This window comes from Salmo trutta, chromosome 5 (assembly GCF_901001165.1).
Source record: "Salmo trutta chromosome 5, fSalTru1.1, whole genome shotgun sequence".
Lineage (NCBI taxonomy): Eukaryota > Metazoa > Chordata > Actinopteri > Salmoniformes > Salmonidae > Salmo > Salmo trutta.
In genome coordinates, this window is record NC_042961.1 from 22,780,095 (window position 1) to 22,831,483 (window position 51,389).

General features: G+C 41.1%; 3 protein-coding genes across 4 annotated transcripts in view; 2 read left to right on the top strand and 1 right to left on the bottom strand.

The window, feature by feature from the left end:
- Positions 1 to 2,630, top strand: part of acss1 (acyl-CoA synthetase short chain family member 1) — an 18,295-nt gene extending 15,665 nt beyond the window's left edge. The window contains exons 11-14 of the mRNA XM_029753014.1: positions 1 to 20; positions 188 to 251; positions 869 to 990; positions 1,329 to 2,630. The exon at positions 1 to 20 is cut by the window's left edge and continues 108 nt beyond it. Of these exons, the coding sequence (XP_029608874.1) occupies positions 1 to 20; positions 188 to 251; positions 869 to 990; positions 1,329 to 1,511 (389 nt within the window). The 3' untranslated portion in view covers positions 1,512 to 2,630. The remainder of the gene's footprint in view (positions 21 to 187; positions 252 to 868; positions 991 to 1,328) is intronic.
- Positions 2,631 to 10,999: 8,369 nt separating this feature from the next.
- Positions 11,000 to 21,249, top strand: LOC115193887 (adipocyte plasma membrane-associated protein). The gene is made up of 9 exons (XM_029753015.1): positions 11,000 to 11,277; positions 13,636 to 13,752; positions 14,644 to 14,759; positions 15,756 to 15,848; positions 16,253 to 16,372; positions 16,644 to 16,818; positions 17,048 to 17,182; positions 18,181 to 18,373; positions 20,176 to 21,249. The coding sequence occupies exons 1-9, from the start codon at positions 11,186 to 11,188 to the stop codon at positions 20,383 to 20,385; spliced, it is 1,251 nt and encodes a 416-aa protein (XP_029608875.1). The 5' UTR covers positions 11,000 to 11,185; the 3' UTR covers positions 20,386 to 21,249.
- A 660-nt stretch (positions 21,250 to 21,909) lies between these two features.
- Positions 21,910 to 31,032, bottom strand: LOC115193888 (cystatin-F). 2 transcript variants are annotated; one of them, XM_029753017.1, is made up of 4 exons: positions 30,890 to 31,032; positions 23,208 to 23,371; positions 22,913 to 23,035; positions 21,910 to 22,691 (listed from the first exon to the last, which is right to left on the bottom strand). In XM_029753017.1, exons 1-4 carry the CDS (start codon positions 30,912 to 30,914, stop codon positions 22,587 to 22,589), a joined length of 417 nt encoding a protein of 138 aa, XP_029608877.1. In that variant the 5' UTR covers positions 30,915 to 31,032; the 3' UTR covers positions 21,910 to 22,586. The 2 variants fall into 2 exon arrangements, with proteins under 2 accessions (XP_029608877.1, XP_029608876.1); XM_029753016.1 differs by lacking the exon at positions 30,890 to 31,032 and adding an exon at positions 24,540 to 24,635.
- Positions 31,033 to 51,389: the final 20,357 nt, after the last annotated feature.

Below are 51,389 nucleotides of genomic sequence, written 5' to 3' on the forward strand. Positions count from 1 at the left end.
CTGAAATTGAGGATGCCCTGGTAAGAACTAACACACCTAGCCTATTTGTCACATGAATGGCAGCTGTCCGTTCAGTTAACTCACTAATAAAATCAATATCGTGATTATGTGAAAGAGAGTCACTGTACTGTTGTTGTCAGTGGAGATTTCTTATACATTTCTTGAATGGTTGTCTTCTGTCTTTTAGGATGAACACCCAGCAGTTCCTGAGACTGCAGTGATTGGTATTTCCCATGATATCAAAGGAGAGGGTAAGAATAAAAATATAGACGTACAGTGCGAAACCTCTATCGTCCCACATTAACACGCGCAATACACATTTGTTACAGTATGTATGTGAATTGGATATTTCTGGAGCTTTGAAATGGCTTCTAAACCGTTGAATAACAGTACACCAGGAAATGGAAAGCTTCTTAGCTTTGAGTCAACTCTCTCATTGAATCTAGCCACTGTTCCCCTTTCGTGGAATAGGCACTAGCCTTCAGGTGTGTCAATACTAGTGTAATATACCCAAAACTAAACGAACAGCCTCTTAGTACGATTTGTTACTGAGGTCAACGATAAACCCTGAGAAAGTCCTTAGAAGTTTGTCCTTGGTAAACTCTTGACACTCAGCACCACCATGTGGCTATAAAGGGGAATAACAAGGAATATGTGGTGTTCTTCATGAGATTAAACCAACCCACATACTAACTAAAAGATCAAGATTGCTAAAATTACATATGTATATATCTATGTACACTGAAATTACATGTGTACATCTATATGACTATCAAGTGCATTGAAGTTTATTTACAACTTGCAATTCATAGTTATTGGCACATTCTATCAACGCTTTGTTGCATGTTTTCCTTCCCTTGTACAACAGTTCCCTTTGCCTTTGTGGTTTTGAAAGAAGACCCTTCCCTGAACCACACAGCAGTCGTTAAAGAGCTGAGAGGCCTGGTGGCCACTAAGATAGCAAAGTATGCTGTCCCTGACCACTTTCTGGTGAGGATATTCACGCTGCTTGTGGTTACTAAACTGTGCATTTATGTTAGTATGTAAAACTGCTGTTGTTGAAGATCCTAGTATATGCCCTGAACCAGACAGCAGTCGTTAAAGATCTGAGAGGCCTGGGGCCACTAAGATAGCAAAGTATGCTGTCCCTGACCACTTTCTGGTGAGGACATTCACGCTGTTTGTGGTTACTAAACTGTGCATTCCTGTTAATCAAGGCAGTATGTCAAATGGCTGTTGTTGGAAGATCCTATTATATGGAAATGGCATTTGTTTTAAACTAATAATAGACGGTTTCTTTCATCGATCTGTCGTTTGACCTCTTTCAGGTAGTGAAGAGACTTCCCAAGACACGCTCTGGGAAGATCATGAGGAGAATCCTGCGGAAGGTGGCTATGGAGCAGACAGGAGACCTGGGCGATGTGTCCACTCTGGATGACCCATCTGTTGTCACAGAGATCATCAAGGCCCATGCTCAGTACAAGAGCCTGACATCTCAGAATAAATCATGAAGTAGGCTTTATCACTGCTAAGACGTTGTGTTGGCAACTTGGCACTGGTCACTTGAGTAACAGCTCACTTCACTCACTCCATTCTGAATTTTATACTGTGCTGAAGCAGAGTTAGTTTTATGACCACAGTCCTTCAGTTGTTCACTATGTATGGCTCATTTCTATAAGACACTCAAGATACACAGTACACCCCTTTCTTTCCCTTAAGAATCATTATCGTAAGGTTCTCTCTCACGAGTAATGAAGATTATGAAATGCACAGTATTTTTTTACTTAGTTTTTTTAAAGAGCCACGCCGATTGGCACGGGCGTTTTTCTGTTGCTCATTAGAAAAACAAGATTTCAGTCTTGGATGTATGTTTCCTGACCGTTGTTCAACCCATGTTAGTAGGCAAATGGACATTTTCATATCAAAACACAACCTTCATTTATTTACCTGTTGTGAGGCACGGATGTTCCAAACGCTCTTTTAGAAGAGACTGACTTTATGAACAAAATGATCAGATTTATACTTTGTAGTCAATTTTGACGCTCTAATAACTTACTCATATAGATGCCATATAGTTTCTTACTCATATAGATGCCACATATGCAGTTTTCAAAGGGATTCTTGCTTTTTAAAGGCAGTTATCTTTAAAGCTGCAATATGTAAGTCTAAGAAGTGGTATATCTGTTCTTTGTGCGCTGTTTCTATGCTTCCCCTTCTTAAGTTTCATTTTTGGGTCTTTTAACTTTCAGTTTTGTACACCAGCTTCAAACAGCTGAAAATACAGATGGTAAAATTACTCTACACTATACCTGCTTGTTTTGTCACATCAACTGAAATTAGGCGAACAATTAGAATTTTAAATAAGAAAAGGTGCTGTAAAGAATTATGAATAATTCCTCCAGAATAATGGTGTTTTATATATGTTATCTTTATTATTAAGGTCCCATTTTAACAAATGTCATGAAATAAAAAGAAAGGACGTGTTCACTTGATTGAAACATTTGCTTGAGAATTAACTTTTTTTCCAGAATTATTCTTTATAATATCAATGCCATATTGAAATTATAACAGAATGAATTGACTTTACGTTGTTAATTCTTACAAAAAAATAAAGCAACTAACAAAAACGAGCACAGTTTTTTTGCCTTGTCAATTGCTGTTGCATATGTATTGCATATATACGAAATAACATATCTAAGAACTATTTTGCAGTCCTTATTAGTGATTATATTAATTGACATAAACAATCATTTTTGTTCAATTCCATGACATTAAATGTTTTACTAGTCTAGGTTGGAAGTGTTGCTGTTAAAATACAATACATATTTTTTTATTCTGAACTGGAATAAACTGATTGATCACTTCACACAGATATAGACCAGAAAAGGACTGTATGTGTGATCGATCAGTTTATTCCAGTTAAGAATAAAAAAGATGTATTGTATTTTAACAGCAACACTTCCAACCTAGACTTTCTTTCAACAATCATTTCTACAGTAAGATGTACAGTAGGCCAGATCATTTTTCATCTGTACTGTTACTTAGGGTTTTACTATCAAAAAGCCTGTGTGTGTGTTCTGTTATTCATCTGTGTGATGTGATCAATCCGTTTATTCCAGTTCAGAATGAAAATGATTTGTTTTTTAACAGCAACAGTTCCAACCTAGACAGATATGTTAAGTGTTTTAATTGGGGAAAATAAACATTAATAGATATTTATATGGATATTTAATTTCATTGTTATTTGTTTTTGTCTACAGTTGTGGCCAAAAGTTTTGAGAATGACACAAATATTAATTTCCACAATGTTTGCTGCTTCAGTGTCTTTATATATTTTTGTCAGATGTTACTATAGAATACTGAAGTATAATTACAAGCATTTCATAAGTGTCAAAGGCTTTTATTGACAATTACAAGAGGTTGATGCGAAGAGTCATTATTTGCAGTGTTGACCCTTCTTTTTCAAGACCTCTGCAATCCGCCCTGGCATGCTGTCAATTAACTTCTGGGCCACATCCTGACTGAGGGCAGCCCATTCTTGCATAATCAATGCTTGGAGTTTGTCAGAATATGTGGGTTTTTGTTTGTCTACCCGCCTCTTGAGGATTGACCACAAGTCTGATGAGTTTCCTGGCCATGGACCCAAAATATCAATGTTTGGTTCCCCGAGCCACTTAGTTATCACTTTTGCCTTATGGCAAGGTGCTCCATCATGCTGGAAAAGGCATTGTTCATCACCAAACTGTTCCTGGTTGGTTGGGAGAAGTTGCTCTCGGAGAATGTGTTGGTACCATTCTTTATTCATGGCTGTGTTATTAGGCAAAATTGTGAGTGAGCTCACTCCCTTGGCTGAGAAGCAACCCCACACATGAATGGTCTCAGGATGCTTTACTGTTGGCATGACACAGGACTGATGGTAGCGCTCACCTTGTCTTCTCCGGACAAGCTTTTTTCCGAATGCCCCAAACAATCGGAAAGGGGATTCATCAGAGAAAATGACTTTACTACAGTCCTCAGCAGTCCAATCCCTGTACCTTTTGCAGAATACCAGTCTGTCCCTGATGTTTTTCCTGGAGAGAAGTGGCTTCTTTGCTGCCCTTCTTGACACCAGGCCATCCTCAAAGTCTTTGCCTCACTGTGCATGCAGATGCACTCACACCTGCCTGCTGCCATTCCTGAGCAAGCTCTATACTGGTGGTGTCCCGATCCCACAGCTGAATCAACTTTAGGAGACGGTCCTGGCACTTGTTGGACTTTCTTGGGCGCCCTGAAGCCTTCTTCACAACAATTGAACCGCTCTCCTTGAAGTTCTTGATGATTCGATAAATGGTTGATTTAGGTGCAATCTTACTGGCAGCAATATCCTTGCTTGTGAAGCCCTTTTTGTGCAAAGCAATGATGACGGCACGTGTTTCCTTGCAGGTAACCATGGTTGACTCTAAGCACCACCCTCCTTTTGAAGCTTCCAGTCTGTTATTTGAACTCAATCAGCATGACAGAGTGATCTCCAGCCTTGTCCTCGTCAACACTCACACCTGTGTTAATGAGAGAATCACTGACATGATGTCAGCTGGTCCGTTTGTGGCAGGGCTGAAATTCAGTGGAAATGTTTTGGGGGGATTCAGTTAATTTGCATGGCAAAGAGGGACTTTGCAATTAATTGCAATTCATCTAATCACTCTTCCTAACATTCTGTGAATATTAATATTTGTGTCATTCTCAAAACTTTTGGCCACAACTGTATATTGCATTTGTTTTAGGCATAAGGGCAATGAAATGTACAAATATTTATAGTTGGGTGCTAAATGTAATATTTAAATATTTACATATGTAATATTTATGTATAGTTGCATATTTTCCTAAGCTTGGGCCCCAGGAAAACACAAAATTTCTCATTTGGGTCCAGGCTGAAAAAGTTTAAGAACCCCTGTCATAAAATATAAAGTGCTGTTTTTTGCCTCTTACACTAATGTTATACTATGCTATTATATACGGGTATATGTACAATACTATCATAATGTGATCTTGCAGACATTGATTCAGCTTTGATCTAACTTTATTTAACAACCATCATTCGCCAGAGTAGCCTGTTCTTTAAATCTTCTACATCTGCATTGCTTGCTGTTTGGGGTTTTAGGCTGGGTTTCTGTTTAAGCACTTTGTGACATCTGCTGATGTAAAAAAGGGCTTTATAAATACATTTGATTGATTGACGCTCTATGAGTAGAGTAGACTGCATAAGTAGAGAATTCCGCAAATGCGCAGAAGCAGAGAGGAAAAGGCGAAGCGAGAGGGATAACTGGCAGAGATACTTTTGAGGAGATGGGACTCTCTATTTGAATCGTATTGAAGCTATTGTGTGCGTTACCCATGCCTCGTCAATGGACCGCGCGGTTCATTCTGGGCTATTCTGGCACAAGGAGAGCTCTCCTTCGTGGAGTAAATGGGAGTCAATCGGGAGCTAGCTCAAAAACTCAACATTAGCATGACTTTTGTCAACAAGAACTGCAACATTACAAATAATTTCCTAGATATAAAATAATTAACTGGTTCTCTGTTATAGCTTTTGAATCGTGACATTACGTACTTTCGATGAAAATAGGCAGGTTTCTCGACTCATTCACTGACTTTGTGGCGGGATTTGCGTGACGATTTATTTAGCAACCGTGTAACGCAGCATGATAACGTGAACGTGATTGGTCGACAGAGTGCTGGGTGAGGCGTTATACGTTCCTCAATCCTTGCCCAATGGGATTCCTATCTTCTCCTTTCTCTAATATCTCTGAATTGAGTACCTGGCCCCAAAATCTTCTTCTCCAGCAGGTGGCGTTTCTTGCGCTCATCAAGCGATTCGTTTTTGTATGGAGGTCAATGAGAGTGTCGAATTTGGTTAACAAAAACATTTAATGCCTTATTTGCTACGTGTGGCTTATTTGATCGAATATACGTTTCGTAATGCCTAGGTTGTTATGCGAGTACATATAACTAGGACACGTGACATCACGGTAAACTTTGAGAAAAAACACTTTATGTCGGAGTTGTGCCTGTTGTTCACACGCGTGTAGCCCTCTCATTGGCTAGAACGGTCCCACCTGATATTACCTCCTCCCGGCTGCCTTCCATTTTTTAAGACATTTATTTTCATTGTTAGAGCGGCCACTAAATATCTAGTAATTATAATTAAATAATCTGTGGCAGAAGCTTCGGAAGGAAAGGTCCAGTAAATCAGTGGAACTCAGCATTAAACTTACTCTTGATTTGTAATAGTTGTAATAGTAGAATGCACAAGGTGCAATTTCGAAATGTGGAAGTGCATCATCTTGTCATGTCATGTCTTGTCATGTTAGTCGTTGCATACCTTAGAGAGCTATTTATAATTTATCAGAAATGTCCAGATCAACTAGCCCATGTCAGCTAATATTTATTTATTTAGGTTTTCTAGCCCACAGATATTGTTGTAATTTTTATTGTCACTCAAATATCACATGAATACACATTAGACATGGCAAAATGTAAAGAATTGCAAGACAATTTGCTTTAATAGTGAAAATTGTCTTTGCACACCATGACAACGTGTAGAATTGCAGGAAATATTCTGCAAAATGCTCTCCACCATCAAGAGGGGTGTGAACATGAACAGTGCTAGTACCCATAGAAATAGACGTGTACTGACAGGGGGGCCCGAGTGAAAAGGTTTGGGAACCCCTGTAGTAAATGTCGGATCCGAATCCACTCCGATAAAGAGGAGGAGATACCCATACTTGGTGATATGTAAATAAATGCCAGCCATATCTACACACACCTACCTACCTGTACTCTCACTCCAGCCCGGTATATGGCAGCAGTCCCCTTTCAGATAGGAATAGGCTCGCTCTGTCCAGTGTGGTGCATCATCGTCGGCATCTAAACTCAGCAAAAAAAATAAACGTCCCTTTTTCAGGACCCTGTCTTTCAAAGATAATTCGTAAAAATCCAAATAATTGTAAAGGGTTTAAACATTGTTTCCCATGCTTGTTCAGTGAACCATAAACAATTAATGAACATGCACCTGTGGAACAGTCGTTAAGACACTAACAGCTTACAGACGGTAGGCAATTAAGGTCACAGTTATGAAAACTTAGGACACTAAAAAGGCCTTTCTACTGACTCTGAAAAACACCAAAAGAAAGATGCCCAGGGTCCCTGCTCTGCGTGAACGTGCCTTAGGCATGCTGTAAGGAGGCATGAGGACTGCAGATGTGGCCAGGGCAATAAATTGCAATGTCCGTACTGTGAGATGCCTAAGACAGCGCTACAGGGAGACAAGACGGACAGCTGATCGGATCGGTACATCCGAACATCACACCTGCGAGACAGGTACAGAATGGCAACAACAACTGCCCGAGTTACACCAGTAACGCACAATCCCTCCATCAGTGCTCAGACTGTCCACAATAGGCTGAGAGAGGCTGGACTGAGGGCTTGTAGGCCTGTTGTAAGGCAGGTCCTCACCAGACATCACCGGCAACAACGTCGCCTATGGGCACAAACCCACCGTCGCTGGACCAGACAGGACTGGCAAAAAGTGCTCTTCACTGACGAGTCGCAGTTTTGTCTCACCAGGGGTGATGGTCGGATTCGCGTTTATTGTCGAAGGAATGAGTGTTACACCGAGACCTGTACTCTGGAGCGGGATTGATTTGGAGTTGGAGGGTCCGTCATGGTCTGGGGCGGTGTGTCTTTTTTGCAGAGTTTATTTCCTGAGCTTTCTTATATCTCCTAGATGTAGGACAGACACTTCAAAACCTTATTCCTTATGATATATTTTGTGACTGTATTTTTTGTCATTTATGAATGTGTTATTCAAAGCATTTCTATAGTAGTAAAGGCCAAATTCAGTATTTTACTAAAAATATTTTTAGATTTTTGGGGGAGACCTAAAGGGGTCCTAAAATTCTAAATCAAATTGCTGAATAAAACAATTCCATATGTTAGCTTAGTATCCCCCCCACCCATGCATCAATCTAAGAAACATAATTTAAAAAAAGTCCCCCCCAGAAGTAGTCCAGACTAAAAAGCATGTTCTATGTAGAATTTCCATTAAATTTGCTTTTAGGTCCAGGACAAGGCTTAATCTCTGTCTGGGAAACCAGACCTTAATGAGCAAGTACCTCAGATACCAGGGGTCAATACCAAGTGCATTTGACTGCTTGGCCGAATACAACAGGTGTACACTTTACAGTGAAATGCTTACTTACGAGCCCATTTCCAACAATGCAGAGTTAAAAAGTAAGACAAATATTTGCTGAATAAAAAAGGAAATAGTAGCACAATAAAACAATGACGAGGCTATAGTGAGTGGTAGTTGGGAGTTTGGCCCCATTGATGTACTGGGCCTTGTTCACTACCCTCTGTAGCATCTTGCAGTCGGATGACAAGCAGTTTCCATACCAAGCGGTGATGGGCTCAGTCAAGATGCTCTCAATGGTGCAGCTGTATAACTTTTTGAAGATCTGCTCCATTTTAATCACATCTGTTACAATTACATGTTACACTATCACAAATAATAATGAGGAAGGTATACACAAGGGCAAACAACAGCATCGCATACATGCTGCAAAAACACCATTATGTTCTCATTCTAGTACACTGAACCAAAATGTAAACGTAACATCTAAAGTGTTGGTCCGGCGTTTCATGAACTGAAATAAAATATCCCAGAAATGTTCCACATGCACAAAAAACGTATTTCTCTCAAATTTGGTGCACACATTTCTCCTTTGCCAAGATAATCCATCCACCTGACAGGTGTGGCATATCAAGAAGCTGATTAAACAGCATGATCATTACACATGTACACCTTGTGCTGTGGACAATAAAATGCCACTATAAAATGTGCGATTTTGTCACACAACACAATGCCACAGATGTCTCAAGTTTTGAGGAAGCATGCAATTGGCATGCGGACTGCAGGAATGTCCACCAGAGCTGTTGCCAGAGAATTGAATGTTCATTTCTCTACCATATACCGCCTCCAATGTTGTTTTAGAGAATTTGGCAGTACGTCCAACCAGCCTCCAAACCACAGACCACGTGTAACTACGGCAGCCCAGGACCTCCACATCGAGCTTCTTCACCTGCGGGATCGACTGAAACCAGCTACCCGGACAGCTGATGAAACTGTGGGTTTGCACAACCAAAGAATTTCTGCACAAACTGTCAGAAATCGTCTCAGGGAAGTTCATCTGCATACTCGTCATCCTCGACCTGTCATCCTTGACCTGACTGCAGTTATGCGTCGTAACCGACTTCAGTGGGCAAATGCTCGCCTTCGATGGCCACTGGCACGCTGGAGAAGTGTGCTAGTCATGGATGAATCCTGGTTTTAACTGCACCGGGCAGATGGCAGACAGCGTGTATGGCGTCGTGTGGGCGAATGGTTTGCTGATGTCAACGTTGTGAACAGAGTGCCCCATGGTGGCGGTGGGGTTATGGTATGGGCAGGCATAAACTACGGACAATGAACACAATTGCATTTTATCGATGGCAATTTGAACGCACAGAGATACCGTGGCGAGATCCTGAGGCCCATTGTCGTGCCATTCATCTGCCGCCTCATGTTTCAGCATGATAATGCACGCCCCCATGTCATAAGGATCTTTACACAATTCCTGGAAGCTGAAAATAGCCCAGTTTTTCAATGGCCTGCATACTCACCAGACATGTCAGCCATTGAGCATGTTTGGGATGCTCTGGATCGCAGTGTACAGCGTGTTCCAGTTCCTGCCAATATCCAGCAACTTCGCACAGCCATTGAAGAAGAGTGGGACAACATTCCACAGGCCACAATCAACTGCCTGATCAACTCTATGCGGAGGAGATGTGTCGCGGTGCATGAGGCAAATGGTGGTCACACCAGATACGGACTGGTTTTCTGATCCACACCCCTACCTTTTTTTAAAAAAGGTATCTGTGATCAACAGACGCATATCTGTATTCCCAGTCATGTGAAATCCATTAGGGCCTAATGCGTTTATTTCAATTGACTGATTTCCTTATATGAACTGTAACTCAGTAACTTGTATTTTTGGTCATGCACTCACTACCTGGTTATATTTTGAGAAAATCATCACAAAAATACAAAACAAGTCTTGTGAATATTAGAAAAACCTTAGTCTGGTATCTAATTTACTTATCATGATATTCATTCATTTAAATTGTGTAGGTGAAGTAGAATTTCGATAGCATCCACTCAATTTAAAACTTGCACAAGACAGTTCACAGAATTATCCATTTAAAAAATGTAGCCAATTAATTCATTACAAAATTTTGCTAACATTAGGTACTGTAGTTCATCCAGAGATTCTTACCTTTTCCTCGATTCAGCAGTCTCGTCCAGATCATTATGATATTGGTAGTTATTTATGATAGCCACATTAGCAGCTAATTGGCATGTAAAAATTGGGGGGGTAAATTCAGACGAATATATTGATAAAAGTTACCTTGTCTTAGAGAGATTTACACAGTTGTCAAAACGTTAGGCCAGGGTAAGCTTACACAAAACACAGCCATTATTTTAAGTGTTTCTAAAATCCCATATGGGAAAAATTTATTATGGAAAACGATTGGAACAATTTCCTTATTTGAATGCTTGGTTTTTGGGGTATTATGACTCATACAGTGGTACTCTATAGACCACGCTTATCCCTGTGTTCTCCTTGGACCAATTCTGACCTTCCTCAGATCATATGACCAAAGACGGTGGCTAAATTAAGATCCTTAACTCAGGTGGTTAACCATTTGAAAAAAAAGGGGGTGGCTCTCCATAGACTCCAATGCGATAGCAGCAGGGTCTGGTCTTCCATTAAAATAGAAACGATGAGGGAGTGGGATGTCTCGTTTCCTCTTCCGTCTTCGATATGACCTTTTAAAAAGGGTCTGTAGCGCACACTCCACAACAGCAGGTGGCGTTGAATATCAATGATTAGAGACTGCACCTGTCGTCTGACGTAGAATAAAAAAATGCGTATTGCGTAAAAACTGCCCACGGCCGGGAAAGCTAGTCGTTGAATACTGTAGCGATCACTACGATGTCCTGCATGTATCTGTCTTTACAAGCAATCGAATTATCAACCTTCTCATGTAGCAAGCTGCTTACCTGAAACCTCATTTTTGGATAGAGTGATAGTAGAAGTCTCATTTCAGTATGAATGAGCCAGAGGGACTGCGGTTCAGGAGGCTGAACAGACCACAGATTATCACAGACGAATTACAGGAACCCCAATACAAGGGCACCAGGTAAACTAGCCTATTCTAAATAATACAGTATTCATACTAACATCAGATACTGCTTTCCTTGCAATGTAGTATGTATTGCCTCACGCACAGATGCAGTCAACCACTGTGTTTCAGAGTGCATGATTCGCATTTCCACTTGCTAGCTGATGACAGATGCAGAGGTAAACGCAATCCATATCTAGGTCAGTTTCACTCACTGACAGGTAACAGTGGATTAATTACTTTGCATTATGCGTGCATGGTATGAACCAAACCAGTCAGTGGAGAGAGCATTGGCCAGCATGCGCTGAGTGACGGTAAGGCTTATTCAGGTTTGTTATAGATGCATTCTCTCTGGAGAAAAAACATATATGCATTTGCGTTCTGTGTGTATGTTTGTGTACTGCGTCATCCACTGTTGACCTGAGCTGACCTCATGGATCTCTTCAAACACCCAATAACATTGATATTATTAAAACTACAGTTTGAGATCTGGGAATCTGTTCAAAATACCCATTGATTCTTGAAGAATGTAATTTAGGCCTATGCTTCAAGAACTTAACACTGCAACACAACACAGCCTACTACAGCCTACACAACACAACACAGCCTACTCCATTGTTTACAAACAACAAGAACATAAACTATGTAGACTACCAGTCAAAAGTTTGGACACGCCTACTCATTCCAGGGTTTTTCTTTATTTTTGCTATTTTCTGCATTGTAGAATAAAATAATAGTGAAGACATCAAAACTATGAAATAACACATGAAATCATGTAGTAACCAAAAAAGTGTTAAACAAATCCAAATGTAATTTATAATTGAGATTCTTCAAAGTAGCCTCCCTTTGCATTGATGACAGCTTTGCACACTCTTGGCATTCTCTCAACCAGCTTCATGAGGTAGTCACCTGGAATGCATTTCAAATACCAGGTGTGCCTTGTTAAAAGTTAATTTGTGGTATTTCTTTCCTTCTTAATGCATTTGAACCAATCAGTTGTGTTGTGACAAGGTAGGGGAGGTAAACAGAAGATAGCCCTATTTGGTAAAATACCAAGTCCATATTATGGTAAGAACAGCTCAAATAAGCGAAGAGAAACCACAGTCCATCATTACTCTAAGACATGAAGGTCAGTCAATCCGGAAAATATCAAGAACTTTTACAATTTCTTTAAGTGCCGTTGCAAAAACCATCAAGCGCTATGATGAAACTGGCTGTCATGAGGATCGCCACAGGAAAGTAAGACCCAGAGATACCTCTGCTACAGAGGATAAGTTCACTAGAGTTACTAGCCTCAGAAATTGCAGTCCAAATAAATGCTTCACAGAGTTCAAGTAACAGACACATCTCAACATTCAGAGGAGACTGCATGAATCAGGCCTTCATGGTGAAATTTCTGCAAAGAAACGCATACTAAAGGACACCAATAAGGAGAAGAGACTTCCTTGGGCCAAGAAACACGAGCAATGGACATTAGACCGGTGGAAATCTGTCCTTTTGTCTGATGAGTCCAAATGTGAGATTTTTGGTTCCAAACGCTGTGTCTTTGTGAGACGCAGAGTAGATGAACAGATTATCTCCGCATGTGTGGTTCCCACCGTGAAGCATGGAGGAGGAGGTGTGATGGTGTGGGGGTGCTTTTCTGGTGACACTGTCAGTGATTTATTTAGAATTCAAGGCACACTTAACCAGCATTGCTACCACAGAATTCTGCAGTGATACGCCATGTCATCTGGGATGTGCTTATTGGGACTATCGTTTGTTTTTCAACAGGACAATGACCCAAAACACACCTCCAGGCTGTGTAAGGGATATTTGACCAAGATGGAGAGTGCTGCATCAGATGACCTGGCCTCCACAATCACCCGACCTCAACCCAATTGAGATGGTTTGGGATGAGTTGGACCGCAGAGTGAAGGAAAAGCAGCCAACAAGTGCTCAGCATATGTGGGAACTCCTTTAAGACTGTTGGAAAAGCATTTCAGGTGAAGCTGGTGGAGAGAATGCCAAGTGTGCAAAGCTGTCAAGGCAAAGGGTGGCTACTTTTTGAAGAATCTAAAATATTTAGATTTGTTTAACACTCTTTTTGTTGGTTAATACATTATTCCATATGTGTTATTTCATTGTTTTGATGTCTTCACTATTATTCTACAATTTAGAAAATTAGTGAAAAATAAAGAAAACCATTGAATGAGTAGGTGTGCCCAAACTTTTGACTGGTACTGTAAAGCTTCCTAATATTTATCATGTGGATGTCAGTCCTTGCATCTAGAGTTCTCTATGAATTTGAGAGGTTACATTTCCTCAGCCTCATCCCTCAGCTCTATAGAAAAGTGTCCGGGCGGCATTCATTTATCTATGTTTTGTTTTTCCCAGTACCTACAGTGGAAAGGTATTCCGTGTGACCCTGGTGACCCTGGGAGGATGCCTGATCCTTCCATTGCTTGTAGTCTTTTTCCTGCTCGAGTCTCCTATTCACCCTGAGCTGCTCAGGTGAGATGTCAACAATTTAAATCCTTCTCTTTTTTTTCTCCTGGTCTTTAGAATCATGTTAACTCTAATAGCTCAGAAATGTATTGACATCAACGAATGTTTAGACTAATCAGCTTTACTGCAAAATACTTTAGTCAGTCTGCATAGTCAACCTTTCTGCTTACTTTTCAACTTTTAGAAATAGTTTTGTGGAAACTGTTCTGTACATTTCTAACACAAGTCCCTCTCACAGATGTTACGCCACGGAATGACTAGGTGTTTTCTACTTGTAAAATATACATTATGTAGTAGTATATAACGTTAGTATGTAGAATGGTTTCAATCGTCCCTAAGCAATAGAATTCATCATGTAGGCCTAATGTTCTGATGCAAATACAAAATGCTTAGCCAAACATGATCTTATATCAATAATTGATTAATTATTGATTGAGGAAAGATTGATAAGGCACTCTGCTCATAATCTGAATGCACGAGTGCGATTTCCTTTTAAGAGCCTCCGGTCAGTTCAGAATCCCCCTTGTCCACTCCACTGCCACCACCCTGATCTCTCCACAACTGCATAGCCGTATTTCTCCATACTGCGTTCTCTACTAATGCTATTAGATTGAGTGATTTGCTGCCCCAACATGCACAGTGGCTGATCTCATTTGTCACCAGTGTCTGCCCCTCAAAACAAATAGCATGCGACTCCCTGTCCTCATTAGAATTCATTTCTAAATTCTGCATCCACAGTTAATGATCCGTTCTGAGGTCTTGGGGCCAAGGATTACCTCTCTCCCTTTTCTCCACAGCACTAGGCTCCAGGGTACAGGCTAGTCTAGTCTAGGGCAAGGGTGTTTCATACTGATTCTGTTTCCTAATTTGTTTTCTCTTGTTTTTTTTGTTTTTTAGCCTCAATGAGCCTCCCCTTATGTCTGGGTGTTACGAGCCCAACTTTAAGCTGAGGGAGGCACAGCGGCTGTTTGAGGACCAGCTTGTTGGCCCAGAGTCCATTGCCAACTTCGGAGGTCAGTATGGGAGTAAAACATTCCAGCTGGAGTCTCGCCACATGACAATGTCCTTCACCCAGTTTGTTTGGGCTTGTGTAATGTATGGTGTGGCCACAGTAACAGCAGCTGATATAGCAAAGGTGATAGGGCAATGCAGTCTGGATTGCAGACACGCTGTTGACCAATAATAGCAGATGTTTAGGTTTTCCAAATGAGAGGGGGTCAAATACTTATTTCCCTCATTAAAATGCAAATCAATTTATAATATTTTTGATGTGTTTTTCTGGATTTTTTTTGTTGTTATTCTGTCTCTCACTGTTCAAATAAACCTACCATTAAAATGATAGACTGATCATTTCTTTGTCAGTGGGCAAACGTACAAAATCAGCAGGGGATCAAATACTTTTTTCCCTCACTGTATGGTCTTATCACTGGCCACTTTAATAATGGAACACTAGTCACTTTAATAATGTTTATATATTTGGCATTACTCATCTCATATGTATATACTGTATTCTATACTATTCTACTGTATCTTAGTCTATGCCGCTCTGTAATTGCTCGTCCATATATTTATATATTCTTAATTCCTTTACTTAGATTTGTGTGTATTGTTGTGAAATTGTTAGATATTACTGCACTGTTGGAGCTAGAAACATAAGCATTTCGCTACACCTTCAATAACATCTGCTAAACATGTGTATGTGACAATAACATTTTATTTGATTTCTTAGTGACAGACAGATATTTGAGATCAAATCAAATGTATTTATATAGCCCTTCTTACATCAGCTGATATCTCAAAGTGTTGTACAGAAACCCAGCCTAAAACCCCAAACGGCAACCAATGCAGGTGTAGAAGCACGGTGATGACACATGACTTGTGCTTGACTAGTGTTCCTCTGCAACTGTTTTGCTTTTCTGAGGTCACAATGGTGAACCGTGTCCAACATATTGCCCTGGCGTTTTCTCAGTTTGTAAATGCTAATTGTTATTGTCTATCTCCTTCTCTAGATGTGATTTACACAGGTACGGCTGACGGGAAGATAGTGAAGATTGAAGGCAAGAGCATCACTGTTATAGCCAGACTTGGCAAGCCACCGTGTGGTAAGGGAGCAAGGACTAGAGCTGTGATTGATTCCTCGCTCATTGCGTTTTAGACCTGATTTCACAAGCTTTAATTTCACAATGTTGTCTCAACATGAGATGATTTAGACAGAGGTGACCCAACAGTTCAATCATAAGCAACTCTTAGCAGTTGCATTTCACTCATGCCTTTTTATGGATTGTTTTTATACTTGCACAACAAGGATGGCTTAATGCACAACAGGCCTAGCAGTGTGGCTCAAAACTGAAATGACATGTCATGAAAAGGCCAAGCTCGAACTCTAGTAATTGCTTATTAATCAGATTACCCTTTTGAAAACGATTTGAAATAATAAATAGCACCCAATAAATAAGGAATTCCTTCAGATACCTCATATCCACTGGGATCGTGTGGTATGTTTTAGATGGATCTCGTGAGCAGGAGCCTAGCTGTGGACGACCCCTGGGTATCAGAGTGGGTCCGAACGGCACCCTGTTTGTAGCTGATGCCTACCTGGGGCTGTTCGAGGTCAACCCTGTCACAGGTCAGCAGCACACACAGCCAAGGGCAAGCTTCTACATAGCAATGGCTCTATTTCTTTTATAGGATAGATTTTCATATCAGTAATGTGACAGACTGTTTTTTTTTTTTTTTTTTTTTGCGTGGAATTAAATATTTGTTTTTGAATTTCCCAACAATTTCACCTTTTACTCAGTATAATCAATTTTGTTGCATATAATATCTTCCAAATAAAAGTGTGGTATTATGCAAGCCATTTTAGTGATGTAACTTTCACTCCCTGACTCATTGTAAAGGTGAGGTGACCAACCTGGTGTCGGCTGGGCAGATGGTTGGGGGCCGGAGCCTCTCCTTCGTCAATGACCTGGATGTAACACAGGATGGGAGGAAAGTGTACTTCACAGACTCTAGCAGCAGGTGGCAGCGCAGAGACTACCTTCATCTCATCATGGAGGCCACAGCAGATGGACGGTAACTGTTGCCACATACCTTAGGGAGAGCTTTGAGCACATTCTAATAGTAAGGTCTTGTTTCTATTGATAGTTAATATAGATTTTAGATCAGTGTAGGGCCTTAAGCATGTGTGTTCATACATAATGTGGGAACCTTTTTCATTTTTAAGAAAAGGAACCGTTTATAAAGACAACAACCTGAAGTCTGAGAAAAGCTGTCCATATGTAACACTCTGTCTGTCTTTCAGTGTGTTAGAGTACGACACAGAGACCAAGGAGGTAACTGTGTTGATGGAGAACCTTCGTTTTGCCAATGGGATCCAGCTTTTCCCTGATGAGGAGTCTGTGCTGGTGACTGAGACTACCATGGCTAGGATTCGCAGGTACTGTAGTTGATCCTCCTGAGCAACACGACCAGCCTTATTTAACTAATTTACTGAGTGAAATGCTACCCACAGGGGAGTCTCCCCCCACCCTCCCTGGGTATCGCTCTCTCTTCCTCCTTTGGAACAATCTCATGTTTCATCAGATGCTAAGTTGTTGTGGTGGCCGCTTTTTGAACGTGCTCAAAGTGCGCCCACGAGGTTTTTTATTCTTCTCTGGTTTTCATTATTTTCCTTCCACCGTAACAAGATTTCATGGGTATATTTCGTCTTTGTAATATCACACTTTTTAAAACCTGCAAGGAACACAGTCAATTCTCCCAAGCCTCACCTGGATAAATGATGCAAGCAGACTGTTGCCTTGGCAACGGAGCCCCTTCACCAAGCTGCCTGAGTAGAAAGACAAAATTAGCTTGTCCTTTCTCTAGTAGTAATGCTAGTGTGGGTAGAGGGGGGAGAAATGGGGAGGCAGCTCCTTCCTGCTGAATTTGTTTTCGGGATGAGGGGGAATGAGTGGGAGGGAGGTGTTAATTCTTTGTTCATTTCAGCCTGTATGGTAATACAGACTGTCTAGGGACGTTTTCTATTTGCTGACTGCAGAATGGAAATCAGTAAATTGATTCCTTGAAAAACGGGGCATTATTTTGTATTTATTTTAAATGTTCTTTCCGGTTTTCCCAGCAAGTAGATTCTTTCCTCCCTCCCATAACTAGTTTATAATAGCCATAAGTCATACATTTTCCTTTTGCTTTATCAATGCAGACAGTTTGCTGAGACAAATACCCTGTTGCTGCTGAAAACTCTGAATCTGGGTGGTCTTTCCATAACACGGACTTCAAAGTATTGTGAAGACTGTTCGTACAAAAAAAAAAATGTTTTGAATTGTTTCTCATAATACCTCTGTCTGTCACACATACTGTAAGCATGAGGCAATGGACTTTCTTTCCCTCATCTCCTGAATTTCCATTCAATTGACTGTGTGTCTGTGTCCCTCCTAGGGTCCATGTGTCAGGTCTAAATAAAGGAGGAATGGACACGTTTGTTGACAACCTGCCTGGTTTCCCTGACAACATCCGCCGCAGCTCTTCTGGAGGGTACTGGGTGGCCATGTCAGCGGTGCGGCCCAACCCTGGCTTCTCCATGCTGGACTTCCTGTCCCAGAAGCCCTGGATCAAGAAGCTCATCTTTAAGGTAGATGATGTGACAAGACGTGATGTGATATATGGTGTTATATTATATCAAACCAATAGCTTTGTTCATTTACATGGAAGTAAAAAAAAAATACTACAGGGAGAACAATTTGCATGTCCAATTTACTGTGACTATGAGTCTGGTATTCATTCCTGTTAGTCAGATTATTTTTGGTGTTTTTGCATACAAGGGTTTACAGTGCCTTGCAAAAGTATTCATCCCCCTTGGCGTTTTTCCTATTTTGTTGCATTATAACCTGTAATTTAAATAGATTTTTATTTGGATTTCATGTAATGGATATACACAAAATAGTTCGAATTTGTGAAGTGAAATGATACAAATTACATGTTTCAAAAAATATATATAATTAAAAACAGAAAAGTGGTGCGTGTATATGTATTCACCCCCTTTGCTATGAAGCCCCTAAATAAGATCTGGTGCAGCCAATTACCTTCAGAAGTCGCATAATTAATTAGATTGCACACAGGTGGACTTTAAGTGTCACATGATCTGTCACATGATCTCAGTGTATATATACACCTGTTCTGAAAGGCCCCAGAGTCTGCAACACCACTATGCAAGGGGCACCACCAAGCAACTGACACCATGAAGACCAAGGAGCTCTCCAAACAGGTCAGGGACAAAGTTGTGGAGAAGTACAGATCAGGGTTGGGTTATAATTTTTTTTAATCCGAAACTTTGAACATCCCACAGAGCACCATTTAAATCCATTATTAAAAAAATTGAAAGTATATGGCACCACAACAAACCTGCCAAGAGAGGGTTGCCCACCAAAACTCACGGACCAGGCAAGGAGGGCATTAATCAGAGAGGCAACAAAGAGACCAAAGATGACCCTAAAGGAGCTGCAAAGCTTCATAGCGGAGATTGGAGTATCTGTCCATAGGACTACTTTAAGCCGTACACTCCACAGAGCTTGGCTTTATGGAACTGGCCAGAAAAAAAGCCATTGCTTAAAGAGAAAAATAAGCAAACATGTTTGGTGTTTGCCAAAAGGCATGTGGGAGACTCCCCAAACATATGGAAGAAGGTACTCTGGTCAGATGAGACTAAAATTGAGCTTTTTGACCATCAAGGAAAATGCTATGTCTGGCGCAAACCCAACACCTCTCATCACCCCGAGAATACCATCCCCTTAAGTGAAGCATGGTGGTGGCAGCATCATGCTGTCGGGATGTTTTTCATCTGCAGGGACTAGGAAACTGGTCAGAATCTAAGGAATGATGGATGGCGCTAAATACAAGGAAATTCTTGATGGAAACCTGTTTCAGTCTTCCAGAGAACCCATCCAACTTGAAGGAGCTGGAGCAGTTTTGCCTTGAAGAATGGGCAAAAATCCCAGTGGCTAGATGTGCCAAGCTTATAGAGACATACCTCAAGAGACTTGCAGCTGTAATTTCTGCAAAAGGTGGCTCTACAAAGTATTGACTTTGGGGGGGTGAATAGTTATGCATACTTAAGTTTTCTTGTCATTTTTTTTTTTGTCTTGTTTGTTTCACAATAAAAAATATTTTGCATCTTTAAAGTGGTAGGCATGTTGTGTAAATTAAATGATACAAAAATGCCAAGGGGTGAATACTTTCGCAAGCCACTGTAGGATCTTGCCAGCTGGAAACCTGCCTAACAAATATTGAAGGGATACACACACCTCATTCATTGTGACCATGAGACCAATTTGTTAGACTGTTTCTTTATGTGTGATGTCGTCTACTTCAGTCGTGTTTTGGTGCTATGACTTATCCCTCCCTCCTTTCTTCCTCCCTCCCTCCCTCTCCCTGCAGCTCTTCAGCCAAGACATGCTGATGAAGTTTGTGCCTCGCTACAGCCTGGTGATAGAGCTGCAGGAGAGCGGGACGTGCGTGCGTAGCTTCCATGACCCCCACGGCATGGTGGCGGCCTACGTCAGTGAGGCACACGAGCACGACGGCCACCTCTACTTAGGCTCTTTCCGCTCCCCTTACCTCTGCAAGCTGGATCTCAGCAAGGTGTGAGCTGAGAGCTGAGCACAACCACTTTCTCAGACAAAACCCATATATGAGACTGCTGTCTGCCTACCTAACACCTCACTACCTAGTCTGTTTTCCAATAACAGCAAATACATCAGAATTGAAAAGAATGGCTTAATGCTTGATGTGCTGCATTTGCATTGCTTTTCACCAGCTTCAGGAAAAAATGGACTAGTCTTCATTAAGTATCTGCACTATTATGGCGCATTTGACTGGGATGCATATCCTTCCTTTCTAGTCTTATCAGCCTACAATTAACTATTAACCCTTTAATTTCTGTTGACAGTGTATCTCAGTAGTTTCTCAAGGAATGTTTTTTTATTTAACCAAACAGTCTTTGGGCCAAATAGTTTGCCCAAAAATCCCCATGTTGTAAGTACATTGTTTTTCAGGTCTGTGTTTTGAGTTGTTGAACTGTGCCAAATTTGTTCTAAGTTTTGTTTGTTTAAACCATTCTGTATCTGAACTTTTAATTTCATTTTTGCACTAAGCTCTCATCTCACCCTTAAATAGAACTGACAATGTTATTATTGTACTTGGAGAATTTCAAACACTTAATTTTATCAGTTGAAATACACACTGAATCAGTATTATTTTAGAAGTGCCACTTTGAACTGATTTATTTTGTTGTGTATATTTAGAAATCCGAGATCTTGTTCATCATAATAAAGGTGATGCAAAAATAATCCAAAATAAGTATGAATCATTTCCCCTCGTTGTGATACATTTCATCTGCTTTTGAATATTCCACTGTCAACTACCTTACGTACTGTAAATGTTGTGCTTGATGTTGAATGCTGCTGGCCTTCAGCTGAGTTTCCTTTGAATTAAAACAGTAATGTTTTAAAACTGGCTTTTGTCTAAAATGAAAAACATGGTGCCACATTTCTACAGTTTGTTTAGCTACTTACCAGTGTTTACATACTACTGCCATAAAAGATTAGCCTGCTACTGACCGACTACATGTCTTAAATGAGAGAAACCAGTGTCGTTGTACGCCTCAGCAATGTACAGTAGACATCTACATGAGAGCAGATTGAAACTCTCCCCTGCCTCAGAGCCAGTGAAGCTCATTAAAAGAGGGTGCTCAGAGCGCTGCATCAAAGAGGGTGCTGAGAGCTCTGAGATGAGAGTGCCGACCCCAAGAGCCACCCGCTGCTACAGTTGTCAGCCTCTTCTGCTCTCTACTCGCTCCTCAAGATCAGATGCTGCTGCACTAGTTTCATAAGAGCCTTTGAATAATGAAGGTGTATCACAGACTATTAGACACAAGATCAGGGTTCAGGTCACTGAGTGCTGAGGAAGAATGATAACCCTAGCTGTTAAACAGGCCCGGTGGAACAAGCCTTCAGATGGACTCTGTAGAAGGTTTACATGGGCTTATATAATCGTGCTTGGTTGTCAAGTCCTTGTTCACAAGGTTCTGTTTTTTTATCAGAGCTTGTTGATTAGAGTCTGTGCAGGCCCTAACTCAGGCCAAAACGTGATTATTTATAGTTCGGTATATAATTTGCAAGGGTCAAAGCAGTCTACCATTTTATTATCGGATAAAATACAAGGTTAGGTGCCTTTCGGTTGTTGTAGCTGTGTAAGTTAGACTTGAAAGGCCTGAAAATCATATAGCTACCCAAGACATGGAAATTGCCATTGTTTGACTATACGTTAAAGGAGTAGTTCACTATTTTACAAATTGATGTTAGATGGTTCCTCACCCTGAAAGTAGTCTATGGGCCAAGAGAAACTGTAATCCATGGTTCCGTTTTCTTTAAACAGCCACTACAATCTTCAGCTAACCTTAACCAACCCCAAGCTAACAATCAATGGAAGTGATGGAAGTTTTTTAATGTCCAAATTCAAATCAACTCCATATTTGTTCTGATGTTACTTAAAGGTGATTTGGCCATTTCAACAACAACAAAAAAACATGCTCACATGACCCCATCACTTCCATTGATTGTTATCTTGTAGTGGATAAACTTATCTGAAGTTTGTAGTGGCTGTTTAAAGGAAACTGAACCATGGATGACAGTTTCTCCTGGCCCGTAGACTACTTTCAGGGTGAGGAATCATCTAACATCAAGTTTTAAAATAGTGAACTATTTTAATATACACAGTTATATGACCATGTTAAGAAGGAAACAGTTTAGTAATTTCCTCAGAATATTGAAATGAGGAAGGATTGGGTTTCATGAAGAAGTGGAAGGTCGGTCAGATGGACTGCAAAGAAAATAGGTAGTCTTCATGAAGTGGAGCCAAGGCATAGTCCAAACCTCAAAGTCACAGTGGAAGGTCTGAAAGACAAACACGTCCTCTATTAAAAATAACAATCTACAATGTTATGACTTTTAGCCATGATCCTTTCCACTTGTCAGCCAAAATGAGTGCTGGTCTTTACCCAATTGCTATACATACAACTTCGACATACTGTATCATATTTAAATTCAATCCACACTGCTGTTCTTCCAACTTTTGTTAATTCTGCACTAAAAACATAGTGTGTACTGTACAATACCTGCTGTAACAAACCATCTGGTTGGAGCTTGCAGTTGGCCAGGTCTGCGTCTCTGTGCCCCTTTTTGCGGCACACAGTCCGTGAGAGGTCTACTTCCAGAATGTATTTGAACCCCTTTACAAGCTGTAACAGAAAGCTATGTTGAACTGAAGACGTTTATGCCTCGCTGGTGAAGTCCAACTACAGTATATTGTGAACCATACCATATGCCACACATTTTATATATGATCACTAACAGGTTTTTAGCCAAATAAGTTCAGCATGAAGGTCAAAGTTATTGTCTGCCCCCCCATACCTGTCTTTCTGCTTTCTCGATTGCAGATGGCTTGAAGAGAAAAGCATCATTGGTCTGGTTGTTAAATGAATAGGCCCCGTGAAGCACTGCCTTTAGGACCCCCTTGTTACCCGTGCTGATGTTATAGGGAGAGCCAGGCACAGACGTATACCTTTGGCAACTGACTGGAAACAAATAAAAGCGCTTACTCAACACCATTCACAAATGTTTGTTAAATTAGGGTAACAGTCTGTTTACAGTACTACAGGTTTTACACTCCTACAAACAGTAAATCATTTTTATACATATTACATTTTTGTATTTAATGCTTTTAGATCACAACAAAATAAATATACAATTTCCCCCCTGCCCCACCCCCAAAAAAGTATAATAATTAGCCTGAAAAACAAAACATAATAAACAAAAAATTGTTTTTTAAATAAGCAAAACATAAGTAAACAGGCCAACAATCAGCACACCGAAAGGCAATATAATTAGTAACATGAGACAGGTAATTCTTGACCCTAAGAACTAATACTAAAAAAGAGTAATACTAATGAAAAATAAAAATAAACAAGGTATCCTTTGTTTGGTGTTGGCTTGGGCAGTGGACATGTACTGTACCTGACGTGTTATTGTTTTCATTTATGTAGGCCTACTTGTTTTTTTGTTGGTTGTAACTCATCTACGTGGTGTTGGCATGCCTATCTACACTGCATTTTCACAGTCTTTGCGCGAGAAACACACGCGCGCGCGCGCGCACACACACACACACACACACACACACACACACACACACACACACACACACACACACACACACACACACACACACACACACACACACACACACACACACACACACACACACACACACACACACACACACACACACACATATTAGACTGTGCTATTACTGAAAGCCAGAACTGTAGCCAAAGACAAGTGACACACAATATATTTTTCTCATACTGATAAATAGTCAGTCAACATGAGCAGAGAAATCTGACTCCTCATAAACAAAGTGAAGCCAAGCCATAAGGGCCTAACCCTAACACGATTACAGAAATCAAGCAGGATGTAAATCTGTTATATTGCATAAGAATGATCACTAACTGTCATGCATTGCTACTGATCAAAGAGACAATTCATTATTTAAATGTTTTGTAATAACAGATATTGGTGTAGTTATGTTATGGTAAAGTAATCAGAAGTGTTACACTGAAGAAGTTGACAAAATTCTCTGATCCTCAGAAAACCAAGACAACCAATTGGCTTCACAAACATGACACGCAAAACCTCCAACTTCAATTGAACACTCACAATTTCATCGTGTTAATTAAAAGAGCTTACCAATTGAGCACAGGCACAAGCCAGAGAAGAGCAGAAGCATGTTGCCAATACCTGTTGGAGCTTTCTCAACACTGCTCTGTTTATTTTACTTCCTGTAAGGCAACACTTTCACCACACATTGCAGCCTAGCAAAACTTACCATGCCCCCCCCCCAACAGGACATGACATGACCTCAACCAATTACAACTAGTAGGTACAGTCAATACTGAAAACTGAACAAGATAGTTGGATTATTTCATTATCTTTTGATTGACATTCTCTAATCTTTTTGCAACAGAACATTCTTTTAATTAATTGTGCTTACTTGGAAAGGTGGTGCGTACAGTAAGTACATAAGAGAAGAAACCCACTGGGCACAGATGTCAATTCAATGTCTATTCCAAGTTGGTTCAACAGAATTTCATTGAAATGACGTGGAAACAACGTTGATTCAACCTGTGTATACCCAGTGGGAAAGGACCACAAGCAATTTTGAATTGGCTTTAAATTGGTTTAAAGCTGCTTTTCAACAGAGTCCTGTGTGATAGCATCATTATGAAGACAGCAGAAAGGCAGAGCCTGGGTTGGTTGACATCACTTCCTGTGTTAGTTGAACTGAAAGCCACAGAAGTACTACCAACAGTCCAGTAGGAGACTTTAATCTGAAATGACCCAGCTAGCACATAACGTTCTGAAAATCATGTTTCTAGAGTTTGGTAAGAGTGGGGTTCTCCTATGGCGATTTTGCATACAACCTTCCCACAACTTTCTGGGAATGGTGCAGAATAGTTGCTTGTCTTTGGAGCATTCTTCACAAATTTAAAGAACTTGACAAAATAAACATTATTTTCTTGGTATTTCATTACTTTAACAAAACGTTTCCTAAGAGTTCAAACATGGTTATATTTAATTACATTTTTGGTAATGTTCTAGAAACATTTCCCAAATGGTTTGACACTGGGAATTTTATCAAATAGTTCAGGGAACGTTAAGAAACAGTGTTCTTCTGTGGGAATTTCAGTACTTAAGCATAACGTTTCCTACAAGTTTCCTCATGGTTCTATTTAAAGTCATGTTCTCAAATTGTTCCGAGAACGTTACGAAACAATGTTCTTCTGTGGGAATGTCAGTACGGTAGGGCACATGGAAATTCCTTTGCTAAGGCATTAATCATGCAAACACTTTTATTGCTGGGAAGTCTACCTAGTGTCTGGAATGATGGATAATAAAGATGTAGGCCTATGAGTTTGCTATGTGGAAAGACAAAACACCACTCTCAAAATATGGACATTTCTAAGTGACCCCAAACTTTTGAACGGTAGTGTATGTACATTTCTAAAAACATGTCTTTGCTTTGTCATTATGGGGTATTGTGTGCAAATTGATGAAGGGAAAAAAACAATTTAATCAATTTTAGAATAAAGCTGTAACATAACAAAATGTAGAAAATGTTGAGGGGTCTCAATACTTTCCGAATGTACATTATTTGTAATACAATTTACCACCAGCAGGTGGCATATGTAGCTCGCTTTTCCAGGAGCTTTGTCTGCATTGAACTGACAAAAATAATGTATTCTTTTCCACAAGGAGGTAGGACCCAGATGATGTTAATTAGAAATACATGTTGGGAAATGGCACAGAGTTGTAGAGAAGCTCAACTTTAGCACTTTGACGATTACACTGAGTGGGGGAATCAGGGTACGCCATGTCAGAGTGACTTAAATTTAGACATTTTTGTAAACTATACCCTGTAGATAAATCTTTGCATGGAAATGGAACATTTTCTGTCTTCAGGATTACAGTCCTGTTTTGAGTGACCAAGCTGCACTCCTCAAAATGTCTGATTACTTTAGGCTATTTCCACAGGCTTGTCTATAAAGAAGTGCACTGCACTCTCAGTATGTAGATGTAAAATCAAGTTAATTCTAACGTTAATACTCAATTCATAATACTTTCAGTCAACTGGTGATTTGGTCCCATACATTGGATATAGCATTTTGTTATGTCTGGCATACTTGGTCTTCATTGTATCATCATCGTCTCTTCATTCCCTGTCACATCACTTGACCATGAATTGCATTCTGTTTTTACATTTACATTTAAGTCATTTAGCAGACGCTCTTATCCAGAGCGACTTACACATTTTTGACAACTTAGTCATTGTGCGGCAAAATAATCAGCTCTCTAGACGTTCTACTGCAGAGAAGAGAGATGCTGATGCACTCGAGTTGAACCTCTGTCATCAAAGTCCCTCCCCGTCTGTTGCTCAGACACTTGACAGAGAACTTCGTCTTGTTTTTCACAGCTGCCCCCTTCAGGGAAAATCCTGATTTTCACTCTTCATGTTGGAAGAAATTGGTCTAAATTCACCGTGCTACTGTACAACACTCCATTTCTCCTACGCTTCAGTGGCTTTGGATGTCAAACATTACTTAAGCCTTGTTCACACTGCAGGCCTTAATGCTAAAATCAGTTTCGGAATACTGACTGTCCAAATAGCAAGTTACAAGGAGAGTTGCCAGGTCTAGCTATAATTTCAAGCCCATTGACCACTAAACCAGCCCAAAAGGCCTGAAAACTAGGCCAACATTTTTTTTTTAAGCAAGAGAGGGGTTGCCATTTTTATACAATAAACCCTTTTTCCATAACGTTGTCGAGGCAAATAAAAAGGAATATCGTAGTAACTTGTAATGACGTTTGAAGCAAAATGAGGTTTTCCTCAAAATATTTATAATTATGAGCTATGACAGGATGTAATAAAGGCATTTGAATACGTCGTAAGAGAAAAGACAATTCGCCCTTATTAAACTCGTCAGATCATTTTCCATCATTGGATGTCAATTTAACTCATTTGGCTGCTATGATTAAGCAATAAGGCACAAAGGGTTATGGTATATGGCCAATATTCCCCGGCTAAGGGCTGTTCTTAAGCATGGCCATATACCACAAACCCTCCTGGTGCCTTATTCACATTATAAACTGGTTACCAACATAATTAAAACAGTAAAAAGTGTTTTTTGTCACACCTGTGGTATATGGTTTTATATACCACAGCTTTCAGCCAATCAGCATTCAGGCCTCGAACCAGGTGTATAATTGTAAATAAATCCCCTTTGCGGATGTGCATAACTATAGATCAATCTGACAGGAGAGTTTGAGTGATGAAAGTTGGACAGAGGATCTCGAAACCTCTGAGCAAGAAACCCTTGGAAGAACATAAAAAAAGAATGTTAGGCTGTTTTCTGGCAATTGTGCTGTTATTATGTGCCAGATGTTAAGACTTCAAAGCTTTATAAATGGCCCATTTGCGAGATTGACTTGTCATTTCAATAGGCACAGACTACAGACTAAAATCTGGGTTTATGATTGTAATTCAACTTTGCCATGGTTTGCTTAGATAAAGGCAGGTAGTTTATAACCCCTGATAGGCCTGCATCTCATTTCAGATAGTCTACAGTAGGCTAGGCAAGATGTGAACTCAACGATTTAGCAGCTTGCTTAGTTCAAATTAACAGACAAATGTATTCGACATGATTAGCAAGGTGATTACGAGGCAAGAAGTGCTTGTGTTTCCCAATAGCCTGCTGGAATAGGCTACTGAGGATGGGGTCGTAATTTTGTTCCTGTAGCCTAATCTGTCTACTGTTACAGTCAATCTAACGCTTTCTAACAACTGATCGGCAATTGCGATAGATCTTTGATAACTTCCAATTTAATTAACAAAACATGTTCATTATTATTGCATAATAACATAAGGCTACAACAACAATAAACTGAAGTTATAGGCTATTTATTAAATTGGTTTGCCAGCTCCAGGTAGGCTACACTAGTGGCAGAGTTAATTTGCAGTGATATCGTCATTTCAACATATTTATTGTATCAAATAGTAGTCTAGAATGGCATATACAGTAAATTAATAGGCTACTTGATGGACAACAGATGCAAATGTGTCATTCTCCACATTTAATGTCAGTTTCATTGCAGACTTTTCCCCATAAAAAAAAAACCCCAATGGGGATGTTCCTTAACTTCCATTTCCAATTTCCACTCGATCAGCCCCCAGACCCAAAAACTGAGCATGCATAAAACACCTCGCTTGATACCGTTTTCCTTATGCATAAAACGCTTGACACTGTTTTCTTTATGCCTAAAACACTTCGCCTGATACCGTTTTCTTTAAGCGAAGTCAACATTAGAATGCAGTTTCAACCACCTCAGAGTGAATTTATGTAATGCGTGCTAGTGCGCCAATTAATGAACAGTGCATTTAGAAATGATTCAGACCCCTTGACTTTTTCCACATTTTGTTACGTTACAGCCTTATTCTAAAATGGATTAAATACAAAAAATCCTCAGCAATCCACACATAATACCCCATAATCACAAAGCGAAAACTGTTTTTTAGAAATGTTTGCAAATGTATTAAAAATAAAAAACAGAAATATCTTATTTACAAAAGTATTCAGTCCCTTTGCTATGAGACTCGAAATTGAGCTCAGGTGTATCCTGTTTCCATTGATCATCCTTGAGCTGTTTCTACAACTTGATTGGAGTCCACCTGTGGTAAATTCAATTGATTGGACATGATTTGGAAAGGCCCACACCTGTCTACATAAGGTCCCACAGTTGACAGTGCATGTCAGAGCAAAAACCAAGCCATGAGGTCAAAGGCATTTTCCGTAGAGCCCCAAGACAGGATTGTGTCGAGGCACAGATCTGGGTAAGGGTACCAAAAAATGTATGCAGCATTGAAGGTCCCCAAGAACACAGTGGCTTCCATCATTCTTAAATTTAATTTTGGAACCACCAAGACTCATCCTAGTGCTGGCCGCCCAGCCAAACTGAGCAATCGGGGGAGAAGGACCTTGGTCAGGGAGGTGACCAATAACCTGATGGTCACTCTGACAGAACTCTAGAGTTCCTCTGTGGAGATGGGAGAACCTTCCAGAAGGACAACCATCTCTGCAGCACTCCACCAATCAGGCCTTTATGGTAGAGTGGCCAGACGGAAGCCACTCCTCAGTAAAAGGAACATGACAGCCCACTTGGAGTTTACCAAAAGACACCTAAAGAATCCCAGACCATGACAAACATTCTCTGGTCTGATGAAACCAAGATTGAACTCTTTGGCCTGAATGCCAAGTGTCACGTCTGGAGGAAACCTGGCACCATCCATATGGTGAAGCATGGTGGTGGCAGCATTATGCTGTGGGGACTGGGAGTGCTCAGGACCTCAGAATAGGGGCGAAGGCTCACCTTCCAACAGGACAATGACCCTAAGCACACAGCCAAGACAACATAGGAGTGGCTTCGGGACAAGTCTCTGAATGTCCTTGAGTGTCTCAGCCAGAGCCTGGACTTGAACCCGATCAAACATCTCTGGAGAGACCTGAAAATAGTTGTGCAGCAATGCTATCCATCCAACCTGACAGAGCTTGAGAGGATCTGCTGTTGCTTTGTCATTATGGGGTATTGTGTGTAGATTGATGAGTAAAATGTTGTATTTCATCCATTTTAGAATACAGCTGTAAAGTAACAAAATGTGGAAAAAGAGAAGGGATCTGAATACTTTCCCGAATGCACTGTATACTGTAGTACAAATTACCACCAGCAGGTGGTACATTAAGCTTGCTTTTCCAGGCGCCTTGTCTGCATGTATTAAGGTGTCTGTAATAGAATACATACGTCAAAAACGAATGTAGACATCAATAGATGCATTTCTATAGCTTCCAAACAATTTTTTACAACAATGGGGGAGTGAAAATATGGAGGCACGGTGGCTTCAACACAGCGTCCCACTTAGTCATCTAGTGTATATATTAATCATTGGTTCAGACAGCAGTCGTTTACTGACATGGCTACGCTAGTTGTCATAGTAACGAGGGTGTGTGCTCAGCAGTGTAGGCTGATTGGTGGTGCTCGTATGTCCAATCACTCAGTTATGTAGCAAGCTAAGGTGACAATTCCTGCAATGAACGTTTCCCAGTTGCTTTGAATGTTCAAAATCATAGTGTAAGAACACTTAAAACCTCAAAGGATAAGATAATCCAACTTTCAAAAGTAGTTATTTTTTGGCAAGCCACAGCAGTCAACTAGCTAGGTAGCTGATTAACTTTCTAGTACATAACCTAATTTGTTTGTAAACAATTAACTAGCTACCACATGTTTGTGTCAAATTGAGTAGATAGCAAGCAACAAGCCAAATAACTGCCTAAAAACACCTTGAAGGCAAGTAAATCAGATTTGACCGTTTAGACACAAGTCGCATGGCCAGAAATCAGGTCAGTTCTGCTAGTATAGATGTCTGATGTGCACTCACTGCAATCTCACTCCCCTGTCCTAGAATTGGGTGGCATTTTGTCAGAAATTACCTTTAATAGTGCCCCTGGGTTGCATAATGTGGAAATGTTACAAAACTCCCGTAGCCTACTTCACATCGAACATGTCGGAAAGTTGACAAAACCAAAAGGAGAACGAACGAGGTACTAGAAAATTAGAGGCAGAAGGTACAATTTTCTCTTTCGTTTTGAGCCCACGAGAAGGCACCATAGCCTGCAGCGCTAACTGGTTCCCACAATATAACACAGCCACAAAGTCAATGACGAGCACACTGAATGGCCGCCCCTGCCACGTCTGCTTCTTGTTCAGATCACACTTCCTGTAGCTCACCACCGCAAACACTTGGTCTGGAATATAATGACATGCTAGTATGGCGAGTAGCTAACGTTAGCCAGCTTGAGCTAGCTACCGAACTAGCATACAAGCCACTGATAAGAACTCGGTAGCACCAGAGAGGAAAAGGTGAAGCGAGGGACAACTGGGCCAAAAATCTGTCTTTTCCATCAGGTGGCTGTTGCTTGTTGCATGGAGGGCAATGAGTGTCGAATTCGGTCCACAAACATTTTTATGGGTTATTTGATACGTGGGGTTTATTTGATCAAATAGAAGTTTCGTAATGCTTAGGTTGTTACGAGCGTGTTGATATAAGTAGGAAATGTGACATCCCGGCAACTTTGAGAAAAAACACTTTATATCGGAGATGGCTATGCATATGTATGACATGTAGCTAGTAGCATAGTATCTATCAATTGAATACAGGCGGCTGATGTCAACACCCCTCATCGAATATTCCAAAAAGTATTAAAATATCCACCAATCCAAAGAGAGGAATAGGCGGGAGCTTGACAACCCGCAGGTCCCCTCTGTGGACAACACATCCCATTGTTAGGGTGGAGACAAGTTTCTCGTCATTTATATCCAAATATCTGGTAGCGCTGAGTAGATCCTCCATATGATGTTGACAAAAATTGTGCATTGTGGGTAGTTTAGAAGATATCCTGAAATTAGTGAATAAATATGTAATAACCCAGTGGTAATAACCCAAAAACGTTACTATGTTTGTAACCAGATCAGGACAACTAAGTTACTAAGTCTTTGACTACACTGTGTTGTTACATTTGTGAGTACAAACTCACAATTTGTTCCCAAGATCAAAAATGCATGCATTCTAACTACTTGTTATGTGAGATGAGATTTGTCTTCAACATGAAATAGCTTTTTGCCATACTGATCTGTAAAAAAAAAAATCTTATTGCTCTAGGTCAAGGTGAGAAACCATGATAGATTTGAAATATTGACTTTGATGTGTAATTGAATATACATTGACTTTGATGTGGGACTTCTCCTGCATTACAAAGAGATACTCACATGGTCCAGAATCTTTATTTCTGGATAAACAAAATGCCCATCAGCTCAAAATCAGCGTTTATGGACACTCTGTGTAGCCAAAACTGCTACAGTAACGTGATGCAAATGGGTTTGTCAAAAAATACTGTATTGATTTGTGGGCCTTTTGCAGGCCAACCTTGTTGGAAGAGGTAAACGATCAAATAGACTGGTTCCCGCCATTTTGATGGAGTTCTCTAAATTGGTCTCAGCCCAACAATGTGAGCGTTCGTTCTGAGCTCATGTTGCTTTTGCAGGAGGATTCAGTTTGAAAAGGAGAGGTTGTTTTTATATCACAAAGTGGATGTTGTTTAAATATGACTTGATTTGGCTGGTATACTGCAGGCGTTGCTCTGTGTGTGCATGTTGTCATCAGTGGATATAAGTTCTGAATGTGACCCTGCCAGTGGCTGCCAGATGACGAGAGAGGCAGCAGAGCAATATGCAGTAAAAAAATATGGTTGTTTAGTGCCAAGGTCATAGGCCTGAAGACCTATCATAATACTGTACCACCAAAAGCTATCAGTCGGAATGGTCATAGTTCAAATTGAGCAGCACACTGATACGGAATGCATCCTCATATTTTGCCAACTTCTTATGAACTCTTGAACTCACTGGAAAGTTGTATTTGGTCTAGATCTAGGATATATTTCTCTCTAGCAATGTGGCTATTATCAGTATCTATTTGATACTGGTCTAGATCTATGATATATTTCTCTCTAGCAATGTGGCTTTTATCAGTATCTATTTGAGCATGTTGTTGATAATCAACTTTAGTGCTTTCAGAACTGGGTGGGATCATTTAGAGCATCGGTCTGTTTTAGTTTCCTTGGTTACCCTCAATTAGATGCAACATAATGCCTCATCCTCTTGTATTTAATCCATCAAGTAGATGTGAAAAGCTTGAAACAATAAACACAATTAACACACAAGCATACTGTATTAGGGATGTGTAATACAGAGCACTATTCAGATTGCATTCACAAACCACCTTGTGTTTGTTCATCCAGACACTGGTTAGTCAACGCCGCCAGTCACAGAGCGTCTGCCTCATATCCTGTAAACAAACATCAGACAACATTAATATTATTTTCCTGCTGCATTGTTTCCTCACCTGTTTTCCTTGTGGATCCTCATGATCCTCCCTGTAGGGCTTCTGACATTTAGATTCCTGGTAAGACGCCTTTTTAATAAGCCAGAGGTATTGAACCATGCAACCCCCACTCCCTTGTCTACAATTAATGGACTCCTTTCAGCCCTTTTGGAGAGCATTTTTTATATTAATGTGCACAATGTGCATGTGGTGAATCAAATTACTCAGGAAATTAAGGCTTTGGCATTTTCTAAACTCTGTCTTCAGGGGTTTTGCAAACCACACTGCCTGTCGACATGAAAAGTCATTATAAATGAATGTTTTTCACTTTAGAGGAAGTGATAAGGTGTTCTATGTTGTTATATCCTGCAGCTCTTTAATTTTGTACACACTTTTTGAGACTTGCTGTCAACACCTTTGAATAGTTAGAATGCCATATTATGTTCATTGTTGTAGATGGAAACAGGACCGCAGATTATGAGTTTGACATCTGGGGTTATTCATTGTTAAATCTGTATGACTGTATGATTCTGTATGTCTCATACAGAATACCTGTGCTGTCTAGGGACAGCACCGCCTCTGCCCCCTCCCCTATCCTCCAGCCCAGCATCAATGTCAAACGGTTTGTCCTTCACATCACCATTGACAATGAGTGCCGAAGTGCATTGTGCCAATCACCAGCCAGCTCCTTCTATCTCACACTGTCGCTGACCCTTTCAGGAGGATACATTCTATAATTGCTGCTGTCAATAGGCGGATGGAAATCTCTGTCACTTAATTTCTCTGTGTTTATTCATCGATTGCAAGAAAAAGCCCAATGACTCAGTCAGTACTGTCCCAATTTTTGTAGCGGTTGTACTTCCAACCACGGAAGCATAGCTTATTATATTGCTTTCACTTCTGTTCAGCTCATCTTTTAACCATAGTAATAATTTGTTCACATTGCAGAAATGAGTAAATAATAAAGTACAGTGGAGGTTAAAATAGAGCTGAGTCTTCCTGTAATGATCCTCCCACATTGCAATATTAATAACATGCTTTAACTCCAGCATAGGCAGCCTTTGAGCCCTCCCATGAGACAGTGACAGCAGAATTATAAGCTATGTGTAGAATATTGAGTTGTGTATAAATAACACACACCTCGGTGCAATGTGTGGAGACAGGGTGAGCAAAATCCATTGATGAACACATGTCAACTGACTTAATCAGATCAAATCAAATCAGATCAGATTAATCAGATCGGACGATTGGATTAATCAGATTGGATGATTGGATTAATCAGATGTTCTATCAGCTGTGTTAGTGTTGAGTCCTGTGGGAATATCTCCAGGTAAATAGACGATCAGTCAGTTCATCAAGTAGATATGAAAGATTTTGTCAATTCCAAATGTTTGAACTGTCTGTCCCAAACATTTCTCTATTAAAGCTGCCAGACGATTGCATGCAATAGAAAGATTTCAATGCTATTTCCACCCTAGACATTTGAAGATATGTCATCACCTCCCTGCCAGCTGAAGAAGAACAATTTCCATTTAGACTGCCTTATTTGTACATCAGTCAGGGACATCAATAGTTTTTGTTTCAAATCATGGCCCTAATCATGTGACCACAGTGTGCAATGTGAGGAACTTCACAATGCTACAGTAGATGAGAATTTAGGGATGGGTTGGCATTCAGATCAAAGCCTGACTCCCTAGTGAGGGGATTATGTAATATAGGCTATGCATAGCCTAATACCCTTTTCAATACACAGGATAAAAATAGGATTACTTTACTGAGAGCTGTAGACAACATGAAATAACTTAACTGATCTCAAATTGAGATAATATAGATTTTCTCCCTCATATAAATCTAATATCAAATATCATGATTTGTATTCCTAAAAGTATGGCAATAGACAGATTATTAGTTTCTTCTCAATTTCTTTCCATATATTGAGACCTGGCAGTTTTTCCACATCTGAAGTGTCAACATGAAACATTTGTTCACCTCGTGGACATCAGCAGTGAAAGTGCTTCTCTTTAGTGTATCAAGTGGATGAGATGTAATGTAGGTTCATTTGCCTATTTATTCAGTCTTGGCGTGAATGTCTCCAGTTATTTTACAAATGTTTGACTTACAGTGACTAAAATAGCCTAATTACTAACATTTTTAAAAGGGCTTGTTTAACCCTTCTGTGGTGCAGTGTGCTGTATGATGACTCACAAAAGGCTTGTGCTAAATGGCAACTATCTGGTTGACTATTTTACGAGTAATAAAGTGTGTTTGTGCTTTTCCAACTACAAATGAGCATTACACAATACAGCTAGTCATGCAGTCCGGAGGCGTAAGATAGGCCAACATTTTGTTATTTATTTACTCTCGCTTCTATCCTTCTTTTCCAAGGTCATCTGTCCAAGAGTGTAATGTGATGTTCAGAGATAAAGGGATGCTCTTTAAGTAGCATTTACGCTATCATCTCCCATCATTTGATGTGCTTGATGGCAGAAACCCATGCAGCCACGAATCAAAACCAGGCTTTAGCCTAACTAATGTTATGTTTATACCCATTAAAACGTATAGCATCTGTCACACTTTGTCCTGTCCATGGTCTGTCTTTGTTTTGCCATGCAATGCGACAGCTTGGAGGAGGCGAGGAAAACATACAAATTCCTGTCTTTTGTGCAGTCTTTTGTGGATATCGATCTGTTATATCATTGGTATACGCCACATCTTCAAAACTTTTTAAAATAGAAATAGTAGAGGCATATTTCTCACCAATTTAAACCGGGACGGATCATTATTCTGTTAAACTGAATGTAACCTAGCAACGGCTCCCAAAGTGGATTCATTTTTATTCACCGGTCTAGGTCCTCTAAACTCAAACCTGTTTGTCACCACACCACCAACGATAGCAGTGCTTTTTTACATTACTATTTTGTCTGTATTGTCTGTGTGATTGTTAATTGTATACTAATTGAATCAGATTTAGTTCAGTATAAGCCTGTACAATATGTACTGCAAAGACGGAAGGATAAAAAGCAGGAACAGTCTTAACTGAAGGGGACTCATAGTCGTACATACAGTAAATTAAGTGATAACAGGTAAGTTAGAGAGGCATTGGGGCAAACTGATTGAGAATGGAATCCCTGTGTTGCTCATCCAATTGACTGCGGTTTGTGATTGATGACTCCCAGGCATGGAGCGGTGCAGTCACCCTCCCTCCCCTGTCCCTTGCCTTCCCCGTTAGAGAACACAGATAGGCTGCTGCACTAAACATATACATTTGCCCCCTGCCACACACAACTCCACAACTTGCTTCAAGCTGCTTTTGATGCAGAAAAAATAAAAACGTTTGCAGTAAATTACACTAGGTTGTGAGTGCGTTGCGGGAGGTGGGAGGAAAAAGCCAACCGACCATTCATTGTTTTCTCTTTGCTTTGAGAATACTGTCCCTGTAGAGAGAATTGCATCCAAAGCCCCCTGTTACTGTGGAACAGCAGACCTGGTTGGTTAAAATGACTGAGCGGGAGCTTTGTGGCTTGTCAAGCTGGTGATGAAATCAGCAAATGTCATTCTGTGACGGTTTTCATTATAGATCTGTGATCACATTGCATGTTTTGCAAAGCAGAAACTTGTCTTTTGTTGAGGTTGACATTTGATAACATCAGAGGTGGTTAGTGTTCCTACTCCTCTAGGAATAGGAACACAAGAAATGTGTGTGATTTGATCCTGACGTGACCCTAACATCAATGATTTAGACCTAATGTGCTTCAGTTTGGACTTTGTACCCTGCTGCTATCAAAAGGAAGATATCCTGAAAATATATAATTTTATAATAGGGAGAAATTCAAGCCAATGAACATAGCCTGTAGCTAGCAGTTTTCTGAAACGCAATTGGTCACATTTTTGGACCAATCAAGTCTTGACTGCTCTCTAACTTGATTTTTTTAATCATAGAGATGAAAGGGAACGATTAAAGGTGAACAATGACTGACAATTATAAAGAGGTAAGTTGGATTGTTTTTCAGTAAAGAAACTAGCTAACCAACTAGCTAGCTTATCAACTATGATATATACTATTGAAATGGAAGTAGGTAGTTATTTGGTCTTCTTTTATTAAAGCAGGCAAGGAAGCTAACTAGCTAACGTTAGCTAGCTAACATTTAACCATGTGGTTTAACCACAGCCAAGCTGGTTTAACTAAGGGCATTGCACCTAAGTCTAGGAAGGGTTTAGTAGAGGATGAGGACTCGGAAGACCAGCATGACTGGGTGGCAGAAGAGGGGGGAGGCAGGGTGAGAACAGCTAGGGCAGACCCTCACTGTGGAAGAGGTCAGTGATTGAGGAAGGAGAGCCAGTCAGGCTCTGAACCAAATAATAGCCAATATTGTTAACCGTTAACCACATACTTTGAGATAGAATATGATTGAAATAAAGATTTGATAACTTTTACTTTATCAGTTGTTGTGCAGTTACAATAAATAAGAATGACCTCAAACCAATTCTTTATCTCCATCCCTGTTTCCATGCAGGTCCACTGTCACTAATATGTGGCAGTGAAGTTGTTCTCTGCTCAGATGACAGAGACAGGAGTCCATTCTGTTCCAAGTCCACCTTGGCTCTCCTCTATGCACAGCAGCCTGGGGACTTCCTGCAGGTAACCGTGACATCCACCAGTAACTTAATCATGAGTGGTACTGAGAGTTCCTCTAATTTCTTGGACACTGTATGGAGGCATTGTGCATAGGACATTTGTCACGTAGAGAGGATAATGACCAGCTGCTGTCTATTGGTTAAAAAGATGGTTCTATACAGAGGATGGTTCTACACTGAATGTACTGCATGTGATAGTCATTGCCAAACACTATGAGTAGTGTAGGTAAGGGATGAAGTGAAAACCTATAGGAAGATTGCTCTCCAAGAGGTGGGTTGGGCATGAAATGACAGCAGGCTGTTCAATACTGAGCCATGCTGAATTGCATATGGCGTGGATTGGTACAGGGCAATTCCACAGTGCCTGGGACAGTGGAGAACAGCCAGAGGGTGGTCAAGACATCTTCTGCAACTTCATCTTTAGTGTGTCAGCTCTGCTGCACCTGGGAGCTAAAGGTATGGCACCGCACTCCTATTAGTCATGTGTAATTAAACATAGATGTATGCTCATGAATGTGTTTCTTAAAGTGGCAATCAGCAGCCGCTGTTTTGGTAAAACGCTGAGGGATGGGGCCAGAGAAATGTAACCACTCTCAAATTCATACACAGAGCTATGGTTGCAAAGACTGACCATCGCGTCTCCTTCTAAAACCCCATCGGAGGAGATGACCCAAGGTTCCTCGCCTCAGACCTCCTCCAATGGGTTTTGAGAAGGGTGCATGTAGAGAGGAAGTGAGGAGTTGAGCAGAAATTCATTGGGACAGAGCTCATGCCATTGTTTTAGGTGGATTCTATGTTGAATGACACATTTATTATCTGTTTGCACTTATATCTTTGTTCTACTTGTGCTCTTTCCACAGATGGCCCTGGCTTGCTGATAACATCTGATCTGATTAGACTCCCGATTGTGATTTGACTCCTGTATTACTGACTGTATACAATAAAACTTCCAGTGCAAAATTGAAATAATTTGAGATTCTGTAATTAATAGACAATGGTAGTTCCCAATCAGACAATTACTATAAAATCCATCCTCACCTCCTCGATCACTGCAATGGATTGTGCGGTCTGCTGAGAGGGTCATTGGCTGCCACCTGCCCTCCATCGAGGCCCTGCACACTCCTCACCAACCGGCCACCTGGTCAACGATGATCCTCTCATCCATGGACTTTGCACTCTGCACTACTAATCCCAGAACTGCACATGTCTCTTTGCACATCTCTTACATGCATCACTTAGCTTATAGTGTTCATATAGAGTCCATACTGTATGTGGATCTGTGGAAATTCTGCATCTATATATATTTTTTGTCTGTATAGTCTGTTTATTGAGGCAGCACCATTTCACAGAGTTAAATTCCTGTACATGCAAATATCTTTGGTGAATAAAGCTGTTTCTGACATGTTAACCTGAGTTTAGCTGGTTTATCATATGACAGTTTATTTGGAACTGGTTATGTTCTGCTCTGTACGAACTGTAGCAGGTAGCAGATTCTCCCATTTGTGTCTTGATATAATTAAAAATCCCCATGTGCTGTGTGTCTGTGTTTGTCCTTGGGCTTAATACCCTAAATATTGGCTCCTGCCTGCAATTAGTGGATTCGTTTTATGGTGTTTGCTAGAGCTGGCTGTCTGCTTTTCGTTTTACAGACAAACGTTGCTGGCTGACAAGTAATTATACTAAACAAAAATAGAAACGCAACACAACAATTTCAAAGATTTTACTGAGTTACGGTTCATATAAGGAAATCAGTCAATTGAAATAAATGCATTAGGCTCTAGTCTATGGATTTCACATGACTGGAAACAATAAGCATCTGCTGGTCACAGATACCTTTAATAAAAGGTAGGGGCATGGATCAGAAAACCAGTCAGTATCTGGTGTGACCACCATTTACCTCATGACACATCTCCTTCACATAGAGTTGATCAGGCCGATGATTGTGGCCTGTGGAATGTTGTCCCACTCCTCTTCAATGGCTGTGTGAAGTTGCTGGATATTGGTGGGAACTGGAACACGCTGTCATACACGTCAAACCAGAGCATCCCAAACATGCTCAATGGGTGACATGTCTGGTGAGTATGCAAGCCATGGAAGAACTCAGACATTTTCAGCTTCCAGGAATTGTGTACAGATCCTTGTGACATGGGGCGATGGCGGCAGATGAATGGCACGACAATGGGCCTCAGGATCTCATCACGCTATCTCTGTGCATTCAAAATGTCATTGATAAAATGCAATTGCGTTTGTTGTTCCTGGTAGGGCTACAGTAACTTACAATGGCTTAGAAATGAACAGCCTACTTGATGGCCAACAGATGCAAATGTAGCCTTTCATTATCCACATTGAATGTCAGAAGCATGGGAAGGGGTTAAATAACTTCCATTTCAAATTTCCACTCGCTCAGTGCTCCAGACCATAGAAATGAGCATGATTAAATCCCTTCGCTTGATACGGTTATCCATAAGAAAAGTCGACATTAGAATGCAGTTTACTTTAAACCACCTAGGAGTTGTCTAAGGAGTTTCTAAAGGGCTCTAGTGTGTCTAAAGTCTTTTTCCAATGCTTCATCGCTGTTACATCAGTTCTAGCGCGTTAATATATTTTATGGAAAAAGGATGTCTCCATAATGACCAATCTAAATAGCCTACTTACAACTGGTAAAAAGTTATGACGACCTAAGCGTGTGCTGCTCTGTCTCCGTGACTCAGCTGCCTCTGCTGCAGCACTCTCTCAACCAAGGCTCAAAATGGCCAGAAACAAAGACCTTTCTTCTGAAACTCGTCAGCCTATTCTTGTTCTGAGAAATGAAGGCTATTCCATGCGAGAAATTGCCAAGAAACTGAAGATCTCGTACAACGCTGTGTACTACTCCCTTCACAGAACAGTACAAACTGTCTCTAACCAGAATAGAAAGAGCGGGAGGCCCCGGTGCACAACTGAGCAAGAGGACTAGTACATTAGAGTGTCTAGTTTGAGAAACAGACGCCTCACTGGCAGCTTCATTAAATAGTACCCGCAAAACACCAGTCTCAACGTCAACAGTGAAGAGGCGACTCTGGGATGCTGGCCTTCTAGGCAGAGTTGCAAAGAAAAAGCCATATCTCAGACTGGCCAATAAAAATGAAAGATTAAGATGGGCAAAAGAACACAGACACTGGACAGAGGGACTCTGCCTAGAAGGCCAGCATCCTGGAGTCGGACCTAGTGTGAATCAATCTGAATTATCATATATGATCTCTGATGAAATGATAGCAGCTTAAGTCTAGAGGGTGTATTGCATGTGTTAACTTCATGCAGGAGAGATGCAGCCATGATATTTTATTTTTGATAATTGTGTGATTCATTTCAGTTTGACCTTTCATGCCTACTTCTTTTATTTATTTAAACAGTTTTTAACTGTGTATGTTGCTGGTTATTATTACAGTATAATAACTGTATTTAAAGTAGAAAATATTATGTTACATTTCCAACCATTCAGCAGGGGTAGGCAGACAGATTCAGCCGCAAGTGGCTGGTCGGGAGCCGGAACCTAATTATAATAATTTGTACACTGCAAATTACATTTACATTACATTTAAGTCATTTAGCAGACGCTCTTATCCAGAGCGACTTACAAATTGGTGCATTCACCTTATGATATCCAGTGGAACAACCACTTTACAATAGTGCATCTATTGGGGGGTTAGAAGGATTACTTTATCCTATCCCAGGTATTCCTTAAAGAGGTGGGGTTTCAGGTGTCTCTGGAAGGTGGTGATTGACTCCGCTGTCCTGGCGTCGTGAGGGAGCTTATCTATGCCCAAAAAGAGATTGTAATTTAAAATAACAATAATTGTATACCTTGATTACAATGAGACACGATCCCATTCAAATTAATTCAACTCAATTTCCCTGAAATACTGATGATTTTACAGTCTTTATTGACCCCAAAATATTTAACAAAATACTTTGGGGGGCCCCAAAAAAATCTCTCACGGTACGGTTTTGGCCCGCTTTCCGCCCTGCAATTGTAATAAAGTCTGTGTGAGCTGGTGTGGAGGAGTCAGGCGCGGGACAGCAGATATGAGTAAAAAACGTATTTACTCAAAATACAAACAAATACAGCCCACAATAACGGACCGTATTACATACAAACAATTACTCACAAACAAACATGGGGGAACAGAGGTTTAAATAATGAACAAGTAATTGAGGAATTGAAACCAGGTGTGTAAGACAAAACAAATGGAAAATGAAAAGTGGATCGGCGATGGCTAGAAGGCCGGTGACATCGACCGCTGAACGCGGAAGTCATGACAGCAATACGGTATGTAGAGCAGCAGTAGTAACAACCTAACATAGGGGAAGTGAAAAAATAAGACGTTCATCATACAGTAGCAGAGAAAGAAAACAAATGTTTGTTTAATTGAATATATCCACATGAACAGTCACACTGGTATTCAGTACATTATGAATGGCCATGGCCCTAAGACTGATTGGACTGTACAAGAGTAAGTGCCCCTTTACAAGGCCCCCCTTAACCTTAAACCTCGTAAATTTGCCCATTAATAAGTTAAGATTTGTCTGTATCCTTTTCTCAAAAGTCACTAGAAATTTGCATTTAAAACCTGTAAAAAAACACACCCAAAAACTCCTGTATCAAAATGTGTCCACCCCAATGTAAGAGTTGCTCATTGCTTGTCTGTTGCTTGTCTGTAACCCATGGCTTTACATTGTATAGGGAAACTCACATCATCCACTATCAATGTGTAGCACCCACTAGAGTGATGCCACGGCAGACATTTTTGTGCCAGAGTTTATCATCACACATTAGCTATCACAGTGGGGAGGTGAGGAGTGATGCATACCAATTAATCAGGGGATGATTAGGTGGCCATGATAGGAGCAACAGATTGGTAATGACGGGAACAGTGGAAATTATGAAGCTAATGTGTCTGAGACACCAGCAATAGTACACAGTTGTTTAAAGGAGGGAGAGGGTGTCTGCTCTGCTGTGGTGGGATTGCAGCAGTGGGTACCAGGGCCCACATATGGAGCCTCAGGAGGCGTAGCCAGCATTTGGATAGCAATTAAAACTCAATTTCTAGGTGATTTTCTTTTGACTGCATTAAATGTCCTTTTTAAAGATTGATTTATTCTACAGTACTGTCTGCTTTATTGAGCCTTCATCATCCCGCCTCTGCATCTCAACTTGCTATTGTTCCCCTATCGTTCTGTTTTCTGCGCCATTTCTCGATCTGAAGTCCATTTTGGTTTGCCGTTGCTCCTGTCTGGTCTCTCCCCAGGCTCCAGTTTCTAATGGCAGTGGGTGACTAGTATTGCACTGCCGTGGTCTCCCTCTTAACCAGGTGGCATTTCCTGCGCCACTGAAAATAAATCCTCATTATTGTCTCTGAAGTCTCCTTCTAACCTGTGGTCAATTGCATTCATATTGCTGATTAACTTAGCAATCAGTACATTATAATTGAATTCAAACACCCAAGTGAAATGATTACATCATTAGACACAAATAACTGCATTACCACCAAAGATTTGTCAAATTTCTCAGTCAGGCATTGTTCAGAAGTAGACTCACTGTCACATTCTTCTTCGTCAGACGATAGGGAAAAATCATTGTCGGACCAAAACGCAGCGGGATCATGTGTACTCATCTTCTTTATTTAGGAAAAGAAGGGAAACCAAAATGTACACAAAACACAATGACGCATAACAGGCTGGTAAGGCAACTAAGCTATACCTAGCACAATCTCCCACAATCTCAAAACACAAACACATACCTAATTATAGGACTCTCAATCAGAGGCAACTAGAAAACACCTGCCTCCAATTGAGTCCAACACCCAATACCTAAACATAGAAATACTAAACTAGAAAGAACATAGAAATACAAAAACATAGAACATTACCCAAAACCCGGAAATAATAAATCAAACACCCTTCTAAACAAACCACCACCCCGAACCACATAAAACAAATACCCTCTGCCACGTCCTGACCAAACTACAATAACAAATAACCCCTATTACTGGTCAGGACGTGACAGTACCCCCCCCAAAGGTGCAAACCCCGGATGGACCTCACATGAATAAACAAAATACCCCCAAAACAAAACAATCCCCCTAAACTAAAGGGAGGGAAGGGAGGGTGGCTGCCGTCACCGACGGCACTCGTGCAACACCCCCCCCTCCCCAACCCACCTAATACTAGAGGTGGCTCAGGTTCCGGTCTACAACCCCCACCCAACCTGTCCACCCCTGCATAATGCTCAGGGCTGTATAACGTCTCTGGGGGCTCCGGACTGTAGGCCGACTCTGGAAGCTCCAGACTGTAGGCAGACTCACTCGGTTCCGGACTGCAGGCAGACTCACTCGGTTCCGGACTGCAGGCAGACTCACTCGGTTCCGGACTGCAGGCAGACTCACTCGGTTCCGGACTGCAGGCAGACTCACTCGGTTCCAGACTGTAGGCAGACTCACTCAGTTCCGATCTGTAGGCAGACTCACTCGGTTCCGGACTGTAGACCCATTCACTCCTCTCCGAACTGTGGGCCGTCTCACTCGGCTCTGAACAGTGGGCCGTCTCCCTTGGTTCCGAACTGTAGGCTGTCTCACTCGGTTCCGGGCTAGACACTCTTACCGGATACTCTGGACGGGGTACTGTTGTCGGATACTCTGGACGGGGCACTGTTGCCAAATATTCTGGACGGGGCACTGTCGTCGGACACTCTGGACAGAGCACTGTTTCCGGACACTCTGGACGAAGCACTGTCGTCGGAAGCTCGAGACTGGACTGACGCACTGGAAGCCTGATGCGTGGTACTGGATGTGCCAGTTTGGGGACACGCACTTCAGGGCTAGTGCGGGGAGAAGGAACGGGCTGAGTTGGACTGGGATTACGCACTGGAAGCCTGATGCGTGGTGCTGGAAGTGCCAGTTTGGGGACACGCACCTCAGGGCTAGTGCGGGGAGCGGGAACAGACTGAGTTGGACTGGGTTGACGCACTGGAGGCCTGGTGCGTGGTGCTGGCTGTGGATATACCGGGCCATGGAGGCGCACAGGCGATCTCGATCGCACCTCCTGCACAACCCATCCTGGCTGGATGGAACTAGTAGCCCTGTACGAGCGGAGTGCTGGTACAGGGCGAACTGGGCTGTGCAGGGGCCTGATGGTTGCCGTGCGTAGAGCGGGCGTAGGGTAGCCTGGACCTAGGAGGCGCACCGGTGACCAGATGCACTGCGCAGGCATCCTCCTACCAGGCTGGATGCCCACTCTAGCACGGCACTTGCGAGGGGCTGGGATCACTCGCACTGGACTGTGCGTGCGTATGGGCGAGATTGTACGCACTTCCGCATACCTTGACGCCCTCCACTCCATATGTTCATCCCCAAAAACACGGGGAGCTGGCTTAGGGCTCACCCTTGGCCCAGCCGAACTACCCGTGTGCCCCCCCCCAAAAAAAAATCTTGGGGGTGCCTCTCCGGCTTTCTCGCCAGCTGTGTTCCCCGATAGCATTCCCGGTCTTCACCCGACTTCCTCCATGGGCCCTCTCCGGCCAGAATCTGCTCCCATGTCCAAAACTCCTGATAGTCCATGTTCGTGTTCCGTTGCTCCTTACCCCGCTGCTTGGTCCTTGGTTGGTGGGAGATTCTGTCACATTCTTCTTCGTCAGACGATAAGGAAAAATCATTGTCGGACCAAAACGCAGCGGGATCATGTGTACTCATCTTCTTTATTTAGGAAAAGAAGGGAAACCAAAATGTACACAAAACACAATGACGCATAACAGGCTGGTAAGGCAACTAAGCTATACCTAGCACAATCTCCCACAAACTCCAAACACAAACCTAATTATAGGACTCTCAATCAGAGGCAACTAGAAAACACCTGCCTCCAATTGAGAGTCCAACACCCAATACCTAAACATAGAAATACTAAACTAGAAAGAACATAGAAATACAAAAACATAGAACATAACCCAAAACCCGGAAATAATAAATCAAACACCCTTCTAAACAAACCACCACCCCGAACCACATAAAACAAATACCTTCTGCCACGTCCTGACCAAACTACAATAACAAATAACCCCTATTACTGGTCAGGACGTGACACTCACTCTCACTGAAGGGTCAAGATAGAATTTGCAAAATATGTAGCTACAACGATGGTGCGGTATGCTGAGTGGCTCAAGCATGATCTTCAATGTGCAGACACGCTTGATTCGACCCCCCCCAGAGGCAGGGCTTGATAGAAGCGACATCTCACAGTCAAAAGCGTTTAGGTCTGCTGCTCCGATCCTGTGAGAACAGGCCGTGATTGCCTTCTTCCTTTATTTTTCTCTACTGTATGACGGAACAGCTTGGAGTCTGTGTGATCGCACAAGAACTCTCTATGGCATAAGCCGGGCGAACACAACAGTGGAGGAGAGACAGTAACACTCTGTGTGAATGTGAGGTGGCCCAACTCTGATTGTTCATTACCGGCTAACATCTGATTAGCCACAGTCCCCGTATTCTTTATTAGATAATATGACACTATCCATGATGTCTCAGTTGGAACACAAAAGTCCGATTCTGTATCAGAGTACGCAACAACCTCCTGTTGACCTGCCTTGCTCCCCGACCACTTCTCCCCCACTACTGGCCCATCGAGAGAGCTGTTGGCCTCGGAGAAGGCAGGGATGAATAAATCATTCAGAAATGAGAGTGGGTTGAGTCATCACTGTGTCACAGAAGGTGGGCTCTTAATTAACTCGCACATTAATTAAAATGTGCAGCTTTCATGGAAACCCGAGAGCGAACCCTTTAGAGTTAATCGAATATGGTAAGACCAAGGCCTTTTTCATTCCTGTTTGTGCTGTATTATGACCGGCTTAATCTCAGCCATCTTCAATTTACCCATATGATGATCATATTGAATTTTGGGTGAAACATCCGAGTGGAGGGTTGAGATGCAAACCTGGCTCAGTATTATACAGACAATCTATTTCTTCTGTGAAATGATTTATGTGCTGTCCTATGCAGGTAGTGCATAGCATGTCACAATGTGTGTGTGTGCGTGCCTGCGTGCGTGCGTGTGTGCACGTGTGTACATGCGTGGCCATTGTTCATACCTTATTCATGTGGCAGATATTCTGTGATGTGACTCTAACATGGATCTTAGGGACAAGATGTCTATAGTATTTCGTCACAATTAACCTTTTGGCTCAGGGGAGAGGATGTACACTCTACAGATCTCGGTTGACGTTTCTTCTTATTTACCTGCAGCCCAAACCACAGTGGTGCATCAATATAAAATATAATTAAAGAAGATTTCATACCTCCCGTAATGTACATTATTAAGGGCAGTGTATAACGATATAAACGCTATAGTTTTTCAGTTACCCACAGCAATTGGTTTTCTTGTTTGCATACATTTTGAATGACCAAATATCATAATGTATAATACATTAAAAAAATATATTCCCTTTATCATCCTTTCCTGCCTTATTCCCGCTTGAACATAACAGGTGTAAATGTCTCACTGCTGCAAAATCTTCGTAAGCTTGTCTGTCCCTCTGTGTCTCCTCCTCAACATAGCCCAGTTCAGCCAGGCCCAGTGTTTCTGTGGAAGAAAACTCAACCACTGTTAATTTCCGATTAATGGGCCTTGGAGGGAAAACAGCTGCTGCGATTCATCCACTAGATTCCTCCTCGCCACAAGAACACTGACGTAGCACCCCTCCCCACCCACCCCAGCCCTCGCTGAGCGGGGGGGCCCACGAGCTTTCAATATTATTCATTTCCATGCCGGCTCTATGCCTGGAAATGCCTTTGTCTGTAGCAAAAGATCCCAATTTCAAACTCTCCAAAAAACATTCTAAAAACGGTCAATAATTTATATTAACTGAAAAATTATCTTATGTAGTTTTTTTGCAATAGCCTCTGTGACTTAAATAATATTTACTGCTCTATGCTCTAAATAATATTTACTGCTCTATGCTCTAAATAATATTTACTGCTTTATGCTCTAAATAATATTTACTGCTCTATGCTCTAACTAATATTTACGGCTCTATGCTCTAAATAATATTTACGGCTCTATGCTCTAACTAACATTTACTGCTCTATGCTCTAACTAATATTTACTGCTCTATGCTTTAACTAATATTTACTGCTCTATGCTCTAACTAATATTTACGGCTCTATGCTCTAACTAACATTTACTGCTCTATGCTCTAACTAATATTTACTGCTCTATGCTCTAACTAATATTTACTGCTCTATGCTCTAACTAATATTTACTGCTCTATGCTCTAACTAATATTTACTGCTCTATGCTCAAACTAATATTTACTGCTCTATGCTTTAACTAATATTTACTGCTTTACTGCTCTAACTAATATTTACTGCTCTATGCTCTAACTAATATTTACTGCTTTACTGCTCTAACTGCTCTATGCCACTGCACAAGAACCACACCCTGTGATGAATGGTAGCACCTTCCCATTTCATTCACTTTGTGTTGCTAGTTGAGACAAGCAATGATTTTTGCTTGTACTATGTCATTTGCCTGACCTATCAAAACTCTGGAGCCGAACACGCTCTATTTGACTCACTGATTGACATTGAGAGTCAAGTGTCAAAAGGGGGTGTTGTGCTAATCGACATTTGAATTACAATGTATCGCCTTTTAGATCTTACCCTGCCAACTGATAAGCTAAACTACAATGATGTGATACTTGGCTACAAATGACAGCATTACAATTTGGGGAACTTGATGCTGCCTTAAAGTGCAGTCTTACACAACCATAATCAATGCCCTTAACTTGTTTTGGAGGATACTGACAACAGCAATGCATATGAATAGACTGCACTATCGTCATCCCTGCTTTTCAGATCAGATGTCCTGCCAGTTAACATAAACATGGTGGAAGCCACCGTGCATTAAGCTAATAACCCATCTTCCCCCACTCCCTCAGTCCCCCGCTCTCCAAATCCTTATTAGATAGAGCTGTGGGCTCACTGGCCTGCTCCTAGCACACAGCTGTTTACAGCAGGCTATGTTTGCTTTGTCGCTAATGGCAGCTATTTGCCTGGGAGTTGCTAGTTTGAGGTTTCTGGTGATAAGATGTCTTCTGCTTGACAACAAGAGCTCTAATTCATTGTTCCAGTGCTTTCAATTCATGCTGTCAATACATTTATAACAGCCAAATGCAAAAGACTGTCTCTGCTTCTTTATTGTATTGTAACACATGTTGGAGGTCAAGACAATGAAGATATTGGAATAGGCTATTTATTTCCATGGCTATTGTTGTAATCCAATTTCCCTATGCCTTCTGAAAAAGGGTATCTTAACCATTCCAGTCTATAGACAGGGTTGGGTATGTTCATTTCTAAATGTAATCCATTGGTTACTAGTTAACTATCCAAAATGGTAATCAGTAATGTAACTTTTGAATTACCCAAACTCAGTAACGTAATCTGATTACTTTCAGTTACTTTGGAATTACTTTCCCCTTAGGAGGCATTAGAAGAAGACAAAATTATCCTCAAACTCTTTTGGTGTGTCATCATAGTGGTCTCTGACTTATGGTCAGACTTGCTTAGGTGCAACAAACTTAAACTTGTGCCTTTTTTCAATGCTGAATTTAATATCATTGCAAAAACAGAGAGGTGTCAATGTATTTTTTCCCCGCAAACATCCTTTCTGAATTTAAAAGTAATCCAAGAAGTAATCATCTACATTGAACAAAAATATAAATTCAACATGCAACAAATTCAAAGATTTTATTGAGATACGGTTCATGTAAGGAAATCAGTCAATTGAAATAAAGTAATTAGACCCTAATCTATGGATTTCACATGACTAGGAATAAAGATATGCATCTGTTGGTCACAGATACCTTTTTAAAAAAGGTAGAGGTGTGGATCAGAAAACAGTCAGTACCTGATGTGACCACCATTTGCCTCATGCAGCCCGACATCTCCTTCGCATAGAGTTGATCAGGCTGTTGAATGTGGCCTGTGAAATGTTGTCCCACTCCTCTTCAATGGCTGTGCGAAGTTGCTGGATATTGTCGGGAACTGGAACACTCTGTTGTACACGTCGATCCAGAGCATCCCAAAAATGCTGACGTGTGACGTTTGATATGTCTGGTGAGTATGCAGGCCATGGAATAACTTGGGACATTTTCAATTTCCAGGAATTGTGTACAGATAGATCCTTGCCCACATGGGGCTGTGCATTATCATACTGAAACATGAGGTGATGGTGGCAGATGAATGGCACGACAATGGGCCTCAGGATCTCGTCACAGTGCATTCAAATAGTCATCAATAAAATGCAATTGTGTTAATTGTTCGTAATTTATGCCTGCCCGTACCATAACCCCACCGCCACCACTGGGCACTCTGTTCACAACATTGACATCAGAAAACGGCTCGCCCACACGACGCGTCTGCAGTTTGGAGGCCGGTTGGACGTACTGCCAAATTCTCTAAAACAACGCTGGAGGCGGCTTATGGTAGAGAAATGAACAGCCAATTGCACGCTCCCTCAAAACTTGAGAAATCTGTGGCATTGTGTTGTGACAAAACTGCACATTTTAGAGTGGCCTTTTATTGTCCCCATCACAAGATGCACTTGTGTAATGATCATGCTGTTTAATCAGCTTCTTGATATGCCACACTTGTCAGGTGGATGGATTATCTTGGCAAAGAAGAAACGCTCACTAACAGGGATGTAAACAAATGTGTGCATAAAATTTGAGAGAAATAAGCTTTTTGTGCTTCTGGGTTCTTTTATTTCAGCTCATGAAACATGGGACTTTACATGTGTTTATATTTATGTTTAGTGTAGTTTTTCAAAAGTATCTGTAATCTGATTTGTAAAAAATGTGCTAATGTAAATGTTTTTTTTTTGTAATCAGATTACATGTAATCAGTTACTCCCCAACCCTGTCTATAGCCATAAACGTTAGGTGGTAGATATCTTCTTTACCATCAAAATCCTTGCATTTACAGCCTAGCTGTTGTTATTGCCTCTGCTGGGTTTCCAGCCCCTGTGACTCAGAGTCTTATAGCCTATTGGTATGAATCAGCCTGGTCCCCGGGATTCACTGAGCAGGTGTGTCTATTCTCCCAGTGGTTAGCCCAGGACACACAGTGTAAAGCACCTGGATCAGACCCACTGAGGATTCATAGAAAAGACATAAAAGGCATTCAGCACTTAAAAGCCTACATACAGTACAATAGGCCTTTATCACTGAGTCTCTCTCATGTCACATATAGATATGATTCAACTAAATCCCACCCTCTCCCAACCCACTTCTCTGACATGGAAGTCTTGGCATGCACTTAGAGCCGCGCTAACTACTACGGCGCCCTCAACATCATGTAAAATGGATGAATCGTCTGGGCGCTTGGCAAGCTAAT

Excerpts from the sequence above, each read along its gene's own strand:
- LOC115193888 (XM_029753016.1), bottom strand. The coding sequence starts at position 24,579 with ATGCTTCTGCTCTTCTCTGGCTTGTGCCTGTGCTCAATTG. Across the intron at positions 23,372-24,539 it reads CTTGTGCCTGTGCTCAATTG|TCAGTTGCCAAAGGTATACG; the intron begins GTAAGCTCTTTT and ends ATTTGTTTCCAG. Across the intron at positions 23,036-23,207 it reads TCGAGAAAGCAGAAAGACAG|CTTGTAAAGGGGTTCAAATA; the intron begins GTATGGGGGGGC and ends TTTCTGTTACAG.
- LOC115193887 (XM_029753015.1), top strand. The coding sequence starts at position 11,186 with ATGAATGAGCCAGAGGGACTGCGGTTCAGGAGGCTGAACAGACCACAG. Across the intron at positions 11,278-13,635 it reads CCCCAATACAAGGGCACCAG|TACCTACAGTGGAAAGGTAT; the intron begins GTAAACTAGCCT and ends TGTTTTTCCCAG. Across the intron at positions 16,819-17,047 it reads GAGGCCACAGCAGATGGACG|TGTGTTAGAGTACGACACAG; the intron begins GTAACTGTTGCC and ends TCTGTCTTTCAG.